At 44.7% G+C, this 72,089-nt stretch overlaps 1 protein-coding gene across 1 annotated transcript; it reads right to left on the bottom strand.

The window, feature by feature from the left end:
* Positions 1–30,444: 30,444 nt before the first annotated feature.
* Positions 30,445–57,500, bottom strand: LOC137609423 (sodium- and chloride-dependent GABA transporter 3-like). The gene is made up of 12 exons (XM_068336435.1): positions 57,418–57,500; positions 56,434–56,566; positions 46,333–46,467; positions 44,070–44,173; positions 43,599–43,723; positions 43,365–43,477; positions 40,404–40,541; positions 40,224–40,326; positions 40,030–40,130; positions 33,481–33,651; positions 33,242–33,371; positions 30,445–30,572 (listed from the first exon to the last, which is right to left on the bottom strand). Exons 1-11 carry the CDS (start codon positions 57,498–57,500, stop codon positions 33,261–33,263), a joined length of 1,317 nt encoding a protein of 438 aa, XP_068192536.1. The 3' UTR covers positions 30,445–30,572; positions 33,242–33,260.
* Positions 57,501–72,089: the final 14,589 nt, after the last annotated feature.

Genomic DNA, 72,089 nt, shown 5'->3' with positions numbered 1-72,089 from the left:
GACTAAGAAACACAACAGTATTGAGCCTACCATTCCTTTAAATCTGGAATGTGATGACTTCCTTAGGTTTTTTCAAAGCAAAATTACAAATCTTAGAGATGAGATCCATTATGTACTGCCAAACACTAACAAGATAGCAGAGGAATTGACTATTTCTAGCAATATCCTGGAGTGTTTTCAGCAAATGGAATTCTCCTATTTAAATTCCCTAACTTACTCTGCTAAACCCACCACCTATCTACTAGACAAAATTCCAAGTACGTTCCTCAAAGAGGTTTCACCATTAATAAATAAACCCATACTACCCATAATTAATCAGTCCTTAAAAATAGGTTATGTACCGCAATTTTTCAAAGTGGCTGTGATCAAGCCCCTCCTTAACAAACCAAACCTTGACGCCGGCCTCCTCTCAAATTACAGGCCAATCTCTAACCTGCCATTCCTATCTAAGATCCTAGAGAACGTAGTGGCCAAACAGCTAAATGACTGGGCTTGCACTAGGAGCTAGTATGACTAAGCCACTGTGGCTCAGTGTAAAATAATCGAGCAAGCCACAAAAAGCCACATTCTGTGTCCAAGACAGTGGCGCAGTGCGGGGATGACCGATGCTCGTTGCAGGGGGCATGGAGGGGCCCCCAGCCTCCCCCGGGAAATGTTTTAGAAAATGGGGTTGTTTTCCTGCATTCTGGTGCATTCTGAGGACAAAATCTTCTGTTCAGTTTACCTACAAAAATACACTAAAGTCAACAGTTCAAGCTTAGCTATCTTTATTTCTGTCCTACTTTATGCAGGTATGAATGCGAGATTCAACAATTGAAAACTTGCATTCATTATGTGAAGATACAGTCATACAAAATATTACTCAATGTTTACTTGTAAGTTTTACTTAGACTAGAAGACATTTAAACTTTGACCACCAACACCACCATTGGTATGCCATTGTTTATTTTATTTTATTTTTTTTAATTCAACAACATAATTTTTCATTTCAATTTAAAAAGGCATGAAAAATAGCAAGCGAGGTGAATACATATTTGCATGCATTGCTGGTTTTTTCTGCCGGTCATAGGTATCAAAAGTCTAAGACTACAAACAAGTATTGATAATATCTTTCATTTACCTTCTGATCGGTCTGTCACCACTCCTACCCCCTCTCAGCATTCCCCATTTGTTTATTAATGAGGACTTTAACACAAACTCTACTATAAAATACTGGATTTTTTGATCGATCGTCCTCGCCTTGTTGTACACAAATTCGCGGGTTCAGCTTGTAAAAAAACAATATTTTGTTTTTCATTGGACGAGAGGAGGTCAAGACCCGACTGCATATTTAATGATCGGGAGCGTTCAGGTCAGTTCGGCTATTTCAGTCAGCATGCGGAAATAGCGGCGCTAGCGCCCCTCGCTAGCGGAAATAGCAGCGATAGCGCTGCTCGCTAGCGGAAATAGTGAGCGCCGCTAGCGAACAACAAAGTTTTAAGTTTTAGCCTTTTTTCCGTGAAAATAAGAATGCCACTGTGGCTACACAGTCTAAAAACCTTGTAGCCAATCTGGAATTTACTTTGCCTATGGCGAAGTGGTAAATGGCTAGCGCAAGCCCAGAATGACTACCTGTCAGAGAACAATCTGTTGGAGGATTTTCAGTTAGGTTTTAGAACAAACTACAGTACGGAGACTGCACTGCTAAAGGTCACAAATGACCTTGTAATAGCGTCACATAAACCTGGGACTGTGATTAAAGAGCAATACTGACTGGAGCATCCCTTGGCTCCACCTTCTGGCATTCCACCAGTAAAAAAATCAAAACTGACATTTTTTGGATACGGCTATGCTGTCGTCTTTGCACGGATTCTCGGCCGTGCTCAGATCATCGAGCCGACACGCACACCTACAACCAGAAGAATGAGCAGAAGCCAGCACACAGCCAAAATGTTTGTCCTACTGCTACTATTAGCAGGGGACGTTCACCTAAACCCTGGGCCCTCCTCGCAACAGGGCGGCTATGCAATAAACATCATCCTGCCAGCGCAATTAACAACATATCCAGCGACCGAAACCCTCCACCAGACTGCAACACCATCATCAACAACCCCCCACCTCACCGGAGAGACTGTTGCCCCCTTGGCGTTGGATGGCGTCTGTCCATCCACAGCCGTGATAGACGGGGGTCGACTGGCCACAGAGAATGGCTGTTTGGCAGGAGCATGGACGGGTGATCAAGCCATCGTCGAGCCAGCGGAGTTTGATTGGCCGCAGTCCGCTGACATTGCCACTCAGGTGAGTCCTGGGGCTGCACGCGCCTCATCACCGAACAGTGTGCAACACGACTCGTCTGGGACAATGGTACAGGGTAGAGGTAAGATCTTACGCCCGAACCCGAGTTCGGGCCCGACCCGACACGAACTTCGGGTCAGGTCTGGCTCAAAACGTCAACAATTACTTTTGGGTTGGGTCGGGCTTCAATACCATCGGGTCAGGTCGGGCTGGATTTTTTTTGGAGTCGGCTCGGGCTTAAGATCTTAACATCCAAGCCTGACCCGGCCCGAACTTTTTAAATAAATGTATATTTATATATTATGTATCTCAAACGATCTGGTATTAAACTAAGGAATACCCTTACAAAATAAATAATTAAGGTAAAACATAGAAGGCGCTGTATGACAAACATCCATCTACAGTACATGCTCAGATCCCTCCATGCGTCAGCTGTTTTTTATCCTGTCACTTTACCTTTATGATCGTATACGCACTGAAAGTAGAGGTAAGCCCAAATCCAAGCCCGAAATTCGGGCCAGGTCTGGCTCAAAACGTCAACAATTACTTTTGGGTTGGGTCGGGCTTCAATACCATCGGGTCAGGTCGGGCTGGATTTTTTTTGGAGTCGGCTCGGGCTTAAGATCTTAACATCCAAGCCTGACCCGGCCCGAACTTTTTAAATAAATGTATATTTATATATTATGTATCTCAAACGATCTGGTATTAAACTAAGGAATACCCTTACAAAATAAATAATTAAGGTAAAACATAGAAGGCGCTGTATGACAAACATCCATCTACAGTACATGCTCAGTTCCCTCCATGCGTCAGCTGTTTTTTATCCTGTCACTTTACCTTTATGATCGTATACGCACTGAAAGTAGAGGTAAGCCCAAATCCAAGCCCGAAATTCGGGCCAGGTCGGGCTCAAAATGTCAATAATTACATTTGGGTCGGGTCGGGCTTTAATACCGTCGGGCTCGGTTCGGGTAGGGCTTCAATACCGTCAGGCTCAGTTCGGGTCGGGCTGGATTTTTTCAGGCCCGATCTTACCTCTAGATAGATAGATAGATAGATACTTTATTAATCCCAGAGGAAATTGCATATATCCACTGCTCAGGCATTACATAACAAATAATACTGGATAAACACCAGGAGAAAAGGAAACATTGACATCACAGGACATACCACAAGACATACATTACACTAACAGACAGGCACATGCAGCACTAACAGGACTTATATACTAAACTATAACTAAAATATAAACAGTATAAAATTTAAAAATATTACAGTATTAAAATATAAACAGTATAAAATAAAATCTAAACAGTATAAAATTCAATTAAAATATAAAACAGTATAAAAAATAAATGAATTATATATATATATATATATACACACAACAGTATAAAATTAAATTTAAATTAAATTAAATTAAATCCATATTCAACCCCGTGCTGACCTCGCCACCTCCCCCCTGCTCCTCCTGAGAGAGTCATTGTACCCCCTGATGGCACGGGGCACGAAGGAGGACCTCAGCCTCTCTGTGGAGGCGCTGTGTGACAGCAGTCGCCGCTGAAGGTGCTTCTCTGCTGGGAGAAGGTGGTTTGTAGGGGGTGCCTGGTGTTGTTCATGATGGCCTTAATTTTAGACATGGTCCTGCTCTCCAGAAGCATATCCACAGAGTCCAGGCTCAGCCCGACCACTGAGCCCGCTCTGCGGATGAGTCTGTTCAGACGGTCCATATCTCTTTTCCTGGCCCCCCCACCCCAACACACAATGGCGTATGACAGCACACTGGAGACTACGGACTGATAGAACATGAAAAGGAGCTTAGGACAGATCTTGAAGGAGGCCAGCCTCCTTAGGAAGTACATCCTGCTCTGCCCCTTCTTGTACACACAGTTGGAGTTGAGTGACCAGTCCAGTCTGCTGTCTAGCTGCAGTCCCAGGTACTTATAGTTTTCTACCACCTCCACCTCACTGCCTTTGATGATCACCGGCTGTGGAGAGGGAGGTGCCCGCCGGAAATCCAGAACCATCTCCTTTGTCTTGGAGACGTTGAGCTGGAGCTGGTTCTGTTGGCACCACTCCACGAAGTCAGCCACCAATGCCCTGTACCCCCCCTCATCACCCTCCCGGATACATGCCACTATCGCGGTGTCATCGGAGTACTTCTGTATGTGGCATGTATCCGAGTTGTGCTTGAAGTCTGATGTGTAGAGGGTGAAGAGAATGGGGGATAGAATGGTCCCCTGTGGCGCCCCCGTGCTGCTGGTCACCATAGAAGACAAACAGTCCCCCATACGGACGTACTGGGGTCTGTCCGTTAGGTAGTCCGTAATCCAGCTCACGAGGTAGGGGTCCACAGCCATGGAGGTCAGTTTATCCTGCAGGAGCTGGGGCTGGATGGTGTTGAAGGCACTCGAAAAGTCGAAGAAGAGCACTCTGACGGCACAGCCCCCGGCGTCCAGGTAGGAGAGTGTGCGGTGGAGGAGGTACATGACAGCATCGTCAACCCCAACCTTGGCCTGATAGGCAAACTGGAGAGGGTCCATAGCACCCTGCACCTGTGGACGCATGAGCTCCAGGACCAGTCGCTCTAGGGTCTTCATTATGTGGGAGGTAAGAGCGACCGGTCGTTGGTCGTTGAGCTCAGTAGGGCGTCCTTTCTTGGGTACAGGGACAATGCAGGAGGTCTTCCACAGTGACAGGACCCTCCCCAGCCGCAGACTGAGGTTGAACAATTGTTGCAGGGGGTCCCCTAGTTCCGAAGCACAGGCTCGGAGGAGTCTTGGGGAGACCTTATCTGGTCCAGCCGCCTTGTAGGGACAGAGCCTCCTCAGCGTTGTCGTCACCAGGTCTGCAGTGATGATGGTCTCGGTCGTGGTGGGAGCAGGAGGCTGTGGCGAGGTTGGAAGTCCAGTGGTTGAGGTGGGGCCGTTGAGCTTCGCAGTTCTTGGAGTGGGCTCGGGAGAAGTGACAGTGGTGGAAGGAGAGGAAGCACAGGAGGAGGGAGCATCAGTGGAGCGGTCTGTAGGGCCAGGAGAGGCCTGTAGGCCAGGAGAGGCCTGGGACGAGGAGCCGGGAGTGGTGGGGGAGCTGAACCGATTGAAAAAGCTGTTAAGTTCATTCGCTCGTTCAATATTCCCCTCCACAGTGCTGCGCCCTTTCCCATGTCCGGTGATGGTTCTCATCCCATTCCAGACCTCCCGCACTTGGTTGCGCCCCAGCTGCTTCTCCAGCTTCCTCCTGTACGCCTCCTTGGCCTCCCTCAGGCAGAGTCTCACTTCCTTCTGGGCCTTCCTCATCTCCTCCTCGTTCTTGCTCCTGAACGCCCGCTTCTTCCTGTTCAGGACAGCCTTGACTTCCTTGGTTACCCATGGTTTGTTGTTGGGGTAACACCTGATTGTCCTGACAGGGGCCACGGTGTCCACACAGAAGTTCATGTAGTCTGTAAAACACTGAGCTGCCCCCTCAATGTCTTCCCCATGTGAGCCCACCTCACCTTTACCTAGTGGAGGGAGGGGGGTGGTGGTGTATGCCTCCTTAGCATTAGTGTAGAACAGATCGATGGTTCTGTTCTTCCGTGTGGGGCAGTCTACACACTGGACCATAGTGGGGAGAGATGAGTCCAGGGTGACGTGGTTAAAGTCACCGGTGATAATGACGAGCGCCTCCGGCAGCCGGGTCCGAAGAGCAGAGGTGGTCCCACAGATGGTCTCTCGTGCCGTCTCAGGGTCCGCCCGTGGAGGGATGTAGACGGCGAGGACAATGACGTGTGAGAATTCACGCGCCAGGTAGTAGGGTCTGATGCTAACAGTTGTTAGCTCCAGATCGCGGTTACACAGTGTTAACAAGGACGGCACCTCGCGAGGGTCACCAAACAACAGTCACTTGAATCATGTCATCGCGCGGCATTAAAGCAGAGACAATTCAAGTTTTTTCAAATGACCTCATGCACAGGTCATTTGGAACCCACAATCAAAACCCAAAGGACTATTGGGAGGTCAGTTAAACATCAGAAGCCTGTTACCAAAAACAGATCAGATAAGGAAAGTGCTAATTGATTCTAACTTGGATTTTTTGTGTATAACTGAAACTTGGCTGAATAGCAATGTCTCCACCGACAGAATTAATATATCTGGATAAACATGTTTTAGGACAGATAGGACCACAGGGAAAGCAGAAGGGGGGGTACTAATCTATATTAGAGATATTATTAAATGTGCAGAGTTCGAACTTGTTGTAAACATGGCGTGTGTGGGACTCAATGTACAGTAACACTTTCTCCAAATATGAATTTCCATATAGTTGTGCTGTATAATCCTCTGTCTCATGACGCTGATTTTTATACCGAACTGAAAAACCTTCTCTCTGCTAGATAAAGGTAATGAGACTATATTTTTCGGGGACTACAATGTTAACTGGGTTGATAAAAAGGTCAAATCCAAACTGAAATCCATAATGGAGAAGTATAAATATAAACAGTTGATAGATAAACCCACCCGTTCACTAGGACGAGTGAAACTCTTATAGACCTGATTTTCACAAACAGGCCAGAGAGAATAATAAAAACTTATAACCTTATCACTGGGCTTTCAGATCACATGACTTTGATAGTAAGAAAACTAACAGGAAAACGTCTGATCCACCACTGTAAAATGGAAAGTCGAACCTTAACATCAGGAATCCCTAGGGCAAACTTAGCTAACTTTGAACAGGATTTAATGGAAATAAACTGGGATGGGGTGACTAGAAAGCAGGATCTAAATAACAGTGTGAATAATTTCACCTCAATCCTGGGCAACTTAACAAAGAAATATACCAAGACGTGGAAAAGCAGGGCAAAGAAACATTCTCTCCCCTGGTTTAATCATGATATCCTCCAGCTCGCAAAAAAGCTAGATCTTGCCCTTAAAAAGTCCCTAAAAACAAAAAACAGCAATGATCACCTTCTCTTCACAGGCTTGAGGAACAAAGTGCTGTCTGAGCTACGGAAGGCCAGGAGTAACTACTTCCACAAGCTTATTGAAGAGGCTAATGGCAACAGCTTGAAGCTCTGGCAGCATATCAACCGTGTAGCTGACTCAAATAAGAATAAACATGTTAAAATAAAAGGTCTGAAAGTACACAATAGCCTTGTTGATAATAATGTGGCTATGGCTGATGCTTTCAACAATTTCTTTATTAATTCAGTAGAGGAACTGTCCACTAACTTTAGAACCACTGAGTCACCATGTGAGGAGAATAACATTGCCCATCCAGATGATTTTCAAATCAAAGTGGTATCCGGTGATGCAGTAAAAAAAAAGCATCATAAATATGAGTAGCTCAATGTCAAAGGACATCCATAGTTTATATGCTGAACTAATAAAAAAAAATCAGACCTGCTTACTAGAGCACTTACTTAGTTAATTTATAAATAAAAACAAATAGATTCCCAGAGAGCTGGAAAACGGCAATAATTGCCCCGATCCACAAATCAGGTGACAAGGACTTAGCTAGTAATTACAGACCTGTTGCCATTCTTCCTGTTGTTTCTAAAATATTAGAAAACATTGTTTCTACACAACTCACTGAACATGTCGAGTCTAGACAACTACTGCACCCACAGCTGTTTGGATTCAGACCCAAGCACTCTACAAAAACAGCTAACTGCTACTTGACAGGTTCAAAGGACTACTGGTGAGGGGACATGTTGTGGGGACGGTGTTCTTGGACCTCAATTAGGCCTTTGACACTGTCCATCATGGAGTCTTATTGTCTAAGTTAAAACACTTTAAAATGTCAGCAGAAGCTCTACAGTGGTTTAAGTTATATCTGGGAGGGAGACAGCAGTGTGTCAGGGTCAACGGGGAGAAATCAACGCTGCTCCCTAACAACATGGGAGTGCCCCAAGGGTCGGTACTTGGACCGCTGCTGTTTACTATGTACATAAATGATCTTCCGAATACCTGTCCAGGCGTTAGCTCCCAGATGTATGCTGATGACACTCATCTATGTATCTGCTAAAACAGCCAGCATGGCAGCTGTGCAGCTGACACAGGAATTAAAGAACATCTCAAACTGGCTAGAGTCGTCACAACTAACTTTAAATGTACAAAAAACAGTTTCAATATGCATCTCCATCCGCAGCAGGCCTGCTGCTGATACCTTCGAGGTTCGTATCAAAAATGACACTTGCTGAAATGAGTGAAATAAAATATTTAGGTATAATCTTGGATAAAAACCTAAAATTTGAAAAACGGGTAAAGCAAATATGCAAGAGGGTTAAACCAAATCTAAATTGTTTCCGTCATATTAGAAGGGACCTATCAGCCAAAACTGCACTACTGTACATGCATGCCATGATTTTCTCATACCTATCATACAGTATTACCACATGGTCACAATCCTCTCAAACTGTCTTAAAACCAATAACGTCATTATAAAAACAGGCTATAAAAATCATGGATCAAAAACCGATGAGATGGCACCTTTGTGGTATCCTAAAAAAGCACAACCTTCTTATATTTGAAAATTATGTATTCTTCTCTACTATCAAACTGGTTTTTAAGTGTTTGCACGGTCATGTTTCACCTCTGTTCTCTGGACTGATTAATAGACTCCCGAGCTCTGGTAGAGCAACCACACGAGCCTCAGCAAATGGCAACTGTATTGTTCCCAGATGTAACAACTCTTTCGGACAGTCTGCCTTCTCAATAAAGGTAGCAAACCTGTGGAACTCTTTGCCCACCGTTCTAAAACTAGAGACAGGTGGTAATGTGTCCTACAGACGGCTCAAACTATGGTCAAAATCAAATCAACTGTGCTCACATATATAGCCTCTGACTGGTTATTAAATTATGTTTACTTTTGTACTGAAGGTTTTGTAATGTACTGAAACACTGTTCTAAATATTAACAGAATGTATTTTATCTTTTGTACTTGATTGGGTTTATTTTTAACTACAGTGGTACTGTTTTGCTATTTGCTCTTTTTTTAGAAAAGTCTCCCGTGGAAAAGTGGTGAAAATTAGCACTCGTGCTAACACACTAAACTGACGCATCTACAAGTTGTGCAACTGTGCAATGAGCAATGTGTTTGATATGTCCATGTCAAATAAATAAACATAAACATAAGGGTCTTCTATCTGTTCTAGTCTTATGAGTTCCTCATTCGATACTGTACTGTTGACCATAATATTCTTTTAAGGAGATTGGAAGAGGAAGTTGGGATTAAAATCTTGGCACTAAACTGGTTTAGTGCCCAGAGAGGAACTGTGGTATTGTATGAGGAAGTCTGGAATGGCAGAGCAGTATGTTAGAGCAGTGGTGCAGGACATGTATGAGGACTGTAAGACAGTGGTGAGGAGTGCTTTTAAGTACGCTCCTCCTGTCCATCACCATAGCAAACAAGAAGGAGCTCAGAGCTGATCCCTGATGCTGTCCCACCCCCACCTTGAACTCCTCTGTCACACCTACAGCAATCCTCACCACTGTCTTACAGTCCTCATACATGTCCTGCACCGCTGCTCTAACATACTCATCAGGGGGTGGGACAGCATCAGGGATCAGCTCTGAGCTCCTTCTTGTTTGCTATGGTGATGGACAGGCTGACAGATGAGGTTATACAGGAATATCCATGGACTATGATGTTTGCAGATGACATTTTGATCTTTAATGAGAGCAGGGAACAGGTGGAGAATATATATATAATTAGGGCTGCCACGATTATGTCGACTATTAAAATTGTCGACAACTAATTTAATAGTCGACGTGTCGGTTTTTAAAAAATTTTTTTTTAATCTTTGTCTTTCTCTCATAACTGCTGCGGCACCTCCACGGCCGCGCCTGCCTTTCTTTCCTTGACACACATGCGCAGTAGAGGTAATCGGGGCCAGCCGTGATGTCACCGGAAGTTATACCAGAAGGGCTCTGGTGTCATGGCTACCCGGCGGCACTGGAGCTCAAAAGTGTGGGAGCATCTTACGAAAACAAAAGAAAAAAGTGTGCAATGCAATATCTGTAAGACAGAAGTTGCCTTCCACGGCAGCACAACTGCGGTGCACGAGCACCTGAAAAGGAAGCAGGTTGTGGCAACGATGAAGAGGGACTGTCGTCTCCGTAAGCTAACTGGGTAGTAGCTTAAACAGAGAGCTGACTTACTACTACTACAGTGATACCTCTGTACTCGACCATAATCCGTTCTGAGGTGGTGGTTGAGCACCGATTTGTTCGACCACCGAAACCAATTTTCCCATAAGAAATAATGGAAAGTATTTTAATCCGTTCTTACCATTTAGAAAAATACCTAAAATATTATAAGAACGTGTCTCTAAACAACAATGAATACGTAAATGTGCACAAGCAGTACATGATAAAGGGAAAGCATTATAAAGCATTTTGTATAATTTACTTTACGTTTTAGAGAGTGGTTGATGGCACTAGCGTCATCATGGAAGGGGAATCCCTTCCATGATGACGCTAGGTAACGCGCCTCCAGGGGTTTTCTCCCTTCTCTCTCTCTTCCGTGGAGGTGAATCTGGCTGGGCAGTAGCCTTCCTCTACTCTTTAAGAAGGAACCTGTCCATTGTCAGTTGCTTCTGCTTCAAGATAGTGGAAATGGTTGACTTTCATTTCGTACTGCGACGCGAGGTCGGACACTCGTACACCACTTTCATATTTTGCTATAATTTCCGTACGTCTTTGCATACGTAATTTGCGTACGTGTTACTCTGCTGGCGGTCTGAGTCGAACTGACGCTTACCCGCTGGCCGAGGAGCGCGGCCGAGGAGCGCGTTCGGGTCGACTCAGCTCGTCGAGTACCGAAAATCGGTTCGGGGTCCGATACATTTTCTACTCGAATTTTTTGGTGGAGCACCGATTTGGTCGAGTATAGAGGCGGTCGAGTACAGAGGTATCACTGTACCACTCATATAGCTGTGAACGTTAACATTAGCGATGACGATTTGATCCATTAGCCGCCCTTAGCACACATATTTAATGTGTTTTCTGTAACACTACAACAGTGATGTGTTTGAACAGCAAATGTGGTAACGCTAATGTTTTCTAACGTTATGTTTCAGTGCTAAAAAAGTAGGTTCTACTTGAATAGACAGCTTTGTTACAAAGCCAGCTACATGCACACCTCAGCAAGCAAACGTCCTGACTGAGTCCATACTGAACATGCTGGTGACCGACAGCATCGGAGCGGATTTTCTCTGCAGCAGGGAACATCTGCTCTCCAAAGAGAGCAAGCCTTTCTCCAAGACATGTAGAAATGCTAACTTTCCTGGCTATGAACAAGACCCTTGTGCAGTTTGGGATTGCATAGAGTCAGAGCTTAGTAAAGTTGAATACAGGTGTGAGCACTGAGCACAAAATGCACTTTTGTTATATTTGAGTCAGTGAGACCAAAACTAATAATTCCTTAGTTACAGTGCCTACCTCATTGTTGCTATGTTCGATGCCAAAGACAAATTAAGGAAAGAAAAAAACTAAAAAATAAACCTGAAGTATTTATTTTTGTGTTGTTTAGGCAAGTGCGTTTTCCTTATTTTACTCAGCTGTTTGCACTTTATGCTACGCAGTTAAACAATTGTTTGTTGCTACAAGCATATTTCATTAAAGGTTTAATGAACTATCATCTTAATTGTCTTTATTTTTAGTTAGCATATGCCTTAAACACTTAACGCTGAAAAGTATTGATGGTTATATGAGAGCAGCTTCATGCTGGTGCGATAAGCTGTATGTTTTACATTCAATATGATCTGATTAGTCGACTAATCGAAAAAATAATCTATCAAAATAATCGTTTGTGGCAGCCCTATATATATATATATATATATATATATATATATATATATATATATAAGGTGTTCTGTGGGGTTCACAAGACTTTGGGAGGGGGGCGTGTGAATGTAAAAGGGGAGTTTTGAGCTGGAGTTTGCCAGTTTGTGAGTTATGGCTGAATGCATATAATAAAGCTCGCCAAAGAAGTCCAAAGTTGTCATCCTTGTCTGCACACACGTCACTGAAGGGTTGTTACACTGGTGTCAGAAGCTCGAAATTTCAACCCTGCTCCGGAACGACCATCTCGGAGCCATTAGGAGTTAATTATGGATGCCCAGGGTGTCAGACGGGCGAAGGTGAAGACGGAGACGGACGACTGCACGGTGTGTATGCCTGACTGCCACTGCCAGCTGCCCCTTCTTCCTTTTTGGGGTATAAACCCAAACCAAGTCCCCAGCCCTGGTCCTTGCCCCTACTCCTCAGGTCATGGTTTCTTTTCTGCCTCATGCCAGCCTTCTCCAGCTGGTCTCTGGCAAAAGCATGAGCCTTCTCTAGCCTGTCCTGCAGCTTCCCTAGCATACACCGGCCCCGGCGGGGCGTCTGCAGACTCTGGTGGCCTCCCAAAGGCCATCTCCACAGGCGTTCTGATCTCCCTGCCTAGCATTAGCAAAGCAGGGGTGCAGCTCGTCGAGCTCTGGACAGCAGACCGATAAGCCATCAGCGCAAAGGGAATGTGTCTGTCCCAGTCACGCTGATGGTCTGTGGTGAGGATAGCTAGCTGTTGCTGTATGGTCAGGTCAAAACGTTCCACCAGACCATCGCTCTGCGATGTAATGGCGTGCGTGTTTTCTGAACACCTAACCGCTCACATAGGGCTGAGAACACCTTGGATTCAAAGTTTCTGCCCTGATCGCTGTGAATGGGCTCAGGTGCGCCGAACCGGCTGAACATGCCCTCCATCAGTGCATCCACCACAGTGTCTGCGTCTTGTTTAGGCAACGCATAGGCTTCAGGCCACTTTGTGAAATAATCCATTGCACAGAGCACATACTTGTTCCCACTGTCTGTCATGGGGAATGGACCCATAATGTCCACCCCAACTCTTTCCATCAGCACCCCCGATGCCTGCTGCTGTAAAGGGGCGTGGGACTGATCAAGAGGCCCCTAGTGCACTGCACACCGCCGGCAGAAGTCTTTGATGTTCCGGCGGTGCTGGCCCCAATAAAAACCCTGTCGCAACGTCTTTGAGCTGCCGAAGTGACCCGAGCCAGCGCTCCCATGACAGGCCCCCAGCACCACTTCTCTCAGGGCCTTGGAAACCACAACCTGCCACCTCTCTTCCCCTGTGGCTGGATCTTTCCACGCTCACTGCAATACTCCCTCAGAGAGATGCAGCACACCAAATTTACTCCACAGGCCTTTTGTGGCTACTGACAGACCTGACACACCCTCCCACGGCGGCCTCTAGCCACTGAGGACCCACCGTCTCTTTGGCCTAAGGTCTTTGTCATTCTCCTGACTAGCCACCCAGTCTCCATTGTCTACCAACTGCAGCGAACAGCATTTCACTTCTCCAGCAGCCCACCCGCCTTGCAGCTGGCCATCCCTAGCATCTCTTTTGTCGCAGTAACTACAACCACTCAGAGCACATGGCCGCCTGGACAGGGCGTCAGTGTTGGAGTGCTGATCCCTAGGCCTGCGCTCCACAGTAAAGCTGAATGACTGCAGCTCCTCCAGCCACAGTGCGACCTGGTCCTCGGGTTCTTGGAACAACATGAGCCATTTTAGGGCTGTATGATCAGTCCTGACGGTAAAAGCACTTCACACAGATAGTATTTGAAGTGCTGGGCCCCCGTCACGCTCTTATTAAAGATGCGACTGAAGTAGGCTACCACACATTCCCCCTCAGGGCCACGTTGAGACAGCACCGTACCCATGCCAACAATGCAAGTATCTGTATCCAACAGAAACGGCGGGGTCGGGTCCGGGGGTTTGAGGACTGGGGCCTGCAGAATGGCCTGCTTGAGGGTGGTGAAAGCCCTCTCGCAGTCCACCGACCATGAAAAGGTCTGGCCCTTCTGTAGCAATCGGAAAAGAGGTGCACCAATTCACGAAAACCCTTGCACAAACCTCCTATACTAGGACGCCCTCACTGCTCAATTTATGCCCCAAAAATTCCACCTCTCGCAGCAAAAAATGGCATTTGTCCAGGTGCAATTTAAGGCCAAGCCCTTGCGATCCTGCCCAGAACCACCCGCAAAGAGTCCAGTGCAGCCTGAAAACTCTTCCCATTGACCAAAACATTATCCAAATACACCACGCACTCCTGGCTTGGAACACCCTCTAGCACCCTGTCCATGAGCCTCTCAAATGTCCCGGGGGCATTGCACAACCCGAAACTCAGGACCTTAAACTGCCAGTGCCCCCTGCCTGTGCTGAACACGGTTTTTGGTGGTGACTCAGACGTTAAGGGGACCTGCCAGTACCCACTACGCAGGTCGAGTGATGAGAACCAGGCGGACCCAGACACCATGTCTAGTGTCTCATCCACCCGCCACCCATCCACCTCCTGATCTGCAGTATCCTGCTTTACCAGGGGCAGATGGCGGGGGTGCACTCTGATGGGCCGTGCCTCCCTAGTGTCAATATCGTGCTGCACTAGGTGTGTCAGGCCCACCTCATTGTCATTAAGGGCAAAGATGCAATTGAATTCCACAGCAGTTGCGACAGACTAATTTGTTGCTGGTCGTCCAGCCCAACACAGTTCTTTGCCAAATGTCTCTCATAGCTGTCATTCGATCAACCGAGACCTGCAGATGCTCACCTGAAGGCGATGTTCCGGGGTCTGCTGTTGGCGCTAGTGGAATGGCAGCCCCTGAGCTGAACTTTACAGGGCGTGCTGACGCACTGTAAGTAAGCATTACCTCTCGCACTTGTTGTGGGGGGGCTTTAGCTGAACACCATGTCCCCTAGGCCAAACCATAACTCCCGACCTCGGATCTAGCATACACCCCGTGAAACACAGAAAATCTAGCCCCAAGATACATGGATCACGCACCTCTGCCACCCACATCTGAAAAGCCACAGCTAGATTTCCCAGTGTGAAAACAAAAGTCCCCCTGCCTCTCATAGAGGCTGTCTCCCCAGTCACTGTCTGCAATTTCACCGAGGTCTGTTCTAGAACAGTCCCTACCGGAGCGACGTCAGGCCTCATGAAAGTGGCGGTGGACCCCGTGTCCACCAGGGCTGAGCATGACACATTACCCACTAACAAGGGTAAATGGCACAAGTTATCCACCCCCTTCCAGCCTACAGTCACTACAGGGTCAGTTTGAACAGGTAAGTCCATGCTCCCCCCACCCACTGATGAAACTAGCTGCTCCTGGTGTGCAGGTACACGGATTCATGGTGACCGGGCTGCACGGATCCCCCGTTGTTTCCCTGCCGACCGCCTGCCGCATTGCAGTCACGGAACTGATGGTCAGGATGCCTGCACCTCCAGCAGATCAGGGGACAGCGTCCAACGTCGTTCTGCAGGGCCTGTGTCATCACCGTGCACACGAGTTCCTCTGCCCACACAGGTCTCTGGTCCGATACCTCAGTCACCGCGGCAGCTGATGGTCTCGTGGCGCAGACTGCAGTCTCTCTCTCAATGGCACAGTCCAGTGCTGCACTCAGGGACACTGGGTGGCTAAAGTGCACATGGAGGCGCAGCTTGTCAGGTGTAAGTGCCTGCACGATTAGTTCACTCTGAATAGCAGGGGGCATGTTGGCGTATGCGTGCCTGCCCAGGCTCTCGATCTCATAGGCCAGCACATGAAGGGATTCACCAGGCAGCCTGACACGGTGCTTAAACGCACAGCGCACAGAGTCCCTCAAGTTGGGCTCTCCAAACCGTCTCTGTAGCGCCCCTACCAGTGTCGTGTAGTCACGCCTCTCCTCCGGCTCAGCCAGCAGCAGGCAGGCCACAGCATCCTCCGTCAGTGCCATCACTAGCTTGAGGGCTTTCGTCATATCAGTCCAGCCAGCCGCGTTAGCTTAAAGTTCAAACTGTGCTCGGTACACCTCCCAGCTGCCTTTGCCCATAAATATCGGAGTCGAAACCAGTCGAAAAACAGCACAGCTCACTGCTATCTTCACAGACACCCACCTCGTGCCGTGAAGGTGCACGCGTGTCGCGCTGGGCGCATCCATCTTTGTCGCTCCTGCCACTGCACTCTCTCCGCCGACAAACCGCACCTGGTGCTGCCACCCTCGTCCACCCGACAGCCGGCACGAGGGTCCCTCTCCAACTCCCAACGTCCCTAAGGTGCATGCGCCCCGGGTTGGACAGCTGCCGTGGAGCCCCAGTGCAGCTGGCAGTGGCAGTCAGGCATACACACCGTGCAGTCGTCCGTCTCCGTCTTCACCTTCGCCCGTCCGACACCCTGGGCATCCATAATTAACTCCTAATGGCTCCGGGATGGTCGTTCCGGAGCAGGGTTGAAATCTCGAGCTTCTGACACCAGTGTAACAACCCTTCAGTGACGTGTGTGCAGACAAGGATGACAACTTTGGACTTCTTTGGCGAGCTTTATTAAATGCAATCAGCCATAACCATAAACACTCACAAACTGGCAAACTCCGGCTCAAAACCCCCCTTTTACATTCACATGCCCCACTTTTTTTTTTTAATATAGGCAGTATGGGAAAATTAGATTTTGGAAATGATCATGCTTTTGGTAAAGTTGAAGTATAGCCAGTGATTATGGTATCCGGGACACATCATTCATTTTTATTTAAAAACAACTTCTCTCCAAACTATCACTAACTCTAACCAAACTGTCTCCATACCGTCTCCAAACTCTCACTGACCACAAATCTCCATCAAACAGCCATATTTGATCTTTATTAGATTTCGATGTCCAGTGGCTTTTCTCTGGACTTGAAATTAATTAACTTTAAACAGTCGGGGGACAGACACAGTCTCTATAGTGTGTACAGTGTGCACAGTAGGTGACAGAAGCGTAGTACGATTACGACTCTGCATCCCAATCTCAACTCTAGGTCAGGGTTTCGGGTTAGATTTTTGAATATGAGAGCAGCGCCACTCCAAGTGGGACGTATGCTGTCTCTCCTAATAAGACCGAGTTTTCCCCAAAAAGTCCATCAATTGTCTGCAAACTGTATGTCATTAGCAGGACACCACTGAGACAGCCAGCGGTTGAGTGAAGACATGCGGCTGAACATGTCATCACTGGTCAGATTAGGAAGGGGACCAGAGAACACTATAGAGTCCAACATTGTTTTAGCGTAGCTACACTGAATCAATGTTGATTTTGGTGACCGACTGGCGTAACCGGGTGTCATTACCACCAACATGCATTACAATCTTACGGTATTTACGCTTATTTCTAGCCAGCAGCTGTAAGTATGATTCAATGTTGCCTGCTCTGGCTTCCAATTCACTATGGTCACTGGTGTCTCAAACTTGACATTCCCCACCACAGAGCTGTCAATGACCAGAGTGTCTCTCTCAGCGGGTGTGTCGCAGAGCGGGGAAAAACTGTTAGAAATATGGAGTGGTTGCCGCGGTTGGTGGGGAACCTGAGGCTTTCACGTCCCATTATGTTCCTTCCACTATGCTCCCCCCGAGCAGTCACCCACTACTCCTGGTTTCCTGACTGCCCGGAAGCTGCTGGAGGATGGCTAACCTGAGTTGGTGGGTTCGCACCGGGTAAAGCTACCTGGCTGGATGGAACAGCTATATATTTATGTTAATATGTATGTAGCCAATTACATTGGGAAATCCTTAAAGAAATTAAAGATATTAATCGAAGTCTGAGGTTGCAAAGTCATTAAGAAAATATCATCTTAAAATTATTTCATCAGATTTCTACATTATTCACCTGCAATCCTGTGGAACTCCTCCTCGATGTTCCTGACGGGTTTGTTTCCAGGCAAATTGACAAACTTTGGTAAAAGCCATTTCAAGGCGATGCAAACTGAGCATCTCCCACATTCTATAGAGAACTACGTTTGTAAATAAAAGAAAACTAAACACAGTGCTACTGCTAGGATATGAGAGCATGACTGTGATTTATTATGCTGCAGATGTGAGGATGAATTAGGATGTGGATGTGTGTGCTGGTTTGGAATGTGAAATAGTACAGATCATAAAGATAAACGTTGTACAATAATATCTAAGTCTCTGTGAATTAATGCTACACCCTTATCAACGCAATCCTCATCAAAAGGATGTGCCGTGTTTGCCTCCAAAATATATCTAAAATATTTTGGAGGCACTCATTGAGTGCCAAGGACGAAATATCTCGTCTTATAGAATACACACGTTGAGTGCCAAAGACGAGATATCTCGTCTTAGGCTTTTTTTATAGGGAACGTTAGATCAAAGCTTTTCGCACATTCTGTGTGATTTTCAGCCTTGTATTCTATTCATTCTGGTCAGGGGGCAGTGTTTCACACCTTAGATCACCAGATAAAGCGAAGAAGAAGCGTAGGTGTTGGGGCAGTAGTGGAGAGCAAAATGGCGAAGCGCAAGGCGAAAGCATGTGGAGGAGGCAAATTCAAGCAGCTAACACTGGCACAGAGCTTGTCTGGCAGTGTAGCTGCTATGAAAACGAGAGTGAGCAGTAAGGAGCGGGTGGGTGCAGGAGATGCACCCAAAGAGGTCAAAAACTGGAGCGGAGGTGAGGAAAACGTCCCGGGTTGTAGCGGGGCCCCCCGCACTTTGGTGGCGTCCCACATGGGAGCGCCGGTGCGGAAACTTACCCGCCGTGTCTTTCCGGCGTCAGGTCTGACTCTGAACCGGACCCGGATTCTTCATCTGACTGGTTACCGTCAGAAAGCAGCAGGGAGTCCTCCCCAGATCCGGGGGAGCCCACTGAGGATCTGAGGAGCTAAGGTAACTATTTTGCTACATTGTTGCATGATGTAAAAAACACGTGTCGGCCCTCCATCTCGCATAACTTGTTCGCCATCTATGAATGTATTACTCTTTTTGTACAATGGTACATATTTCAGGCGTGTGTGTGTGTGTGTGTGTGTGTGTGTGTGTGTGTGTGTGTATATATATATATATCCTCCTTTGTACTGTACAGTACAGTACAGTGGTTAAGTCAACTGACTTCAATGCAGGAGGTTGTGGGCACTATCCAGTCAACATACACAAATGCAGAAAGATGCAAATGCAGAAAGGGGCGTGGTCTGGAATGCAGGAGGGCGTGGTCTGGAATGCAGGAGGGCGTGGGCGTGGTTTCGAACCCCAGACATGGCGGGCACTATCCAGTCACATCCAGTCCTTAGGCAAGACCCTTAATGCTATACGAGCCTAACTCAAAAATATGAGTGAACACAATATGACAGAGTCATACTGGCTCGGACGTCGCCCGGGTTAACAAGGTCCGCGTCAGATGCTAGGGAACCAGGGCAATCTGATGACAAATGGGCTACTGGAACAAGACACACATGGACAAGGGCGGAGAATACGGAGTTGTTGGAATGCTACTACACAAGTAATCCCAGAGAGAGGGGATATATGGGGCGGATGTGGGACCAATGGATGCTTCGAAACCCACAATCAAGGCTAACAAAGAAACAGCTGTTAGCCCAGTGTTTCAACATTCGTAACTATCACAACTAGAGATCGATGAAATACTACAACAATGCTACGGCAAGGGGGAGCCAGGACGCCAGGTCAGCGGGGGGATATCACCCCCCCCACAATCCGTGATTGGGTACCAAGCCCCAAGAGACATACACAGCCTCAATACAAGAGCTGCTGACCTGCGAAGGAAGATCGTGACCCAAATGGAAACCTGGAGCCTCTGACAAATACCAAAGCTAAGTTGTCAAGTACCTTCAGAAGATCTGCTAGAAGATGTGAATGCTGCATTAAGAACCATCCCCACAGGGAACGTAACTGAGACCAACAAGCTGATCCACAGTACAGTAACAGTAATCCTCGAGATGCTGGGATATAAGATCAACACAGGGCATAACAAACAATACCCTCCATGGAAGAGACGGTTAGAGGCCAAGATAAAGGCGACACGGAGAGAAGTCAGCCAGCTAGCCGAGCTACAGAAGGGGAACATGGTGAATAAAGGGGCACCCAGGAAATACAGCAAGCTCTCCATACCTGAAGCACTCGAAACTGCCAAACAGAGACTAACGGCTCTGGCTACCCGACTGAAGCGATACACCAAGGAGATTGAGGCCAGGAGAATAAACAGAATAAACAAGACCTTCTCCACTCAACCAGCAAAGGTGTACTCTCAGTGGCAGGGAAATAGCATCCGGCCAGACCCACCAAGAGCTTAGGTGGAGAAATACTGGAAGGGCATATGGGAAAGAAAAGCATCACACAACACCGATGCCCAGTGGCTAGTGGACCTGAGGACTGACCACAGCTGCCTCCCAGAACAAGAACCAGTAACCATCTCAATGGCAGACATCCAAGAAAGAGTGTCAAAGATGAAGAGTTGGTCAGCACCGGGCCCGGATATGATCCATACATACTGGCTAAAGAAGCTGACAGCACTCCACGAGCGTCTAGCAGCACAGATGAACCAGCTGCTAAGGGATGGGACGCACCCAGAATGGTTGACTGAAGGCAGGACAGTCCTGATCATGAAAGACCCACAGAAGGAATAAAGCCCATCAAACTACCGGCCAATAAGCTGTCTCAGTACAACATGGAAGCTCCTGTCAGGCATCCTGGCAGCTAAGATGAGTAGGCACATGGATCAATATATGAGCGGGACACAGAAAGGAGTTGGTAGTAACACCAGGGGAGCCAAGCACCAGCTACTGGTGGACAGAGCAGTACACAAAGACTGTAAGAATAGGCAGACCAACTTGTGCAATGCCTGGATTGACTACCAGAAAGCCTATGACTCAATGCCACACACGTGGATACTGGAATGTCTGGAACTGTACGAGATCAACAGGACACTAGGAGCCTTCATCAAGAACTCAATGGGGAAGTGGAAGACATCCCTGGAGACTAACTCCAAGCCAATTTTGCCCAAGTTAATATCAAGTGTGGCATATACCAAGGGGATGCACTATCACCACTGCTGTTCTGCATAGGCCTGAACCCCCTCAGTCACATCATCCCAAAGAGTGGCTACGGATACCAATTCCGAAGCGGGACAACAATCAGCCATCTCCTCTACATGGATGACATCAAGCTGTATGCCAGGAATGAGCAAGAAATTGACTCACTGATCCACAACACCAAGATCTACAGCGACAACATAGGGATGTTATTCGGATTAGACAAATGTGGCCGGATGGTATCAAGAAGAGGCAAGATGATCAGAACTGAAGGGGTCAACCTACCAGGGGGCAGGATAGAAGACATCAAGGACAGCTACAAATACCTTGGAATCCCACAGGCTAATGGCAACCACGAGGAGGCCGCAAGGAAGTCATCCACAGCCAAATACCTCCAGAGAGTAAGGCAACTCCTGAGAAGTCAGCTGAATGGCAAGAACAAGATCCGAGCCATCAACATGTATGCACTGCCTGTCATCAGATACCCCGCTGGGATCATAAGCTGGCCAAAGGAGGAGATAGAAGCCACAGACATCAAGACGAGAAAGCTCCTCACCATGCATGGAGGGTTTCACCCCAAGTCCAGCATCCTGAGGCTGTACACTAAGCGGAAAGAGGGAGGCCGAGAATTAGTGAGCATCAGGGCCACTGTCCAGGATGAGACATCAAAAATCCAAGAGTACATCAGGAAGATGGCCCCAACAGATGAACTGCTCAGTGAATGCCTAAGACAGCAGAAGCCTGAGGAGGAGGAGGAGGAGTAGGAGACGACACGGAGGGACAAGCCCCTACACGGCATGTACCACCGTCAGATAGAGGAAGTGGCTCATATCAAGAAGACCTACCAATGGCTGAATAAAGCTGGACTGACAGACAGCACAGAGGCACTGATCATGGCAGCACAAGAACAGGCCCTAAGTACAAGGGCAATAGAGGCCAATATCTACCACAGTAGATCTGACCCAAGGTGCAGGGTATGTAAAGAAGCCCCAGAGTCAGTCCAGCATGTGGTAGCAGGGTGTAAGATGCTCGCCAGCTCAGCATACATGGAAAGGCACAACCAAGTAGCTGTGATAGTGTACAGGAGCATCTGTACCCAGTATGGACTAGAAGTACCCAAATCCCAATGGGACATACCACCGAAGATGGTTGAGAACGGCAAGGCTAAGATCCTGTGGGATTTCAGCTTCCAGACCGACAAACAGCTGCTGGCTAACAAACCGGACATAGTGGTGATGGACAAAGAGCAGAAGAGAGCAGTGGTGATAGATGTGGCGATTCCAGCTGATGCCAACATCAGGAAGAAGGAACACAAAAAGATTGACAAATATCAAGGGTTGAAAGAACAGCTGGAACAGATGTGGAAGGTTAAGGTTAATGTGGTCCCCGTGGTAGTAGGAGCACTTGGGGCAGTGACCCCCAAACTGGAAGAGTGGCTCCAGCAGATTCCTGGAACAACATCTGAAGCCTCAGTCCAAAAGAGCGCAGTCCTAGGAACAGCTAAGATACTGCGCAGAACCCTCAGACTCCCAGGCCTCTGATAGAGGACCCGAGCTTGAGGATGACACACAGATACCACCCTGAAAGGGTGAGAGGGACATTATATATATATATATATATATATATATATATATATATATATATATATATATATATATATATATATATATATATATATAATGTATGTGTGTGTGTGTGTGTGTGTGTGTGTGTGTGTGTTGTGTAAAATGATATCCTACATATTTCAGGAATGCATATACTGTATATATATATGTTGTGTAAAATTGTATATTTATTTCTATATTTTACAGTCCCTGAAATGAGTAGAGGACGTGCACCTGCAAGAGGGAGAGGTGCTATGAGACGTCAATCACTGGAGGTGGATGCTGGTGTTTGGGGTCATGGTGGCTGAGAACCCACTAAGTTCCCATTCGTGGCAACCCCTGGTCCCCAGAATGCAGCTGCAGACCTGGATTCAGACCAGCTGGTTGATTTCATGGAGCTGTTTCTGACTGACGAACTGCTGGGTCACATTGCCTCTCAGACCAACCTGTATGCACGGCAGTTTATACAGGCACATCCTGAAGCTCTGCCACACTCCAGAGAGAGGGTGTGGAAACCGGTGACAGTTCCAGAGCTCAAAAAATACTTTGGTCTTACGTTCCTCACCAGCTACATAAAGAAGCCCAGCCTCAGTATGTACTGGAGTGAGGATCCACTGGAAGCCACTCTGTACTTCAACAGCACCATGTCACGCAACTGGTTCCAGCTGATTAGGAAGTTTCTCCACTTCAATGACAATGCCTCACAGGATGCTGGAGATAAACTTTATAAAGTGCGTCCTGTTCTTGATTCCATTATTTGTAAATTCAAAGAGCTGTATCAGCCCCATGAAAACATTTGCATAGATGAGGGGATGTTGCAGTGGCGTGGCCGCCTGAACTTCAGGGTTTACAACCCTCAAAAGCCAGTCAAATATGGCATCAAATCTTATATTTTGTGTCACTTGCGGACTGGCTATTGTTATATGTTGCCTTATGTTGGCCAGTCGAGCACACTCCCGGACATTCTGTTCTCCCTCCTTGACCGCCTGACCGAGCAGGGATACACAATATTCACGGACAATTTTTATAACTCTGTCAAACTGTGTGAGCAACTATGTAAAAAAAAACCCTAATGTCTATGGAACTCTGGGGAAAAACCGTGGGGAACCAAAGATTATCAGAGAGCCGTCAAAGACAGACTTGGGTGAGGAGGGGAAGGTGGTGCAGCACAACGGCCGGGTATTGGTCTTGGCCTGGCAGGACAAGCGCTTGGTGAGGATGATAACAACCTGCCACAACGACAGGATGCAGAGGGTGGAGGTGTGGCAGAAGGGTCAGCGGGACAAAGTGGCACAGCTCAACCAGAGTGTGTGGTGGAGTACAATTCCTGCATGAATGGGGTGGACAAACTTGACCAGAAATTGCGTACTACCCCTTCATCAGGAAAACTGTCACCTATTTGTTCCAGATGTGTGTGTACAATGCTTATGTGTTGTTCAGGTCCAGGAACCCAAGGATCAACAAAACGCACCTGGAGTTCATGAAAGGTGTTGTAAGGTCCTGGACTGAAAAGGGGCACGTGTCACATGAGGAGGGTGAGGAGATGGAGGTCGAGGACGTGCTGCAAACTAGATCACGCAGAAACAGAGACCCAGAAGACAGACTCGATGGCCTGATGTCCAGGCATACGCTGGAACATTTCAGGGCCACCACAAAAAAAGCACATCCCTCAAGAAAATGTCGGGTGTGTGTTAGAAGGGGTGGGAGGAGTGAGACCAGGATGTGGTGCAAGGCATGTCGTATTCCTCTGCATGCAGGAGAATGCTTCACTGCATATCACACTCGAAAAAAATATTATTGATTACACTCACACACCCACACATACACTCACCTGTGAATAGTTCTGAAAGTTGAGAGTGAAATGAATGTACTCTTTGTTATGTTTTGTCTAATTTTCAAAATTGTTATAAAATCACTTGTTCATCAAAAAAAAATTTTCTAATGTTGTTTCCATTGCTTCAATAAGTAAAAGTATTTTCAGAAGTTTGACGTTGGAGTTTTGCTTGAATTTGCTTCTCTGCAGTAAAACGTCATTATCTCCGTTTTCTGGTCAAAATCAGCCGTTTTTGCTGAAACCACCCTGTGTTCTACGGGCAATAACTAAACACACAAAGATGCTAGAAACAAACTTTTTTTCTGATGAAAGAAAACAGTCCTAAGTTTCGGGTGATATGTGGAATGTTTATGTAGCCTAAAAAATGAATATTTGGTGGGCCTTCAAAATTCAGTGAAAATGCTCAAAATCTCTGGCACTGGGGAGCTGTCCGCTCTGAAAGTGTCTGGCAGTCAATGAGTTAAAATACTTCTAAAATACAGTTTTTTTTAACCAAACTGTGGTGAATCTTGCCAACCAACAGAATGAGGAAATCAAATGATGCGAGCAGCTTTGAAAGAAGTCAGAGGAAATCCTGGGCTAATGGAGTAAAACCTCCTCTAGATCAGGTTAGTTCTAGACTCTGTTACTGCGGTAACAAAACACAGAAGTTCAGTTACCTCACTTCTTGAAACAGGCTATGGTTACTCATCTGACTCTGGATTAAGCTACCTCCCTCTGTGAAACCATAAAACCCGAGCTTCCCTAATTTCAGGGTTAACTTACCCAGGTTTCTAAACTAAACCTGCTTTGTGAAACGGATCTCCGGGTTTTCACTCCTGTCCTCGATATTCTGACTTAATTTCCACTCAATTCACTCATTCCTGTCACTGTGTTGCTGCAGCCATCTGCAACCTACCTCCAATCAGGCTGCACCCTGTTTCAGCTGTGCTCAGCACTCAGTTTGCTGCCAGATTGCCATTCACACATGAGTTTTCTTGGACTTCAGTGTTGTCGTTTGCGTGCGTCCTTGAGTTTTTGACACATTTTTTTGACAGGGATGCACGATCTTCAGACAGCGTGCAAGCTTTAAATACACTTCCATTCACAATTCATATTTACCGTTTTTGCATTTCTCCACTTAAAATTTGAAACCTGCAAATCGCCATTATGTTGTTATTTCGTGACGAGAAACTCGCACGAGTTTCTCATCATGAGACTCACCTGCGTTATTCTGCCTAATTATAACTGCAACATGGGCGGCACTGTGGTGCAGTGGGTGAAAAGCAAAACTGAAAAAAACTCTTTTTATTTCTAAAACTGTTTTTAGTAAACAGCACCAATGCCGGTTGTTGTTAACCTGGGCCTCGACTGATCTGGTGTGCAAGTCATATATTCGGTTTGCATATTGATTTGGCAAAAGTTTTATGTCGGATCTTTTTCCTGACACAACCCTCTGTATTTATCCGGGCTTAGGACCAGTACAATAAGACATTGGCTTGTGCCCTCTTGCAGCTACATTAGGCTCTAATATTTTAATAAAAGTAATATGTAACTTTTTTTTTCCTTTTTACTTAAAGTTGTTATAATGTTGTTATAAGTAAAAACATCAAAATTAACAGTTTGTTTAGTTTTTATATTGTACTATTAGCAAAACTCAATCCTTGCTTACGCTTCTACCGAATTTGATCATTTTTTGTGTTTGTCATTTAATCATGGATGGAAGATTCCCTTTTGGTGTCCTGGATTTGGGTCCATATTCCGCCAGCTGTGACAGAACGAACCAGCCTGAACTGGACCCAGCGGACACTAACTATTTTGCTGCCCTGACCAGCCGCATGTCCTGGAATTCAGAACAGGCTGCCGAGTGGAGACAGCAGGGGAGAGACACCTGGGCATGGCTGGCAGCATATGCTGGAATTCCAGCTCCACCTTCTCTTCCAGACCTCGAGCCTGCTCCAGTGCCTGTTCCGGTCCCCACGCCAGCTTGCTACCATCCCTGTGCCAGACTTTGTTACTGCACCCCATCCCGAGTCTGATCCTGTTCCTGCGCCCCAGTCCGAGTCTGCTCCTGTTCCTGCACCCCAGTCCGAGTGTGCTCCTGTTCCTGCGCCCCAGTCCGAGTCTGCTCCTGTTCCTGCGCCCCACCTCGAGTCTGCTCCTGTTCCTGCGCCCCACCTCGAGTCTGCTCCTGCACTTGGATTCCACCAAATTCCAGAACCTGTTCCTGACCCTGGGCCTGGACTCCATTTGGTTCGGGGGCACAACCCTGACCCTCCTTGGGACTGTTTTTGGGATGTCGGGGGCCATCCCTTGAGGGAGGGGGGGGGTACTTTCACGGTTTGGCGTGGCAGTTCTGGTGTGTGGCAGGGAGAGGCCAGGCTGGTGGGTGGAGCCACAGCTCCACACCTGGGACTCATCCACACCGTTCTGATCGTTCACACCTGAACATCGTTGGTGTTATTGTCATGAGGCTTTTTAAGCCAGGTTTTTGTCACAGCCTGTTGCTGGTTTGTTTTCTCAAGTTTGATTCATGTTAAGTCTGTCCTAATTTTGTGATTTGTTCTGTCTGGAGAATTTTTTGTGCTTGTCATTAAATCATGGATGGAAGATTCACTTTTGGTGTCCTGCATTTGGGTCCATATTCCGCCAGCCGTGACACATATTCTATTACTTTTGGGGTGCGCGCACCACACTTTGGGAATCCCTGATCTAGAGCATTACGGTCTCAACATACTGGCCTACTGGTGGTTCCTAGAATTTACAAAAGTAGGATGGGGGATAGAGCCTTTTGCTATCAAGCCCCTCTATTGTGGAACCACCTCCCTACCTCAGTTCGGGAAGAAGACACCCTCTCACTATTTAAGACTAGACTTAAAACTTTTCTTTCTGACAAATTTTACAATTAAGGCAAATTAGGCTATTACGTGTTTTTCTTATAGACCTACACTGCTGGAGACTCAACATCCAGACTCACTGAGTTCCTCTCTCCTCCTCCTCTCTCCAACCATCTCTTACTCCTCCTCCTCTCTGATTTCACTCTCCAAGTCTCCAATCACACCCTACTAACTCAACTTCTTCCCTGGAGTCTCTGTGCTCTATGTCCTCACAGGTTTTTCTCAGGTTCACCCCTCATCCACCCATCCGCTATGGACCTGCTCTTCTCATCCCACCAGTATCACCCCTAACTTAATCATCGGCTGGGGTCCGGCTTCCTTTTTTTCCCTCCGCGCCACCATGCTGATCCACCCCTCATCCATCCATCCGCTGTGGACCATCTGCTGTGGACCTGCACCCCCCATCCACCAGTATCACCCCTCACCTAACCATCGGCTGGGGTCCTGCTGCCTCTCTTCCTTTGTGTCATCACACTGTTCCACCCCTCATCTGCCCATTCGCTGTGGACTTTCCTCTTTGGACCTGCACCTCCAAGCCCACCAGTATCACCCCCATCTATCCATATGCTGTGGACCTTCTCCTCCAAGCCCACCAATAACACCCCTCGTCTATCCATCAGCTGGGGTCCTGCTTCCTTTCTTACTCCGTGCCGCCATACAGTCATCCACACAGCTGTAATTGTGCCTTGACTTTAGCAATGGGAAACATAAACTTAACCACATTGACACTGACTATCTGGTCTATCTGCCACTGAATTTTGATTATTGAAGTACACTATGAACGTCTTACCTTGGTGTATTGTATTTTAGTCCTAACCACCGTGTGACACTTCAACAACTAATTCATTTTCACTATTCAGTTGCTTTAATGTCACACATTAAATATTCAACATGAAAACTAAATTTCCTGTCTGCTACCAGTATTTTTGAAGATACCATGCATACCTTAAAATTTGCATACACCTTTCCTTGTGTACACAAATGGTCTGTTTCATAAAAGTGCAATAAAATGTTATACATAAAAATGCTTTAGGCCTATCTATGGATATAAAGTGTATTGTAATTTTTTTTATGTTTATATGGACTTTAGCAGCACGGGGGCACCACAGGGGACCTTTCTCTCCCTCGTTCTCTTCACCCTCTACACATCGGACTTCAAGCACAACTCAGATACATGCCACATACAGAACTACTCTGATGACATTGCAATTGTGGCATGTATCCGGGAGGGTGATGGGGGGGGGGGGTACAGGGCTTTGGTGGCTGACTTCGTGGAGTAGTGCCAACAGAACCAGCTCCAGCTCAACGTCTCCAAGATGAAGGAGATGGAGCTGGATTTCTGACAGGCACCTCCCTCTCTCCCTCCCTCTCATCGAGGGCAGTGAGGTGGAGGTGGTAGGAAACTATAAGTTCCTGGGACTGCAGCTAGACAGCAGACTGGACTGGTCACTCAAATCGGACTGTGTGTACAAGAAGGGGCAGAACAGGATGTACTTCCTGAGGAGGCTGGCCTCCTTCAACATCTGTCCTAAGCTCCTTCTCATGTTCTTTCAGTCCGTAGTCTCCAGTGTGCTGTTATACGCCAATGTGTGTTGGGGTGGGGGGGCCAGGAAAAGAGATATGGATCGTATTAACAGACTCATCCGCAGAGCGGGCTCAGTGGTTTGTCTGAGCCTGGACTCTGTGTATACGCTTCTGGAGAACAGGACCATGTCTAAAGTTAAGGCTATCATGAACAACACCAGGCACCCCCTGCACACCACCTTCTCCCAGCAGAGAAGCACCTTCAGCGGCAGACTGCTGTCACACAGCGCCTCCACAGAGAGGCTGAGATCCTCCTTCGTGCCCCGTGCCATCAGGGGGTACAATGACTCTGTCAGCACGTGGTTGAACACATATAATTTAATTTTATACTGTTTATATTTTAGTTAAATTTTATACTGTTTATATTTTAATTTAATGTATACTGTTTATATTTTAATTTAATTTTATACTGTTTATATTTTAGTAATAGTTTAGTATATAAGTCCTGTTAATGCTGCATGTGTCTGTTAATATAGTGTATGTCTTGTGATGTCAGTGTTTCCTTTTCTCCCGGTGTTTTTCCAGTTTTTCCAGGATTAATTCGTTAATTCGTTAATTCGTTACACTGACTTTTCGCGATGAGAACGCTTGATTCTTCAAAGGGAAAAACACAAACTATACAATATTTCCAAAAATGAGATGCAAAGTGAAACATTTCTGATGAGTCTTTACAGCCTTTACCACGCCAATAATTGATAACAATATAATTTAATGCATTATTATTTTGGCAAGAGTGTTTTTAAAATTGCAGTTTGAACCTTGTGTACACAAAACAGTCTTTCTTATAATGGTGTTATAAAATCTAATGCAAATTTTTTTTAGTTTCAACGCAACAGATCTTACCAACAATTTCAGAACTTTATAAAGCTATAAATTTTATTATCCAAAACATAACATACATTCGTTACATTCATAACCTTTATAACATAACAAAACATCAGTGCCTTTTTGTCCACAGTTTACTGACAGGCTTTTGAAAAAGTAAAAGGAAAAAAATTGTGGCAAAATTTCATACATTTAGCCTTTTAACCTACTAGTATATACTGTATAAGCTGAACAAACAAACACAAAAAAAAATTAGCACTTTGGTCACCAAAGTACTTTGATCTTGGTGATCTTGGTGACATCAGCATGAATTTGAAGCAATAAAAAGTATGAGTTTAAAACAATGCATTTTGATATTAGTATTTATTCAGTTAACATTAGCTGTAGCAACGTCAGTGTGTATTTATGTGTTACACAAGGTCAGAAGCCTCAATTATGAATCAGTTTTAGTCATGCCTATTTAAGAGAGAAAATTATTTCAATTATCCCACTAGTGCTATCTCTGCACCTATAAGTAGTTATAATAATTAGTCTTGTGTGGTGCATGAATAATAATAGTCTATAATAATTTCACTGATGTCATCAAAAAAATTATGCCAACAACACAATGGTCAAAAGTTATCTAACCTTTAGTTCCAGGATTTTGGAAAATTGTCTCTGCTTTAGATGCCACCAAGTGTAACGTCTTATCATTGGCCCCTTGCAGTTTTACTCTTCCCAGGTGGAGTAGAGAGTCTTGGTGGTGATGCAGGACCTGGTTGGAAGGAAGAAGCTTTAATATCACAGAAAATATGACAAAATAAAATTGGTCTCTCCATATGACCTACCTCTGAGGAGCAGTGGGGAGAATTTATATCCATCCATCCATACATACAGTACATACATACATACATACATACATACACACATACATACATACAGTACATACATATATACATCCATAAGCTCTACACAATAGAAGTAGAGCTTATGCCAGCTTGTGACAGGTAAGAGGTGGGGTACACCCTGGACACCTTGCCAGCTCTTTATAGGCCACTTGAAAGACAAATACATACACACATCTATGGACAATTTGATGTGATCAGTTCACCCAAGCTGCATGTTTTTGGAGGTGGGAAGAAGCCAAAGATCTCGGAGAGAACACACACGATGGGGAAAGGGGGCACAAACAAACTCCACACCAAAAGGAATTGAATACAAGCCTACACGTTACTAATGTGAAATTTCATCACAGGATAATGCAATACTACTTACTCAATATTCAGTGTGTTGCTTTAATTTTGTTGTTTTATCTATGTACATGTTCGAACCGTTTTATGAAATATTGTAATAAGATGTGTGTGCCATTTCTCTGGGACATTGATTGGTAGTTGTAATGCTCCAAATGAAGCATTTTCAGACTCCAAACACAGTAATGGAAAAAGTTTCCAGAAAGCATTGCAAACAGAAGTAGGATATAATCTTACAAAAATTGTAAATATTCATAGAAATTAATATTTGTGCAAATGAGTGTGTAACTGGATCCTTGTAAAATACTTTAGAATAATCACTACTGGTACTAGCGTAATTATTCATTCATTTTCTGCCGCTGAATCTGCTGTAGCGGGTCACAGGGAGCTGGAGCCTATCTCAGCTGGCATAGGGTGTGAGGCGGAGGACACTCCAGGCACGACGCCAGTGCACCGCGGAGCCACACACAAAGACATACAACTATGTACACGCACACTCACTCCTGGGCAATTTGGGACTGGCCAATTAACTTGAAATGCACGCTTTTGGAGGTGAGAGGAAGCCGGAGAACCTGCCGTGGTACTAATTACTCATCTGTAATTGTCTGTGATAATTATCTTAACAATAGTGTAACTTATCTACTAATACCTTGAAGAGTGATGTCCAGTTTCCTGGGTAAAGATTTCAATCACTAACCCCTTAGAACTCTGCTGTGAGGAGCAGGGATTTTTGACAAGGAACATAGTGGTGCCTCACATAAACATGTCTGCATGTGTTTCCTCCAGGTTTCCTCCCACAATCAGAAAAAGATCAAGGTAAGGTTGGCCCACTGTGACTGCAGGCTGAAGTTCCTGAGGCTCAGGAGTAAGCCTCCTAATTTTTTGATGACAATACAACACTGTTAAAAAGAGGATGGAATGATTAAGAAAAAAGGATGTCAGTTACCCATTGGTTAACCATGGATATTGGTGTGGATTTGGTTTATTGCCAAACACTTTTAAGGGGAATTGATACGGACAGGAGTAGCCAGGACAATTTCTGTATTTGAGACATACTTAAATCTTGCAGGAAAGTCTGGATTTATACTTAGATTTTGATTGCCTGGATTTCCAAAAAAGGCAGTCTAACCCTATAAAGAGAACAACAACGAGCCTGTTGGCTTGTTATTGTTGGTAAACTGAAGCTACTCATCCTGGTTCCACCTGTTTCCCCGTAAGGAGATTCATTGTATTCCTTAGAGTTCTTCAAAAAATAAGTTTATTATAGGATAGCAATGGTTATAGAATTCTGATTAATGATTAACAAAAAACTCCACGACTAATTCATTTAAAAGTATTTTTCAAATTAGCAACACTACAGAGATAACCATCCATCTCCTGAAATGCTTTTTCTGTTGTCGCGGGGAGCTGGAGCCTATCCCAGCCGGCTAAGTATGTGAAGCGGGGGAAACTCCAGGTGCGACGCCAGTGCACCGAGGCACTACAGAGATAATGTTGGGTAAATTTGGTTGGAAAAGAAAGGCTACCTCAGATCTTGTCCTTTCTTGAGAACTGTACAGACTCCTGCATGGCAGCAGAGGGAAGCAGCAGCTTGATGTGACTGAAGAATACACAATTAGGTTGGTTCTGTGTGAACAGCACTGGAGCACTCTATGTGTTTATGTGCTGTGTTATAAAAACTCCATGTTTATAACTGCTGGGACGAGAAAGGACTGCTCCGGGTGCAGCTGAGTGTGAGGAAGACAGGTGCATTAAAAAATTCATGGACATGTGTGAATTCCTTCAACTTGCAAAAAGCAACAGGAAGTAAAGAGACGGAGGTTTTTTATAACTCTCTGGTCAGAAACAAGACCCCTGGAGTTTATGGTGATTCTTCGACAGTCAGAGAATGTTTGGGTAGAAGAACATATGACCCATTTGTGACTGCAAAATACATGCAGCATGCATCACTAAGGCTGTGTGAAGCAGTTGTAGCCTGATTTTTGTTTCAGGGCATTGGTCATGCTGCAAAACATTCTTCCCATTGATGGGACGGTTGGGATTTTGGTGTTCAAAGCAACTCTATTTTTATTTCAGGGACACCCCCCCCTCCCAAAAAACCCCCAAAAAATAAAACAACAACAACATGTAAATAAGAAACACACGTAAAGAAACACTGAATATCAATCCAAAGGGGAAAAAAACCATAGATTACCTGAAGTAATATACTCATGTTAAGGTTCTTTTTCAGACATCTTTTTATCCTCTGTGTCATTCATAGGAATGTCTTCTTTTGACTTGTATTTGACAAGATCACAAGCAGGATACCATAGGATCAGGAGACGCTGTATGACAAAGAGGGAAAGAAGTAAATGTTGCATGTAAATCGTATGCACTGCAGCCGAGATATAAAAAATAAAGAAGAAAAGAAGCAATATCTGTTGGTGCTTTTACCTCTTTGATGGTGCCCTTTGTGAACCAGATCTTGCTGGCAGCCCAGATGGGTACAGGGACAACCATGAACAAGGACATGGCCGAGCCCAGACCATAGGCCCAGTCTGGGTACACATAACCCCCACTGACTGTCAGGGGCTTGTGATCCAGAAATGTGCAGATGAAGCAAACCTTGAAGAAAAATTGAAAGAACAAACTAATTCTTGTGTGTACAAGGAGGAAGCACTAACACTGTGATGTCTGCAGTCTTTTTGGAAGCAGACCTTTGCATTTTATCCTCATAAAATTCATCCAGTTAGTACTGCCAACCTCAGTATGTTTACACACCCCAACATCTATTTGAACATGATGGGGTGTCGGTTCCACCTCTGTGATGTCAAAGAGATTGGTTTTGAGACCGCTGCATAATTTAGTAAAAACCAAAACATGGATGGTTTAAAAATGTCTTGATTAAGCGCTTCAGAATGTCTATTGATGTGATTAAGTGCTTTATCATTAAACGTTGATCAATAGGGTTGCGCGGTTGCGCAGTGAGAAGTGGTGTTCTGGGGTCAAGTCCTTTCTGTGTGGAGTTTGTATGTTCTCTCCATGTCTGCGTGGGTTCTTTCCGAGTTCTCCAAAAACATGTAGCTTAGGTGAACTGGTCACTCTAAATTATCCGTAGGTGTGAGCGTGTGTGTGAGTGGTTGTCTGTCTATGTGTGGCCTCGTGATGTTAATGAATGAGTGAATAAATACTTAAATAATCCCAAAGGGAAATTATTCAGTGTGCTGGCGACTCGTCCAGGGTGTACTCCATCTTTTGCCCATAGCCAGCTGGGTTAGGCTCTAGCAACATTCTTGACCAGCAAGGAGGATAATTGGCTGAAGACGAGACAATTACAATTGTCTGATTTTCAAAAAGACGAACGAACGAACGAACGAACGAACGAACGAACAAACGGAGACGTATTTTGGGTGAGGGTCTTCTACTACAATGATCCAATCTGTCATGATCACTCCGTTCCTGTAGTCTGCTCCACAGTTTCCACTGTCCCACCTCCCAGCCTGACCACACCTCCCGCTGATCACCCACACCTACAGCCCATCAGCAATCAGTCAGGTATTCAGATTTTCTTGGTGGGATTAGGTGGAGAGCGGATGCGGGAAGTTGTGTTTGATGCTAGTTGTTGGTCATTGGTGGTTTCTCACTGTTCTGTTGGCCCTTCTTTCTTTTCATTTTGTTTGTTTGATCACAACTGTAAAACTCCTTTCTCTTTTTTTTGACAGAGTAGGATTAGAACTAGGAGAATAGCGTAGGGGGAAGGGAATTGAGGCCGTATGGCTTCTGAAGGGAGAGGGGGGTCTGAGGGAGGGGGGTGGCAGCAGGTGCTCAGGAAGAGAGGGGCTCTGGGGGAGGAAGGTGAAATACCAGAGAAGCAGAGGAGATGTGATCAGATCAGATAGATCAGATGTGCCTAAATGCTCTAACTGTGGGGGGGACCATGTGGCAGCATATCATGGATGTGAATATACTATCAAGGCCAGGCAGGTGCAGGTTGTGAGGGAGCGAGACAAGGTGTCATATGCTGAGGCAGTGAAGACAGTGGCAAGAGGGTACAGAGTAGAGAGTGGGGTTAATGTAAAACTGGGGAACAAAAGCGCTGCACCAATCATGCCTCCTCCGGACATGTTGGTTATGAGTAAGGAGTCATTTTTGTCATTTGTGGTTGATGTATTGGTTGGAGCTAAGCGCATCTTTCTGTCAAAGACCACAAATAGATCAGACATTATCAGGGAAGTGGTGGGGGCAGCTGAAAGGTTCCTTGGGGCAAAGCAGGTTCCAGAAAAGTTACATCAGCACATGTCGGAGGTACAGAATACAGCAAAGAGGATGAGGGAAAACAGTGAGGATGAGGATTCAAACATAGCAGATGATGTGGAGGATTGTTAGCATCATAATGTTTTGTATCCTCCAATGGAATGCCCGGAGTCTAATTAAAAATGGTCAGGAGTTGAAAAAATTTGTTGACAAGCTTGAGAATGAGCCCAAGCTGATTTGTATTCAGGAGACATGGTTAAAGCCCAGCTTGGATTTTGTAATCCCAGGATATGAGTGCCTGAGGTTGGATCGGGCAGAAGTGGTAGGTAGGGAGATAGGGAGGATTGATAAATCTCATGGGGGTTGTGCAACCTTTGTTAAAAATGAGCTGCAGTACAGGAGAGTGAATTTAAGTGGTAGTCTTGAGTGTATAGCTGTGGAGGTGTGGGGCAGCAACAGGTACAGTAATAATAGTTGTAAAAATAAAGATAGTGTTACTGTGATTAACTTCTATAATCCCTGTAATTGTTTGTTATTGTCAGATTTTGATGAGATAACGGAGAAAGTACAGTGCCCTGTTGTATGGACAGGAGATTTTAATGCACACAATCCTTTATGGGGTAGTAAGAAAAGGGACAGCAATGGGATAGTAGTTGAACACTTTCTGGATAAGCATGGATTGGTAGTGATAAATGATGGTAGTCCAACAAGATATGATATTGCTAGAAACACCTCTAGTAACATAGATTTAGCAATAGTGTCCCCCAATTTAGCTAGAATAGGGGAGTGGGAGGTAATGGATAGTTGTACGTTGGGTAGTGATCATTTCCCAATTTTGTGTAGGTTTGGGAGAGAGTTGAGGAAGGAAGAAGGAGAGAGGGTACCCAGATATAATTTTTCTTAGGCCGAGTGGGATGAATTTCGGGAAAGAGCAAATAGCTTAGTAGGAGAGGTTGGCAGTGAGGGCTCTGTGGACAGGTGGAATAGCTCTATTAGTTTCATGATTCATGTAGCAGCTTGTGGCACCATTCCTGAGAAGCGAGAGCTTAAGAACCAGAAGCGTGTACCATGGTGGAACAAAAAGTGTGATGAAGCTGTAAGGAACAGGAATAGAGCGTATAGAATATTAAGGAAATATCCAATGTTGGTTAATGTTATTGAATTTAAGCGATTGAGGGCTTTGGCAAGGAAAGTCATAAAAGAGGAAAAGAGGAATAGCTGGAGGAAATTTTGTGACACAATAAGTCCAGAGATGTCAGAAGGCCAGTTATGGTCAGCTGTACACAAAATGTCAGGGGCTTATAGGAGAAGATCTATCCGAGTACTGCAGAAAGGTGAGGTTGAGGCAGTGTCAAATAAAGAAAAGGCAGACATGTTTGTAGATACTTTTCAGGAGGTGCATAAATCAGAGAGTTTTGGGGTTGAGGGATCTAGGAGGAGAGCAGAGGTGATGTCAGCTAACCAGTGGAAACTGGAGAGGCGCATGGAAAATGAGAATCCAATTAACCTATTTTTCTCCATCAAGGAACTGAAGGATGCCATTATGGCTGGGGCAAATACCACTCTAGGGCGAGACAGACTGTCATACGAGCTCTTTAAACATCTAGACAACTTTGTGTTGGATGAGATCCACAGTATGGGCAGAGGGATGTCTACCGAAGGAATGGAAGCATGCAGTGGTGGTCCTGATTTTAAAGCCAGGCAAAGAGGTGACAGATCCATGTTCTTACCGGCCCATAGCGCTTACATCAGTCCTCTGCAAAATAATGGAGAGGATGGTTACAAATAGGTTAGAGTATTTCTTGGAATCAAGAGGGCTTTTTGTTAATTTCCAGAATGGTTTTAGGAGGGGTCGCTCCACAATGGAGTCAGTCGCTTTGTTAGATCAAGATATTAAAAGGGCGTTTAATAATAAAGAAGTGGTAATGGGTGTATTTTTAGATATTGAGAAAGCGTATGATTCTCTATGGAAGGATGGATTATTGATAAAAATTTATGATCTGGAAATTAGAGGACGAATGTTTAATTGGATCAAATATTTTTTTAAAGGAAAGAACTATTCAGGTTCGTGTGGGTGGTGTCAGTTCTAAGACAGTATTAATAGAGAATGGTACTCCTCAGGGAAGTGTTATTTCTCCAGTGTTGTTTAATGTAATGATAAATGACATCTTTGATAATATAAGTGAAGGATTTGGGCTGTCCTTGTTTGCAGACGACGGGGCCATCTTGAAAAGAGGACGAAATGTGAAGTTTATTGTAAAACAGATCCAAAAGGCATTACAGAGTGTAGAGGAGTGGGGAATGACATGGGGTTTCAAGATTTCAACATCAAAATCAAAATATATGATCTTTGGATTTAAGAGAAAATTACCTATGACTGAGTTGAAAATATATGGTTTTCCATTAGAAAAAGTGAAGGTTTTTAAGTTTTTGGGCATCTGGTTTGAGGAGCGTATGACTTGGGCTGTACACATTAGTAAAATAGTGGAAAAGTGTGAAAAGATCATCAACATCTTAAGAAGCCTGGCTGGGTGTGAGTGGGGAGCTGACAGGGAGACGATGCAGCTTACATACCAGGCCATGATTAGATCAGTTTTTGATTATGGGTGTTTTATTTATGGTGCAGCCTCGAAAACAGTATTAGCCAGGCTGGACGTAAATCAGGCAAAGGCCTTGAGGCTCTGCTGTGGAGCTTTTAGAACCTCCTCAATCCCTGCTTTGCTTGTTGAAATGGGAGAAATGCCCTTATGGCTAAGGCGCATTAAGTTAGGATTACAGTACTGGGTAAAAATTAATGGGAGTTCTCAAACTTTCCCAGCTAGACGTCTTTTACAAGAGGTGGAAGGAAGTGGGAAATTTAAATCATTTATTGTTGATATGAATCAGTGGGCTACAAAAATGAACATGGTTCAGAGGGGCATAGTGGAACATGCGAGCTGGTCACCCATTCCCCCATGGGTAATGAATGAGCTAGACATCGAGATGAGTTTTCTTCACAAGAAAGATAAGAGAGAGATGATAACTAGTGTTCAAATGTATCTTAATTCAATTAGGGAGAGTAAGTTGCTAATATATACAGATGGTTCTAGGGATCCAGATAGTAGGAGAGCTGGGTTTGGGGTCTATGTAGAGCAACTTAATTTAAAATGAAGTATTAGAATCTCTGATGAAAGCTCTGTGTTCACATCTGAGTTAATGGCAATTCTTTGGGCTTTACGGTGGGTAAAGGAGACAAATGCCAGGGTAGTTGTTATCTGTTCCGATTCTGCTGCTGCTCTAGAGGCGTTAAAGGGGGAAAAAATCTCAAGCTCGGTCTGACATTGTACATGAAATCCTGAGAGTAATAAATAGAGTAAGGGTAGACAGTGACATCTCATTTTGCTGGGTTTCTGGGCACAATGGGATACAGGGTAATGACCAAGTAGACAGCTTAGCCAAAGAAAGTTTAAATAAGCAATTTGTAGAACACCTCCCTTTAGGAAGAGTGGAACTGAGAGGAATAATTAAAGAGGGCCTAATTAAGGAGTGGCAAGTGGATTGGGAGAAAGAAAGTAAGGAGAGGCACTACTTTTCTATTCAATCTCAAGTCAATAGGAAATGTCATCATAGCTCACTATCCCGAAGGGACTCTGTTAAATTATGTAGATTGAGGATGGGTCACTGTGCTTTAAATCAGTCTCTATTCATTATAGGAAAGCATGACACAGGTTTATGTCACTGTGGGAGGCCTGAAACAGTTAAGCATGTGTTCTTAGAATGCCGTCAATACAGCACTGAAAGGCTGAGATTATTTATCCAGATGGCAGAACTAGAAGTTCAAGTCTTTTCTTTTTCTTCTTTGTTTGGCCACTTTGAGAACCATCAATTGATTTCCAGAGTAGTCTTGAAGTTTTTGCATGAAACTGGACTATATGGAAGAATCTGAAGTAGATTAAAATAACTACCAGTGGAGGACAGTAATACGCAGTACAGCGTCTACACTGCCGGAAATCAAGAAGAAGAAGAAGAAGTCCGGTATTCAAACCCACGTCTCACACTCAGTCTCTGCCAGATTGTAATTGACCCATGTCCTACTCTCCAGCGTTCTACTCCGGATTACCTGTCCGATCACAACCTGTTTCGTCCCTGGACTCGGCCTCTCTTCTGCCTCCCAGCCAACCTACCCGCCCTTCGTCCACGGATCCTGCCTCATCTCTCTGTGCAACATAGTTAAAACCTGACCCTCGCCTGTCCAACGACTCTGCCTCCTGTTCCAGCCCCGGTAAATTGACTAGCCTTCTGTCCCTTGACCTCGTCTCCTGCCTGCTCCCTTTCGTTGGAGGGATCCATTGTGTCTCCAGCGTGCTCCGCTGGACTAGCGGTTACCTGCCTGCCTGCCGCCTGGGTCTCCCAGGCGGCAGGCGTTCGATTCCCACTCCGCGTTCGATTCCCACTCCGCCCGGCCTGAAAATAAACACTGTTGAACTTAACTCCTGTCTTGCCTCTTTGTGCTGCACTTGGGTCCTGTTCGCACCCAGTGACACAATCATAATTGAATGGAAGTTCATATGTTCTTAACTTTTATGTTTAGTCCTTGCATTTAGTTTGGTGATTAAGTACAGTTAACTGGAACAATAATACAGACAAACATACAGATAAATAAGTCCTTGTGGGCCATATTTATGAAAATGGAACTGAAGCAATCCAGAGCAGGTCATGTACACTTTATTTTGTATTATTTGGCAAGTTGTTCTGCAGTGTATAACTCACCGTGCAGATCAGGGGGGTGATGTAACGCCAACACAGTTTGAAAAAAACACATGGTTTCTGGCCTGTCATGTCTTCAATCACATCACACATCCGTTCAGCCCCTGCATGATAAATATACTTTCTTAAAGGACTAGACCATTCTGTCTTTTGTCTAGTGACAGAATTATATGAGAAAGACATGCGATGGTGCTTACCAAAAGCCCAGCCAACAGCCACACAGTGAACCAGGCACAAAAACAATAAACCCGCTCCAGTAATACCATAGTGGTCAACCAGCTGGACCAGGTACACTCCCCCCTAGTCAACACAGTACATTAAATACTACTCAAGTCTGGGAATATTTTCAGTGCTGACTTTGATAAGTTTACACTTACCTGAGTGGTAAGAATGATCTGTATTAGGAAGATGACTGAGCAGAAGAGGAGGAGAAATATTTCTCTACGCCAGGGTCTGCGCATCTGCATTGGGTACATGTCAATCACCGTTGATGTTAAAGTTTCCAAACCTGCAAACTGACACAGACAAGCAGACAGGGAAAATATGAACTTCAAGTCTATTAATAATAATCTATACTTTAATCATCCCTCTTTAAATTCTTTTTACACTCACACTTCACACATATATGTGTTAATTACACACAGGGGTTACAGGTTACAGGCCCCTGAACACAGCACACACTAGGGGCCTGTAGGCATGCAATTAGTCAAGAGAGGACATATAGAGTACAAGCGAGGGGGAGTGATGGGTCGCACACGAGGGTCGCGCCTCAATGAGCATCTTGTAGGTGGGACGGCGCCTTGCTCAAGGGCTCCTTGGCAGTGTCTAGGAGGTGAGCCCACACCTCCCACCATCGACTCACACTCGGTTGGATGTTCTGGCGGGAGCAGGATTCAAATCCCCGATGGCTGGGCGATCCTGTCTTCAAGATGATTACTCTACTGCTGAGCCACTGCCGCCCCAAACATGCAGAAATTTTGTTATTCCCTTGGTTACTTTATTTTTAAAAAAAATCAAAATGTAAAATATTCACTTGTCTATTCTGCACATGTACTAATATACTGTATATCTGTTAATTAGAGATGATTACCACATAGATATTTAAAAGGCCAAACCTATGAATAATCATAACAGAATGGTCTTAATGATTTCTACTGCAGTTGTGATCGTGGTGTTCGGCACAGGAGAGACAGTATTGGGTGATACAAGGACTCTGACTGGACAATGGACCAACTGCTGCCTCTCTCTTATGTGCAGTAGTTGGACTTGAGAGGGTTGAGCTACTTAAGATTGCTGTTGCAAAAACACATAAACTGAGAAGACTTGGTGGTGGAATGAGGAGGTACAACAGTGTATACAGAGAAAGAGGTTAGCTGAGAAGAAGTGGGACAGTGAGAGGACTGAGGAGAGTACACAGGAGTACAGGCAGTTGCAGCGTAATGTGTGTAAGGTTAGCCGCAGTAAGACAGAGTACATGTGTGTGAATGAGAGGGATCCAAGTGGAAGAGTGAGGTTAGAGGGAGAAGAGATTAAGAAGGTGGAGGATTTGAAGTACGTAGGGTCAACAATCCAGAGCAATGGAGAGTGTGAAAAGAGGTGAAGAAGCCTGTAGAGGATGGAATGGGTGGAAAAAAGTGTCAGGTGTGATGTGTGATAGAAGAGTTTCAGCTAGAATGAAAGGAAATGTGTACAAAACTGTGGTGAGACCAGCAATGTTGTTTGGTCCTAGAGACAGTGTCACCGAGGAAAAGACAGGAGACAGAGCTGGTGGTAGCATACATGACGATGCCGAGGTTCTCTTTGGGAGTGACCGGGATGGATAGGATCAGGAATGAGTAGATCAGAGGGACAGCACATGTAAGAGGTTTTGGAGATAAAGTCAGAGAGGCCAGACTAAGATGGTTTGGACATGTTCAGAGGAAAGATAGTGAATATATTGGTAGAAGATATGCTGAGTTTTGAACTGCCAGGCAGGAGGCCTAGAGGAAGACCAAAGAGGAGGTTTATGGATGTAGTGAAAGAGGACATGTTACCACAGAGTCCACTCCCAACATCAAGAGCATAATGAAGAAGCAAGCCCGACCCGAAATTCGGCCGGGTCAGGCTCAAAAAGTCAGTAATTACGTTCGGGTCGGGTCGGGCTGGATTTTTTAGGCCCAATCTTACCTCTAATGCATCTTGCTATTGATGTTGCCTTATTTGGAGGCATGTTGTACTATTCATTTTATATATATATATATATATATATATACACACACACACACACACACACACACACACACACACACACACACACACACACGGATAACTCTGATAAGACACTTGAGTTGCTGAGTTGTTATATAGTGTGTATGTATATATATATATATATATATATATATATATATATATATATATATATACTATAAGTAAAACTAAGGTAATTATTATGATGAAATAATACTTGCAGTATAAAACAGTGGTTCTTAATATGGGTTTGATTGAACCCTAGGGGTTCGGTGAGTCAGTCTCAGGGGTTCGGCGAAGACGGAGGTCAAGACAAAACACCCAAAACAATGTGTCGGGTGTTTTTGCCGAGCATACGCAAATCACTGTGTACGTTTGACACATTGTGTCAATTCGTGACGACATGCCCCCCTTAGCCATCACTGGCTGCAGGTGATCACGGTACATCGATTAGCCTACCTGAGCTACATGGGATTTTGCGCACTCAGTAGTCGATTTTTGCCTGTCATAATGGTACGTCATCTGATTGCTTTCTTAATATTTTAATTCATAGTAACTATGTTGAGCAAAAAAAAGTGGTCGGACGAATATGTGCAACGTGAATTTACATCTACTGTATGACGGAACATGATGGGAGTCAGCGTTCTGCATGATTTGCAGTGTCAAGTTGAGCAACTCTAGTCTCACACTGGCAAAAATAAAGAAACACTTCCTTAAGCTGCATGGAAAGCAAAAGAAACAGATTTTGCTGTGAAAATGACATAACAGCAGCACTTGCTAAGGTGAAGCCACGCATATCTGAACTGGTCTCCCAATAACAACAGCAGAAGTCACTGATTTGCAGGTAGATAATTTCATGTGAGTTCATGCACTGTCTTGGGTTTGTTCCTTTGAAAAAGGTGACATTTGACATTAATCTACAATTCATTGAATACCTCAGTAAAACATATACTTATGTCTTAAATTTGAATTTATTTATTTATTTTTGCTAAAGAAAGGTTCGGTGAGTGAGCATATGAAACCGGCAGGGGTTCGGTACCTCCAACAAGGTTAAGAACCACTGTTATAAAACAAAACATCCATAGATGTGAACCCAGCTCCCAGCCTGTTACCACAGAGTCCACTCCCAACATCAAGAGCATAATGAAGAAGCAGACAGCCCATAGCTGAGGCACTGGCATCATGGCGACAGCCTGAGGAAAAGCAATGAATGCAAGTCCAGCACCTGGAGGACAAGAGCAAGAGTTGTTTTCATTTATCGGATTTTTTTGTCCATTTCTACATAAAAATTAAAAGTAGGTTTGATTCTCATTTCTAACACATCAGTCTTGAGTTTTGAAACATACCTGATTTGACAACCTTGTCAACAGGAAGTCCCTGTTTCTCTGCCATAAAACCCAGAGCTGAGAAGACTGCAAACCCAGCAACAAAGCTGGTGCAACTGTTGAGCACACACAACCACAGACTGTCCCTACACACAAACACACACGCACGCACGCACACACACACACACACACACACACACACACACACACACACACACACACACACACACACACACACACACACACACACACACACACACACACACACGGATAACTCTGATAAGACACTTGAGTTGCTGAGTTGTTAATAAGTTAATAAACTGTTGTTATATCTGCCAGATTTTTAATTTGATTCACAATTGATTGATTCCCAAGTCACACAAAAGGTACCCAAATCATTCCTATTCACACACTGGAATCAATTAAAAAATAAAACAGATGTGGAGCAAAACATTCACAATGTCCTTTGGAGTTACTGATCTTCTAGCTTACTTGTAACAGTTGTTCTTGACTTTGTTGTAGCTGCCCAATGTGATTAATGTTCCTGATGCAACACCATAGGAGAGCAGAACCTGCGCGCAAGCCTCCATCCACACCTGGTTCACAAAGATAAGACATCACATGTTATCAGGTCACTAGCACTGCATTTAGTGTTATACCTTCAAATTTTACACAGGCATTTTTTTGTCTTCAGCTCCAATTAGACATAGAGCTACATAAATGAAAAAACAAAAGCAATTTAATACTGGGGAAGTTTGATCTCATTTAGACAATATTACTGGTATCAAGCTGGTGAGTCTTTGTGCTGAAAAAATATTACTGTTTTACAAAACATCATCTCTGTCATTCCGCACAGACGTCACTTTTCAAAATAAAACATTGTTCTGACTCCAAAATAAATAAAACGAAAGTAATCTAAATTATTTTTTCTTTCTGTGTGGCCAGACACCAAATGACCCATTGATCGGTACCGGTCCGCAGCCCGGGTTTTGTACAAGCAGATCTTCTGAAGGTATTTGACAACTCAGGTTCGGTATTTGTCAGATGTTCTACGTTTCCAGTTGGGGCATGATCTTGCTTCTCAGGTCAGCAACTCCTGTATTAAGGCTGTCTATATTTCTTGGGACTTGGTACCCAATCTCAGATTGTGGAGGTGATGGTGAATTCCCCCCGGTGACCTGGCATCCTGGCTCCCCCTTGCTACAACCATGCTATGGCATGGTTGTAGTATTTCATCGATCTTTAGTTGTGATAGCAGTTTTGGGTTACAGGTGTTGGAACACCAGGCTAACAGCTGTTTCTTTGTTAGCCTTGATAGTGGGTTTTGAAGAATCAATTGGTCCCACAACCTCCCAAATATACTCTCTCTCTCTCTCTCTCTCTCTCTCTGTCTCTCTACACACACACACACACACACACACACACACACACACACACACACACACACACACACACACACACACACATATATATAATACATACATACATACATACATACATACATACATACATACATACATACATACATACATACATACATACAATTTCCTCCGGGATTAATAAAGTATCTATCTATATAGATAGATAGATAGATAGATAGATAGATAGATAGATAGATAGATAGATAGATAGATAGATAGATAGATAGATAGATAGATAGATAGATAGATGTCTTCTATCCTACCAGGGGGCTGGATAGGAGACATCAAGGACAGCTACAAATACCTTGGAATCCCACAGGCTAATGGCAATCATGAGGAGGCCATTATGAGACATCAAACCAGGATGAGACATCAAAAATCCAAGAGTAAATCAGGAAGTTGGCCCCAACAGATGAACTGCTCAGTTAATTCCTTAAAAAGGCAGAAACCTGAGGAGGAAGAGGAGGAGGAGGAGGCGGAGGAGACAACATGAAGGGACAAGCCCCTACACGGCATGTACCACCGTCAGACAGAGGAAGTGGCTGATATCAAGAAGACCTACAAATTGGCTGAATAAAGCTGGACTGACAGCGCAGAGGCACTGATCATGGCAGCACAAGAACAGGCCTTAAGTACAGTATTGTTTAAATATATGAACAGACAGAAACAGGGAAAACATATACATTGAAGAAAAATTTAGATAGCCAGGCCAAAAGCCACAGATATCAAAACTAAAAAGCTCTGCACCATGCATGGAGTTTTTCACCCCAAGTCCAGCACCCTGAAGCTTTACACTGAGCGGAAAGAGGGCAGCCAAGGACCAGTGAGCAACAGGAGCACTGTCCAGGATGAAACATTGAAAATCCAAGAGTACATTAAAAAGATGGCCCCCAAAAATGAGCTGCTCAGTGAACGCCTTAGACAGCAGAAACCTGACAAGAGAGGGGAGGAGTACGAGGAGACAACATGGAGGGACGAGCACCTACACGGCATGTACCACCATCAGATAGAGGAAGTGGCTGATATCAAGAAGACCGACCAATGGCTGGACTGACAGACAGCAGCTTACTTCTCAGGACTTGCCTTACTCACTTGAGTTATTTGGCTGTAGTTGACGTCCTTGCGGCCTCCTCATGGGTCTATCTCAGTAACGTCTGGCAAGTTTTTCCCCAAGCAAAACCTTGCCAGAGGTTAATTGATCTACTTAAGTTTCATTTGAAGTGTCTTAACAGAGATCAGAACATAATTTCCAATTGTGTATTGGACCACAGGTTTTCTTGAGCCTTACAGAATTTACAAATTAGACAGCAGCAAATTTGTCCTGTGGTTCTCACCTGAAGGTCAGCCAGGCGAGAGAGATCTGGATACAGGTAATAGACCACACCATTCCAAGCTCCTGGCAGGGTCAACCCCCTGATCAGCAGGATGACCAGCATCACATAAGGGAACAGAGCCGTGAAATACACCACCTGGAATTTCAGTGGCTGTTTAGCAAATTGAGCATGATATCCAATCATTACATTAGGTTCTTAAAACGCTGTTCATACAGTCCTTTTAGTGTTGTTACTTCATATAGTATGGACTTAAAATGAAATAAAGCATGCAGTTCCTTGGTACTGTCAGTAACAACAGCAATCAACACATAAAGCTACTTTCGTGTTCTGTTCAGATAATGATTTTACATAAATCCTGCATTTTCTTACAAGGTTTCTTCTGTAGTAGAGAGTTGGAAAAAGAGCCACATATTTTTGACCTTGTCAGGCAATTGCATTTTACAGAAAAGATTTTCAGACCCAATGACCATAAATATATGTTAAAATTGTCAACTGGTAACACTTTATAGTGAGTAAACATTATCTTGCATGTAAATATGTGAAGCATGAATTAATCTTTTATTACTTCATGAATGACAAGTAATGTACATGTATAAAACATGTTTTGTAAATGCATTACCAGTACCAAAGAGAATACCTTCACAGAATGCATACATCTCCAAACACCATTATCACTAATGCTTGAACCACAAAATTACACATGCTGTGTAAAAAATTACACATGCTGTGTAAAAACAAGAACACCAATTCACGCATGATAACATCAGCTGTTTGAAATAAAAGTGGGTTTTTTTCCCTTTGAATTGGAGTCTGACCAGACCACCATGATCATTGATGTATACTGTAGTTTGGCATATCGATAAATGGATACTTCAATTCCAGTAGAGACCCTCTGATTCCTTGACCGTGTGCGCCTAAGGAATTCTGTTTGCCAAATATTGTGTTTTTATGTACAGCAGTAGGAAATAGTGTATGATGATGCAGTAGATACAAATACAGATACAAATTTTACAAAACTATTTTGTTTTTAAAAAGTCCATTGCAGTGTCATCATTTTATTATGAGGTATCACAATGATGTCACATTAAATTATGTTACATTACGCTTGGTTGATTGTTTGGTTGGTTGGTTGTTTCTGCAATCATGCTTAGGAACAATCTGACACACTTCAGTCTCTTCCTATGGGCGTGTCCTGTGAGGGGTCTACACAATGGGTCATCCTTCTCCATGTCAGCCTATCTTCTGCATCCTCTTCTCTAACACCAACTGCCCCCATAATAATAATAATAATAATAATAATAATAATAATAATAATAATATCAAGTCCTTTATTTGTCGCCCGTAGGGGACATTAGTTTTCCATTCTAGTTAATACATCACACACATACATACTGTATGTAGTGCAGGCCTGAAACACACTCAGACATACACAAACAAGGAGGCTGTAGGCATGCAGACAGGTAGAGCGTTGGGTGCCCAATGAGCAACTTGTAGGGGTGTGGTGTTTTGCTCAAGGACACTTTAACAGTACTCAGGAGGTGAACTGGTACCGCACACTGCCAGTTCACACTCAAAGCGTTTTTGGTCCATGTGGGTCTTGAAACGGCTACCATCCGGTCCCCAAAACCTAGTGGACTAAGCTACTGCCAACCATCTCTCCTCTGGGCGTGTCCACACTATCCAAGTCTGCTCTCTCTAACTTTGCCTCCGGAACATCTCACCTTGACTGTTCCTCTGATGAGCTCATTTCTAATCCGATCCAACCTGGTCACTTCTATAGACCCTCAACATCTTAATTTCCTCTACCTCCATCCTGTTTTTTTGTCAGCACATCTGTCTCTAATCCGTCCATCATGGCTGTCCTCACCACTATCTCTAATTCATCCATCATGACTGTCCTCACCACTGTCTTCCAAACATTGCCCTTCTTTCTAGCAGAGACTCTTCTCTCACATTCTGACACTTTTCTTTATCCTTTTCAATATGCTTGAATCAATTTCTTCACAACCTTACCACACTCACCATTGCTCTGGACTGTTGGCTCCAAGTATTTAAAGTCCTCTACCTTCACTATCTCTTCTCATTGTAGACTCATTCTTTCTTTGACCTCTTCTCATTTATGCGCTAATATTTTCTGTTTCACTTTGAATGTAACCACAAGAGGGCACAAGCCAGTGTCTTATTGTGCCAGTCCCAAGCCTGGATAAATACAGAGGGTTGCATCAGGAAGGGCATCCGGCGTAAAACTTTTGCCAAATCAAAGATGCGAATCAAACCTATGACTTCCATACCGGATCGGTCGAGGCTCGGGTTAACAACGACCACCATCGGCGCTGTTGACCTACAGGGCACCGGTGGAAATTGGATTACTGGAGAAGGAGAGGAGTAGAGTGCGTTCGCACAAAGAAAGAGAAGAGGAGGAGCGCCAAGAGTATAGGACGAAAAGTAGGGATGTTGAATCTTGGAACTATGACAGGAAAAGGTAGAGAGTTGGTTGACATGATGTAGAGGAGGAAGGTAGACATACTGTGTGTCCAGGAGACCAGGTGGAAAGGTAGAAAGGCTACAAGTTTAGGAGCAGGGTTCAAGTTGTTCTATCATGGTGTAGATGGGAAGAGAAATTGAGTAGGAGTTATCTTGAAGGAGGAGTTTGTTAGGAATGTCCTGGAGGTAAAAAGAGTGTCGGAGAGAGTGATGAGTCTGAAGATAGAAATAGAAGGTGTGATGTTCAATGTTGTTAGTGGGTATGCTCCACAGGTAGGATGTGAGCTGGAGGAGAAGGAGAAATTCTGGTTGGACTTTGATGAAGTGATGCAGAGCATGCCTAGAAGTGAGTGAGTTGTCATTGGTGCAGACTTCAATGGACATGTTGGTGCAGGTAACAGAGGTGATGAGGAAGTGATGAGCAGGTTTGGTATCCAGGAGAGGAATGCGGAAGGACATATGGTAGTTGACTTTGCAAAAGGGATGGAAATGGCTGTAGTGAATACTTCCAAAAGAGGCAGGAACATAGGGTGACCTATAAGAGTGGTGGTAGGAGCACACAAGTAGACTACATCTTTTGTAGACGGTGTAACCTGAAGGAGATCAGTGACTGCAAAGTAGTTGTACATGAGAGTATAGCCAAACAGCATAGGATGGTGGTGTGTAGGATGACTCTGGTGGTGAGGAATATGAATAATAATAATAATAATAATAATGATAATAAACCTTTATTGTCCCACAGTGGGGAAATTTGTCTGATCGTGGCAGCGGGGGGGGGGGTCAAACATAAATACTTAAATAATATACATACATATTAACATTTGCAACATATGAAATTTACATATTCACATATTGTAAACATATTAACATATATCATATTATCAGAATGTACAGTTATATTTACACATCAAAAATATACACTACAACCTGAAGGTTACATTGTTCATCCAGAATTACAATGTTTTGTTCTTTGAGTTCTGTGAGTTCTTTGAGTTCTCTGAGTTCTTTGAGTGGTCTGCTGGGAGGACTGCTGGTTATACAGTCTGACAGCCGTGGGCAGGAAGGACCTGCGGTAACATTCCTTCACGCATCTTGGGTGAAGCAACCTATCGCTGAAGGAGCTCTCCAGTGATCTCAGTGTGCCCTGTAGAGGGTGGGAGTGGTTCTTCATCATCGATGACAGCTTGGTTGTCATCCTCCTCTCCACCACCACCCCACTGAGTCCAGGGAGCATCCTAGGACAGAACCTGCCCTCCTAATCAGCCTGTCCAGTCTCTTCCTGTCGGCCGCAGTGATGCTGCTGCCCCAGAAGACCACCCCATGAAAAATAGCTGAGACTACAACTGTGTCATAAAAAGTCTTTAGGAGTGGCCCCCGCACTTCACAAGACCTCAGCCTCCTGAGCAGATAGAGTCTGCTCTGACCCTTTTTGTAGAGGGAGTGAGTGTTTGTACTCCAGTCCAGTTTAGTGTTCAGGTGAACACCCAGGTACTTGTACGAGGACACCACCTCGATGTCCGTACCCTGGATATTCACCGGTGTAACTGGGCAGAGTGATCGCCTACAGAAATCCACCACCAGCTCCTTGGTTTTACCCGCATTGATCTGGAGGCGGTTCCGCTGGCACCAGTCCACAAAGTCCTGGGTCAGTTCTCTGTACTCCCTGTCGTCCCCATGAGGCTGACGATTGCAGAGTCATGTGACATGTGGGGGAGTTGTAGGAGAAGTCTGCAGTATAGAGGCTGAACAGGAACAGAGCCAGAACCGTTCCCTGTGGTTCCCCTGTGCTGCAGACAACTGTGTTCGACACACAGTCCCAGGTCCTCACGAACTGCAGGCGATTGGTCAAATAGTCCACCCCCTCCCCCAGCCCAGCGTGGAGGGCTGGGCTGGGGGACCTGTCAGGACCTGACCTGGAGGTCAGGTCCTTTATGGCCTGAGATGGTCTTCAGGCCCCTCCACACCTCACTGACATTGTTCTGCTGCAGCTGGTCCTCCATCTTCCTCCTGTACATGTTCTTCCCCTCTCTGATTTTCCTCCTCAGCTCCATCTGGACAGCCTTCAGCTCGTCCTTGTTTCCAGACTTAAAGGCCCTTTTCTTCTCCTTAAGAAGGGCCTTAATGTCCAGGGTGATCCAGGGTTTGTTATTGGGATAACACCGTACAGTCCTGGTCGGTACGGTGTTATCCACACAGAAGTTAATGTAGTCAGTGACGGTGTTTGTGAGACCGTCAATGTCCTCCCCGTGAGAATCACAGAATAAATCCCACTCTGTTCTGTGGAAGCAGTCCTTCAAAGTGTCTTCAGCCTTGTCGGACCATCTCCTCACAGTGCGGGACACAGCTGGTTGCCTTTCCACAAGAGGCTTGTAAGACAGCCAGGAGATGAACCAGGTTGTGGTCTTGGGGGGCGGGGGTGATGATATGTATGCCTCCTTGGTGTTGGCATAGCACAGGTCCAGTATTTTACTGTCTCTGGTGAAACAAGTAACATACTGGGTGACGGTGGGCAGAGTGGAGGACGGGGGGGCGGGGCGTGATTTAAGTCTCCAGAGATGAGGATGAGGGCCTGTGGGTGCTGTGTCTGCAGCCTGCTCATTAGAGAGTGGAGGACGTCGCAGGCTGCATCCGCGTCGGCAGAGGGGGGGACATACGCAGCTACCACAATGGCGTGTAAGAATTCCCGCGGCAGATAATACGGCCGCACGCCGACCACCAACAGTTCAATGTCCCGGCAGCAGTGCCGCTCCTTAACAGTGACGTGTCCAGGGTTACACCACTGATCATTCATGAACACTGCCAGCCCTCCTCTTTCCTCTTTCCGCTCTCCCTTGTCCTGTCCTCCCGCACCAGATTGAACCCGTCCAGATGAACGGCCATGTCTGGAATCGCCACGCTCATTAATGTCTCCGTGAACACCATGACGCTGCACTGCTGGGTCACTGCTGCCAGCTCATCCATCTTGTTGGGGAGAGATCGTACGTTCCCCATGATGATGGACGGGAGGACGGGTCTGATTTTCCTCCTCCTGGCCCGGTGCGCAACTCCGGCACGTTTCCCCCGCTTCCTCCTCCTCAGCTCCCGGGGGATGTCGGGTTTCTCCTGGGGAAGCACCGCGTTGCTACGGAGCGCCAACAGCTGATCCCTACTGTAAACAATAGGGCTGCGTACAGGGTCCACAGACATGGTCGTGACCAATGTAAAAAACAGCATGAAGACCAGCGTGAGTACAACAAACTTGGTCTCCATGGCACGCTACTTAGTTACTTAAAAATAAATGAAAAAAAAGAAGTAAGAAAAACAGTTAAAAAGAAAGGAAACAAAGACCGGTGTGGGAGAGCTGCCGTAATCAGTCGCCACTAGTGCAGCGCCATCTTGGAGAGACGAGGGCAAAAGCAGAGCAGAAGACAAAATGGTGGAAGCTAAAAAAGGAAGAGTGTTGAATGACTTTGAATGGTGTAGATGGTGTAACCTGAAGGAGATCAGTGACTGCAAAGTAGTGGTAGGCGAGAGTGTAGCCAAACAGCATAAGATGGTGGTGTGTAGGATGACTCTGGTGGTGAGGAAGATGAAGAGGGCAAAGGCAGAGCAGAAGACAAAATGGTGGAAGCTAAAAAAGGAAGAGTGTTGCATGACTTTTAGGAAGGGGTTAAGACAGGCTCTGGGTGGCAAGGAGGTGCTTCCAGATGACTGGACAACTACAGCTAATGTGATCAGGGAGACAGGTAGGTGAGTACTTGGTGTGTCATCTGGAAGGAAAGTAGATAAGGAGACTTGGTGGTGGAATGAGGAGGTACAGGAGTGCATACAGAGAAAGAGGTTAGCTAAGAGGAAGTGGGACACTGAGAGGGCTGAGGAGAGTAGACAGGAGTACAGGGAGATGCAGCGTAAGGTGAAGGTAGAGGTAGCATAGGCCAAACAATGGGGTTATGATGACTTGTACGCTAGGTTGGACAGTAAGGAGGGAGAGACTGATCTATACTGGTTGGCAAGACAGAGAGATAGAGATGGGAAGGACGTGCAGCAGGTTAGGGTGATTAAGGATAGTCTATTGATAGGTGCCAGTAATGTGATGGGAAGATGGAAAGAGTACTTTGAAGAGTTTATGAACGTGGAAAATGAGAGAGAACAAAGACTAGAAGAGGTGACTGTTGTGGACCAGGATGTAGAAAAGATTAGTCAGGATGAAGTGAGGAGGGCACTGAAGAGGATGAAGAGTGGAAAGGCAGGCGGTCCTGATGATTTCTGGAGATATTTTCCCTTCTTCCAGCGCTCTGTCTTTATGCTGTATGGATGAGATGTACAGTTATAAATCTAATTTCTTTTATAAAGAAGCATTTTATGGAGCTAATTTATCCCCTCATTCTGGGGGAAGATGAACTGTGTGGACGTGTCGTTTTAGTTGTTAAATTTAGTTTTGTAGAGGTTTGGAAGTGTCTAGGAGAGGTGGCAGTAGAGTTTCTGACTGGGTTGTTCAACAGGATCTTAGACAGTGAGAAGATGCCTGAGGAATGGAGGAGAAGTGTGCTGGTGCCCATTTTTAAGAACAAGGGAGATGCGCAGAGTTGTGGCAACTACAGAGGAATAATGAAGTTATGGGAAAGAGTAGTGGAAGCTAGACTAAGGGCAGAAGTGAACATTTGTGAGCACCAGTATGGTTTCATGCCCAAAAAAGTACTACAGATGAAGTATTTGCTTTAAGGATGTTGATAGAGAAGTACAGAGAAGGCCAAATGGAGCTGCATTGTGTTTTTGTAGATCTGGAGATAGCTTATGACAGGGTGCCCAGAGAGTAACTGTGGTATTGTATGAAGAAGTCTGGAGTGGCAGAGAAGTATGTTAGAGCGGTGCCGGATATGTATGAGGACTGTAAGACAGTGGTGAGGTGTGCTGTAGGTGTGACAGAGGAGTTCAAGGTGGAGGTGGGACTGCATCAGTGATCAGCCATGAGCCCCTTCTTGTTCGCTATGGTGATGGACAGGCTGACAGATGAGGTTAGACAGTAATCTCCATGGACTATGATGTTTGCAGATGACATTGTGATCTGCAGTGAGAGCAGGGAACAGGTGGAGGAGAAGCTAGAGAGGTGGAGGTTTGTCCTGGAAAGGAGAGGAATGAAGGTTAGCCGCAGTAAGACAGAGTACATGTGTGTGAATGAGAGGGACCCAAGTGGAAGAGTGAGGTTACAGGGAGAAGAGATCAAGAAGGTTGAGGATTTTAAGTACTTAGGGTCAACAGTCCAGAGCAATGGAGAGTCTGGAAAAGAGGTGAAGAAGTGTGTACAAGCAGGATGGAACGGTTGGAGAAAAGTGTCAGGTGTGATGTGTGATAGAAGAGTTTCAGCTAAAATGAAAGGAAACGTGTACAAAACTGTGGTGAGACCAGCGATGCTGTTTGGTCTAGAGACAGTGTCACTGAGGAAAAGACAGGAGACAGCTGGAGGTAGCAGAGATGAAGATGCTGAGGTTCTCTTTGGGAGTGACCAGGAAGGATAGGATCAGGAATGAGTACATCAGAGGGACAGCACATGTTAGAGGTTCTGGAGATAAAGTCAGAGAGGTCAGACTGAGATGGTTTGGACATGTCCAGAGGAGAGATAGTGAATATATTGGTAGAAGGATGCTGGGTTTTGAACTGCCAGGCAGGAGGCCTAGAGGAAGACCAAAGAGGAGGTTTATGGCTGTAATGAGGGAGGACATGAAGGTAGTTGGTGTGAGAGAAGAGGATGCAAAGGACAGGGCTAGATGGAGGCAATTGATCTGCTATGGCGACCCCTGAAGGGAAAAGCCGAAAGGAAAAGAAGAGATTCTGTTTCACTTTGGCTAATCTTCATTCCTCTCCCCTCAAACGCATGCTGCCATCTGTCTAAATGTTCCTCCACTTACTCTTTGCTTTCACTGCAGATCACAATGTCGTCTGCAAACATCATGGTACATGGGGATTCCATTCTAACTTATGTCCTGAGTCCAGCCTCTAAACTCATCTCCACAACTACATTGTGTGACTCATCAACCCTATCCCTCTATAGTCCCCGCAAAGCTGCACATCACCTTTGTTCTAAAAATGGGCACCAGCAAACTCTTCCTCCATTGGACATCATCTCACCTTCTAGAATTCTGTTGAAAACCTGGCCAAAACCTTCAAAGTCACCTCTCCTAGATGCTTCCATACCTCAACAAGAATGTTATTTGGACCAACTGCCTTCCCATTGTTCATCCTCTTTAGTGCTGTTCTAACTTTATCCTTGCCAATGACTCGCTGCTCCCTGGTCCCCCACACTTGTATTTTCAACTTTACCTTCTCTCTCACCTTCCCCTTCCTCAAAGTACTCCTTCCATCTACCCAGTACACTATTGGCACCAGTTAAAACATTTCCATCTCTATCCTTAATCACCCTAACCTGCTGCATGTTCTTCCCATCTCGATCCCTCTGTCTGGGGACCTGTAGAGATCTTTATCTCCTTCCGAAGAGTCCAACCTGGCATAAGTGTTATCAAATGTCTCTTGTTTGGCCTTTGCCACCTCCATTTTGACTCTCTTCTTTGCTAGCCTCTTTCCTTCTATGGTTTACTGTACTTTAGGGTACCAAGTTTCCTTCCTACTTTCCTACCTGAAGAGACCCTGAATACTCTCCTGCCTGTTTCTTTGATCACCTTGGCTGTAATGGTCCAACCTTCTGGGAGCCTTTTCTGTCCACCAATAACCTGGCTCACCTCTGCTCTAAAAGTCTTTCTCAACTTCCAACACATGGTTCTATTTTCTACCTTTGTCTTCTTAATCTTCTTCCCCACCACCAGTTCATCACCACCATCTTAGTCTGTCTATCTAAAATCTCCCTTACCACTACACCTTGATGATGCCATCTGCACAAAATGCACCTGTGTGTTTCTACCTCCACTCTTATAGGTTACCAAATATTCCTGCCTATTCTGGGAGAAGGTTTTCACTATAGCCATGTCCATCCTTTTAACAAAGTCTACCAACATCTGACCCTCCAAGTTCCTTTCCCTGATGCCAAACTTACCCATCATTTCTTCATCACCTCTATTTCCTTCCCCAACATTAAAATCGGCACCAACCACAAGTCCATCTGTATCTAGAATGCTCTGACTAACTTCTTCTACCTCCATCCAGAATTGCTCGTTCTCCTCCAGTTCACATCCTACCTGTGGTACACAGCCACTAATATGCTAATCATATTATCATATTAAAAAATCATATTAATGATCTGGCCCATTCAACTCCTGCAAATAAGGCAAACAGACAAAAATGGTTGAGGCCAAATGGGTCCTGTATTTTCCAATGAAATTTTATACCCTGCACATGTGTACTGGACTCCAAACCATACTCAATTGTCTAACATCAGAATTTTTACATGTCACTCCAAAAGCAATCATCAAGGATAATGAGCAGCATACTGACTTCATGCAAGCATGTGAAAATTAGTGTTGTTCCTGGTTTTGCATTTAGGGAAGGAGCAAACCTCCAACTGCTTTGAAAGTTAACTATGTAGCAGCCTTGTCATTGTGACATCTAATCCATGTATTTATGTACATGTGCTTATATTCTATTCGTATGAATAGAATGTAAAATGAAAAAAAAAAATTTTCTCCTGACCTTTCCTGTAGAGCGGACCCCTTTCCAGATGCAGAAGTAGCATATCACCCAGCTAGCCAGGAGACATAAGAGCAGCCTCCACTGTACCGTACCGAATACTTCAATTCCTTCAGACATCGATAGCACTCCTCTCCTGCATGGGAATGCCAGATTCAAAGTGATCATTACATGCAATATCCATCAAATATTTACTTGTGTGTCGCAATATACTGTAACATCCATCCATCCATTTTCTGTCACCGCTTTGTCTGCGGCCACGGGTCACTGAGAGCTGGAGCCTAAAGTATTTAAGGTAAATGTGTCCCCGTGGTAGTGGGAGCATTTGGGGCGCTAACCCACAAACTCACAAACTGGGAGAGTGGCTTCAACAGATTCCTGGAACAACATCTGAAGTCTCAGTCCAGAAGAGAGTTCTAGGAACAGCTAAGACACTGCGCAGAACCCTCAGACTCCCAGGCCTCTGGCAGAGGACCCAAGCTTGAGGATGACACAGATACTAACCTACCCGAGTGAGAGGGACATTATATATATATATATATATATACAGTATATATATATACAGTATATATATATAGTATATATATACAGTATATATAGTATATATATATATATATATATATATATATATATATATATATATATATATATATATATATATATGAGACACAGACAACCACATGCGCACACACTCACAGCTACAATCAATTTGGGACTGGCCAATTAATCTGAAGTGCATATTTTTGGAGGTGGGAGGAAGTCGGAGAACCTGGACAGAACCCACGCAGACACGAGGAGAACATGCAAACTCCGTACAAAGCGGGACACCAACCCGGAGCCACCTTGCTGTGTGGCGACAGTGCCAACCACTGCGCCACCATGCCGCTCGACATTGTAACAGTTGAAGGAATTTTAAAATGGTTCAATTTTTTTGTTTTTGCATTGCTGTTATGTTATTATGAGTTTGATGTGGTAACACTGACTCACTCCCAGAACTCAGACACCGAAGACATGGTGAGGTTTCCAGATGTCCAATTTACTGTCAGGTTGCCATTTTGTATTCCAGTCATGTTTGCAGAGGTGAGGTCAACACATGTCTCTGTTGAATTAAAAGAACATAATTTGAGTGGTGCTCATTTTTTAGTTGTAGCAGCTCAAAATAACAACTGCCTTTCTTTATTCATTAAACTATTAACACCAATTAATTTCTCACATTGAATCGTATTCCATTTCACGGTCCAGGCTAGTACCCATCTTCCCTCGTCTGCTGACAAGGCTTGTTTAACATCTGTCCTATCGCCTGGTTGATTGACAAGTGAGGTGGCCAATCAATAATGCCCAATGCTCCCCACTCTGTCTCCAATTTCCTAATCAGCTCTGGCTTTAAAATTTGTGTCTCAACTGCTAGTCTTTATGAATTATCATTTCAGGGAGTCTTGTTCATGAATTGCTCTTTCTTGGATTTTGCTGCCATCTGACCAAACCCCTTCCTTTGACTTTTGATTTCTAACTTGGCCCTGCGTTTACCTTTGTCAAAACTTTCCCATTCGAGTTTTTTCCTCTGTGGCATGTAGCTGTAGCACATGTACATAGCTTGACATACCTTTTTTTTTGGTTTTGAACAGCAATTAAACATCCTAAGTATCATTCTGCTCCTGAGTCTTTTCTGGCCTCACTAGCCTTGACACTCAAAGAAATTTACATTTTCAATCACCATACATTTACCTACCCTTATCACATACTGACCTGTGTTCCAGGAATTGTCGCAGGTAGCCCAGGGCAGTGGATCTCTGAAAGAGTATAGAAAGTAGAAAAGGGCCCAGGCCAGGATGATGGCATACGTTCTGGAATACAGCTGCATAATTAGGATAGAATAGCCAGTTCCTGGGTGGAGAGAACATACAGAATGCTTTAAATTCTTTTAAGAACCACTTAAAATTATAGTAGCTGCATGAAGAAAGTAGCCTCTCTGGGTTTGATAACTACAATTGTAACTCTTGCCTGAGTTTGAAAAAAAACAAAGAAAGCATCAATATCCTCTAAAATGTCCTCAAGAAGGGTAAAATCATTGACTCTATGAAAAATAGCTATTAGGAGATGACATAGTCCCACATCTTCCACAAAGTCTTTTTTAAAAACGTTATGTTAGCTGTCAGGTAGAATAAATAAATCAATAGTGATTGTTTCAACCAATGTTTCAATTAAATAAACTATCATATATAGTTTCTATGAAATGTTCTGTTATGCTTGTGTCCAAAAATTAACAAATTGGAACAGAAAATAAGTCTTCTTCATACCAGAAGTTGTGTATGACTTGCTGACACAGTATCACATTTATGCGGTGATGACAAATGAAGGGGTGGTGTGTACTGATACACAGGGTCACATTTTCAGTTTCAGTGTATTTTGAATCAAATATTTTCAGTCTAAATGCTAATTGTATGAAAAAGCACAAAATACATACAGTACCATATCTAAATTTCACAAATTTACCTAGTTTGTGAAATGTTTTGTTAACAGTGGCCTAAAGAAAATAGCTTGATTACCTTCTGCTAGTGGGCAAATCTTGACCCAGCAGGTCATGGAGCTTTCCTGCGCATACTGACCAATCACAGCCTCCAGCAGGAACAGTGGCAGACCACACAGTACAGCAAAGAAGCAGTAAGGTAACAGGAAGACACCTGCATACAGAAATAAAAATCTGAATGTTCAGCAGCCCTCTTTGTAGATGTGGATCAACAATAATAGCTAAGTTGCACAGAATGAGGGTGGAATGAGTGGAACCCTCAATAAATATGTTTACCTCAGTAATGTACAGCACCATGCAATACCCTCTGATATATGTGTAGTTGGACAGGGTTTAATCCTACAAGACATTGACTAAAAAATCCCAGGCCATGTCAGATAATCATAGTAAGCTTCAAATCATTGGATGGCTTAAACTCCACTGAGCTGGTTTGAACGGGACAGTCAATGAAAGTAAAGCAACCAGCAACTGCACATGATTCGTGGGAACATCAGCAATGGTTTGGTAAAGAACCTTAAAGCTCTTGTGAGTCTTTATACAGTATATTGAACACTTATTTGAAAAATCTTTCTGATAATGTGAACTGCATTATAATGAAACGTTACAAAATCACATTCTTTATCAATAGCTTAAAAAGTGTTGTCAAAATCATGACATAGTAGCATGGTCTACCTCATCACCATTGCAAATTTTATGCATACGATGAGCTGTCAGCTGTGACACTTGCATTCCATAGTTGTTCTTTATTTTATTTAATCAACACATTGTTTTTTGTTTTTTCTTTTTTTTTAGTTGATGTTGAATTTGCAAATATTTGGTCGCTTTAGTCTTTAAGAGGATGAATGATACAGCAACTTTGCAGAGGGTGAGTTATGACTTAGACATTCAGTTTGTGTCATCTCATTTCTTCACGGAAAATTTAAATTCGGTAGATATTTGTTAATTTCTTATTTGTTTCAACTTATTTTACACAAACAATAGTTGAATTTTAATGCTATCCAACTATTTGGCTTATCACAAAAAAAATACAGATTGTCACCTTCACATTCAAAGACTTCATTGCAGTTTGAGATACTATAAGATACCAAATATCTCAAAGTCACCAAATAATGACTTTGTGTTGTCCAGCTCACCTCCTCCATTCTTAAAGCACAAATAAGGGAATCTCCACATGTTGCCAAGACCCACAACATTGCCTGCAGATGCTAGGATATATTCTCTTTTCCTCGTCCACTGCTCCCTTTTCTCAACACTGGTCTCCATTTCTGTCTTCGGTTCACCGACTCTGAGCTGAACTAACAGATGACACACCTGTGAGAGAAACCTATTGAAAGAAGAGTAAGAAATGTCCCAGGGCAAGAAGATGTAACTGCAAGGTGGGATAAAATATGTGGTCCACCCTGGAGGTAAGACGTGCACATGGTGTTGTGTAATGTAGTCTAAAAACTTCAGAGAAAGGAGTCCAGTGAGGTGCAGTTTGTGACTTGGTTGTGAAGTCTTGCCCAGTGTCCCACTCTGCCAGACAGAGGTGAGAGGAGAATGACAAATGAGGTCATATACAAATTGAAACAATGTGTGCCCAATGACATCAAGCTCTGTAAATTAGTGGTAACTGCTGCTTAATGGAGACTTGCTCGGGCAAGTTTAGATCTGTTGGTTGAGTTGGAAGAAAATATTTGAAAGATTTATTGCTCAACCGCCAGAGAAATGATCTTTTGAAGAATTTTTTTCTTCTTCTATGAATATAACAAATTCCAACATTTGCAGTTGATAAACATTTCTGTCCTTTTTCTGTCTTTATGCCACACACACACACACACACACACACACACACACGCACACACACACAAACACATACATTCTAAGGACATGTTCTAGAGTACATTGTAAATTAGGCTCCATTGGCGATTGGATTGTTTCTTTTTCTTTTTATCCTCAGGCATTGATCTTTCAATACGCAGGTAATATTTCATCAAGGCCTTCCAATTCTGTGTTGAAGGTGCATTCTTATTCTTCGAGTTTTGCAGTATCAATTTTTCTTAAGCATAACACAATCAGAAGTGTCTGCCAACTAGTCGGACATCTCATTCCCTCTATATCTTGAAAAATACCCCTCAGTATTTCTATAAATACTTTGGCAGTACCAGAAGGCATGCTTAAGGGAGTCACTCTCTAAGTTGCACTATAAACTTTTATCTAAAGTTATTAAACTTGTTTATTTTATCTCTAGTATAGTGTACGCTTGTCATTACTGTATTACGATTGCAGATGCAGATTTTAAATAGAGGGTAATTTATCCTGTATGTTAGTGACAAGCATGTTTCCCAATTCTCTTTAACATTTCTCCACATTTTCAAACAATCTATACTCGTGAAAATGTTATTTATAAAAAAGTTCAAGCAGTTTCATGCATCTCTTTAAGACTGCAAAGGGTGCTGAACTTCCCCTTAAATGTCAAAAAATGCATTTAATTATTCACGTATTTGAAGCTAAGACACCCATAACGACTTCAGTCATTTGTCCGAATCTGAGAAACAGTTACGCTGAAGACTATTCCACTGGGGCACACTCCAGTTCATTGCAGGACCACACCACCAGACAGCCAACCAGTTGCACTCACACTCACACTTACGGATTTGGAGTGGCCAGTTCACTTAACGTGTATGTACTGTACTGAGTGATGGGAGTAACACAGAAAATGCAGACACTGGGAGAATAAACAAATTCAACACAGAAAGGCTCTGGATGGAATTAAACAGAGAATCTTCTTGCTGTAAGGCAACAGGGCTATTCACTGTGCCACAATGAGATAGCCCAGGATTTCACCTGAACCACACACACCACAGCTCGGGTAAAGAAAGCAAGACAGCGACTATATCACCTGAAGTGGTTAGGCAAACACAAAGTCTCCATGTCACTGCTGAAAGCCTTTTACAATTCCACAGTAGAGTCAGTGCATTTATGGAACATTGCCGCCTGGTACAGCAGTTTTAGGTCCCAGGACAGGAGGGCCCTCTACAAAATCTTTTATTGTGCTGAGCGCATCACCCCACAACACTGGCCTGTCTCCAGGATGTCTACACCAGACATTGTTGGACCAGAGCAAACTGTATCCTAAGGGACACAACCCAGCCCAACCAATTTTCAAGTGGCTGCCTTCAGGCAACTGCCTTCGGACCATCAAGGCATTTGCCTGATCCTTAACCCTTACAGCCCTACGATCACGCCCCTGTGATCAGATCACATGACATTTTTAAGCCATTCTTAACAAATAAAGTCTGTCACATGGATTGCTATGCACATGTTCACATGAGAGTATAGATGTGAAAATGTCTTTTGGGTTTTATTTGGAGTCGATTGACTGCAGAAAACTGAAGACATGATTATTTACATTTGATCTAAGACAAGCAGTTCAAATGTCTTCTTATAATGCTGCTGCTCACTTACTGACTCGAACTGGGAGGAGAGAGCACATCTCTCCTGTCCTAGTGTCACTTCATTGGCTCCTGATTGATTATAGAATACAATTCAAAGTCCTCATGATCACATATAAAGCTCTCCACTGTAAGGCTCCGGCTTACATTGAAGATCTTATTGAAGTGTATCACCCCCCCAGGGCCCTTCGATCCAAGGTTGCAGGATTTCTGGTGACCCGTCGGGTTTTTAAGAGTAGAACAGGGGGCAGAAGCTTCAGCTATCTGGCCCCTCTACTCTGGAACGATCTCCCAGCTTCGGTCCGGGGGGCAGACCCCCTTAGCTTATTTAAGAGTAGACTAAAAACCATCCTCTTTGATAGAGCCTACGATTAGAAATAACACACATCCCACTAGATATGCTGCTATAGGCCTAGGCTGCTGAGGGTATTTTTTTCCGTCTCTCCCATTAAAGGGAGATACTCTGGAACTTCTGTCAGTTCTTTCTTTATCTTTCTATGCTCTTAGAATTTATTATTATTGTCAAATTACACTCTTTGTCCGCACAATACTGCCGCTGTCTTTGTGCCTCTGGTCCACAGGGGGAGAACGCGGGTGGAAGACAGGATATCGAAAGGCCTGGAAAACCCGCCCCCAATTCAGCGACAGTGCACTATGGACATTGAACTCAAACTGGCCAATCTGCAACTCTCTCACTCTCTGTCTCTCCCTCTGTCTCTTTTACTTGACCTATCTCTTTCCCCAATATATTTCTCTTTCCCAACCAACAGGTCAAGGCGGATGACCGCCCTCTAGAGCCTGGGTCCTGCCCGGAGTTTCTTCCTCATTGAGGGAGTTTTTCCCCGCCACCGTCGCTTATGCTTGCCCTCGAGGGCATTGTTGACTTTCTATCTGTAAAGCGCTTTGAAATGTCTTCAGATGTGATTAAGCGCTATATAAATAAAAGTTGATTGATTGATAATCAGATGGCAGGCGCCTTATTTCTATCCATGTAGTCGCCATCGTACAAGCAGGGATGCATGTATTCATGTAATTCGAACATGTCTCGCGATTCGTGCATTTTGACATGTAATGCAAAGATGTACCGTGATTGGTGCATTTCAAGTTGACCTGTCTTATTTTGAAAAACTCCTTTGAAGAGTGGCACAAGTGACACAAACTGTATATCGTTATGTTAGGAGCCTACTTTTTTTATTTTGATATGATATTTTGATAATTTGTTCCATTTTCTAATTTGATTGTGTTTCTATTTCGGCCCCCTCTCTTGGGTCTGGCCTTGGCGTGGCGAGGGGGTTTGTGCGTTCCAGTGACCCTTGAGAGCGATACCGTTGGGAGCTTGCCCCTGGTAGGGTCACCCATGGCGGGCCGGTCTCCAGGGTAGGTTCCAGACAAACAAAGACCCCAGCGTGTTGGCACGCCATGAGGTGGCAGCCCCACCTGCAGACTATCCTGCGGAGTGCTAACAACCCACCCAGGACAAACCCTTTGTTACAAAACTGACCAGAAAAAGAAGCTGGACTGACCAACACGATAACGGACCCCTGCCTGCCCCCGACCAACGAATACGGATCAACCTTCGTCGTGGGACCAGTGTCACCACATGGAACGTCCGGACACTCCTTCGCCCCGGAGCTGCCACTCTGCTGTCCCGAGAGCTCAGCCGCTATAACATCACCCTGGCAGGGCTCTGTGAAGTACGATGGCAAGGCAATGGCGAAACACAGCAGGCGACTACTGCTACATCTGGAGCAGCCCCGAGAGATGGACAGTCCTCTATGGCGTGGCCCTTGCCTTCCCAAAGGCCCTCCTCATCAGCTGAACTTGTCTGAGCGACAGACTGTTGTCGGCCTGCTTTCTCCACCAACACAGAAAGATGACAGTCATTGTTGCCTATGCTCCTACTGATGTCGCTGATGAGGACGCGAAGGATGCCTTCTTTGACCAACTCCATCAGGCTGTTGGCCAAGCCCACCACACGACATCACCATTATTCTCATTGATGCCAATGCCACTCTTTCCAGCAGTGATCAGTGCACAGGCTCACCTGTCGGCACAACTTTTGCTGACAGGCTTACAAATGACAACGGTCACCGCCTTCTTCTCTGCCACCACAACAACCTCTGCGTTGTCGCTGACACCTGGTTTCCCCGGAAACTAATCCATCACTGGACATGGTAAAGCCCAGATGGCAGAACCAGGAAAGCGTTGGACCACATCCTCATCTCCCGATGCTGGAAGTTGTTTGCCACCAGCTGCCATATGTACAGAGGAGCAGAGCTTGGCAACACTGACCACTACCTGCTGGTGGCCCAGCTTAAGTTAAAGCTAGGAGCCTGGCAGACCCTCAAGGATAATGTCACCCAGTCAGCTCATAATATCCTTGGATGCTCTCGATCCTCACCCAAAAAGCCTTGGACATCGGAGAAGACACTCCACATCATCGATTGGCGGCACCAGGCCAGGCTCCAAGGCGACTTGACTGAATACTGGCCACTGAACCACCAGCGCAACGTGGCCATAGCTGAGGACAGAGAGAAGTTCTGGCAAGCACAAGCTGAACACCTTGAGTCCATGGCCAATACCAACAACATGAGCCGTGTCTTCACTCTGCTGCGCCAAGCTCGCAATGGCCCACGCATCAAGAAAGCCCTGGTTAAAGACTCTGATGTAACATCATAACAACAGAAGGAGACTGTCTCGCACGCTGGAAAAAGCACTTCAGCCTCCTTTTGCAGCACAGCTCCACCCTGACTGATTCCACCATCCTTGCGGCTGCAAACACCACAGTCCATAGTGACGCCTGCAGTACAGATCCCATCACACCCGAGGAAGTCAGAACCGCTCTCAAAAACTTAACAACAGGAAAGCCCCTGGCAACTGTGCAGTAACGGCTGAGATGCTAAAATCTGGTGGTGACAGTCTTGTTGAGTGGCTCACCCACACCTTCAACCATGTGTGGGAGACTGAGAGACTTTCCAGTAACTGAACCAGGCGAGTAATCCTACCCTTCTGGAAACACAAGGGTGACAGGCTAGTCTGCAGCAACCACAGAGGCATCACACTTCTCTCCAACCCCGGCAAGCTCTTCACCAGGATCTTGCTCACCCGTGCTCTCCCAGCCATCAGAAGTTGCCACCATCTCTAGCAGGAGACGGTGACAACCACCTGACTGACCTGGAGTATGCCAACGACACCATCCTACTCAGCGCATCCTACAGTCAGCTGAGAGACGCCCTGAACATATACAGAGGAGAGGCAGAGAAGCTTGGTCTTCGAGTGAGCTAGACCAAAACCAAATTCATGCAGGATCCAACTCCCCTGCAGCTGGGTGATGATACTGTGGAGCCTGTCAAGAGCTTTATGTATCTGGGGTCCATAGTATTGGACAATGGGGACCTTAAATCAGAGATATTCTGCAGAAGAGCTCTGGCAGCATTAGCTCTGCAGTCTCTTTGGAAGCCACTCTGGCGGCACCAGACCATCTCACACAAGACGAAGCTCAGAATTTACAACTCTGCCGTCCTCTCCATCCTACTCAATGGCTCGGAAACCTGGCCCTTAAATAAGACTCTGGCCGCCATTATAGATGGTTTTGATAGCAGGGACCATCGAAAACATCAGGTGGCCCCAGTGGGTTTCCAACAAAGTACTTAGAGCCCACATGTGCCAGCCCAGAGCTTCTTGCCAGGTGGTGCAACTTCGTACCCACTGGTTTGGTCATGTCCTCCGCCTTCCCCCTAATCACCCAACAAGAGCCATTCTCCTGTTTGACCCTAAGGCCACAGGCTGGAAACGACCTCGAGGCAAGCCCTGCACCCAATGGTTTGACATCATTGTGGGTGACCTCTGACAACAGGGAGTCGCTGTGGAGGATGCAGAGCAGCTGGCACAAGAGTAGAGTGATAACAGGGAGTAGGCAAGAGTAGAGAGACAACACGAAGTAGAGAGACAACAGGGACAAGAGTACAAGAGTAGAGAAACAAGGGGACAAGAGTAGAGGCAGTAGTAGTAGTACAGTAGTAAGAGTAGTAGAGGGACAAGAGTAGAGAGACAACAGGGAGTCGCTGTGGAGGATGCAGAGCAGCTGGCACAAGAGTAGAGAGAGTAGAGTATAACTTTATTTATCCTTTAAGGAGGTTGCATCAAGGAAATTAATTTCTCCGTCGCACACAGCACAGTGAGTACACAAAACACAGAAAAAGCACACAGAAAGCACCAGCACATAGAAAGTAGTACAAAACCAAATAGAAAGATTAATTTACACCCCATCAAGAATATACAAATAGTCTATACAAATAGAAAATAATAAATAGGCGTAGAAATAAAAAAATAAACAGGTCTAGTTAAGTACAGGTATAGTGAAAAATCTACAGTGTTTGCATTGTTTTTTCAAGACCGCCAGTGTTGGAAAAAACTGACTCATCTGGTTGGCTCAACGCACAGGGATGGGACCCCCCCCCATTGCAAGAGCCCTACTGACTGACTGACTGTCTATTTTAGCCCAAAAAACTCCTTTTAAGAATGGCATAAGTGACACAAACTGTATATAATTACAGTATTTTCCGCACCTAAAAGCCTATAATTTTCCCATAAACCCACAGTGCGCCTTATAATCAGATGCGCCTTATATGGATTAATATTCATGGTAATATTGGTGAAAAACAAGATATCTGAAAAAAAGTTGGTTTTCGACCAGAAAATCCAAGAATTTTACGTCTCTGAACTCGACCAAAATTCAGCTCTCGACCAAACCGAAAGAAGCCGAGCGTACCTGACTCACTTGGGTGCCGAGCGAACTCGAATGCCCAGGATGCTTCCTCCGTAGCGCATTTGTGTTCAAAGTTCGATAGGATATCTTTTATTAAAATAAAACACAGTGTCTATTTCTACCCTTTTTTATTTATGGTAACCAGTATACAGTTCAGTTTATGGTGTAAACCGAAAGAAGCCGGGCGTACCTGAACGTGACTCACTCGGGAGACGAGCGAACTGCCCAGGATGCTTCCTCCATAGCGCATTCGTGTTCAAAGTTCGATAGGATATCTTTTATTAAAATAAAACACAGTGTCTATTTCTACCCCTTTTTATTTATGGTAGACAGTATACAGTGTGATTTATGGTGTAAAATAGTTTAAAAAAAAACTTAGAAAAAGGTTTTTTTTAGACTTGGAACAGATTAAAATTATTTACATTAATTATAATGGGAAAAATAGATTCGGATTCGAACAACTTGCTTTTTGAACAGCCTTCTGGAACGGATTATGTTCGAAAACCGAGGGTTGACTGTAAAACCAAAGTACAAAGAGGATGGTTTACAGCCAAAATGGGAATTCTTTTATTGATTCTCAGATCATCAGTACAGATCAATCAGGAGGGGCGTTCCCGTGAAGCGCGTATCGAGGCTTGCTTCATCCAAGGGAGTAGCTGAAAAGGATGATGTCCGAAGCATCGCAGGGCAATGAGGCTTTGGGCGTGACTTCTGTATCGACGCTTTCATCACGGGAATGCCCCGCTACGCAGCTGATACCATGTGATTGATTCAGCTCTTGATACTTGCATTAACACCGATATAAAGCAATCACACTCCATTCAGAATGTGGTTGTTTGGTGGAGAGTTGTGGTTGGCTAATGTTGAGACAGTTTGGAATTTGGATACATTCAGACATATTTTAGAGGGAGGTATAGATAGTGTGGAGAAATTTGGTTGAGGAGAGAATCAGGAAATAGAACCTTTTTAATATAATTTTGTATATACATATATATACTATGAATATATACTGTATATATATATATATATATATATAGTGATTATTTGATCATGAGGAAATTGAAAATAAACTTGTACAGTGAGGGAGGGTTGTTGGTGATTGAGCTTCTGTAACATGGATGTATGGCTAAGGGACGGGACACACCCAGAATGGTTGACTGAAGGCAGGACAGTCCTGATCATGAAAGACCCACAGAAGGAATAAAGCCCATCAAACTACCGGCCAATAAGCTGTCTCAGTACAACGTGGAAGCTGCTGTCAGGCATCATGGCGGCTAAGATGAGTAGGCACATGGATCAATATGTGAGCGGGGTACAGAAAGGAGTTGGTAGTAACACCAGGGGAGCCAAGCACCAGCTACTGGTGGACAGAGCAGTACGCAGAGACTGTAAGAATAGGCAGACCAACTTGTGCACCTCCTGGATAGATTACCAGAAAGCCTACGATTCAATGCCACACACGTGGATAGTGGAATGTCTGGAACTGTATAAGATCAACAGGACACTAAGAGCCTTCATCAAGAACTCAATGGGAAAGTGGAAGACAACCCTGGAGACTAACTCCAAGCAAATTGCCCAAGTTAACATCAAGTGCAGCATATACCAAGGGGATGCACCACTGCTGTTCTGCATAGGCCTGAACCCCCTCAGTCACATCATCACAAAGAGTGGATACGGATACCGATTCCGAAGCGGGACAACAATCAGCCATCTCCTCTAAATGGATGACATCAAGCTGTATGCCAGGAATGAGCGAGAAATTGACTCACTGATCCACACCACCAGGATCTACAGCGACAACATAGGGATGTCATTCGGATTAGGCAAATGTGGATGGATGGTATCAAGAAGAGGCAAGATGATCAGAACTGAAGGGGTTGACCTACCAGGGGTCAGGATAGAAGACATCGAGGACAGCTACAAATACCTTGGAATCCCAAAGGCTAATGGCAATCATGAGGAGGCCGCAAGGAAGTCATCCACAGCCAAATACCTCCAGAGAGTAAGGCAAGTCCTGAGAAGTCAGCTGAATGGCAAGAACAAGGACCGAGCCATCAACATGTATGCACTGCCGGTCATCAGATACCCCACTGGGATCATAAGCTGGCCAAAGGAGGAGATAGAAGCCACATATTTCAAGACTAGAAAGCTCCTCACCATGCATGGAGGGTTTCACCCCAAGTCCAGCACCCTGAGGCTGTACACTAAGCTGAAAGAGAGAGGCCGAGGACTAGTGAGCATCAGGGCCACTGTCCAGGATGAGACATCAAAAATCCAAGAGTACATCAGGAAGATGGCCCCAACAGATGAACTGCTCAGTGAATGCCTAAGACAGCAGAAGCCTGAGGAGGAAGAGGAGGAGTAGGAGACAACATATATATATATATATATATATATATATATATATATATATATATATATATATATATATATATATATATTTATATATATATATTGTAACAACCCTTCAGTGTTGTGCATGAGGACAAGGATGACAACTTTGGACTTCTTTGACGAGCTTTATTAAACGCATCCAGCCATAACCATAAACACTCAAGAACTGGCAAACTCACGCTCAAATATCCCCTTTTACATTAACAAGCCACCTCCCAAAGTCTCGCGAACCCCACAGAACACCGGGGATATAACACTACCCCCCCCTTATGAAGCCCCTCGTCCCCGAGGGGTCATTAAAAAGTCATCAAACCGTGGAGGCCTCCGTCGTAGTCTCTGTGGCTGGCCTCTCCTTGACACAGGGGCTTGTGGCAGGGAAACAGACTCCCAGGCCTCTGGTAGAGGACCCGAGCTTGAGGATGACACACAGATACCACCCCACAAGGGTGAGAGGGACATTTATATATATGAGTTTGAAGTGTGTGGCATTTTGCAGAAAGCCTGTGAATAAAACTGTCAGCTAAATAAAGAAGTATGCAAAACGTGTGTGTGTGTGTGTGTGTGTGTGTGTATATATACACACAGTATATATACAGTATATATACAGTATATATACATTCACAAGCTTTCTGCAAAATGCCACACACTTCAAACTCATACAACCAGATATTTTACCATCCAGCAGATGTCATACTAGAGCAAATGAATCCTCATGAAGCTTTGGACCATCATGAACCGATTGGGATGAAAAGCTTCAATGCTTCATGGGGCTTCATCTGCCCATCACTATTGTTATGACATTCTTGAGGTTACAGCGCTAACAGTTCGCATTTGACATTAAAAATAGAAAAACAGCGGAGCAGCGCTCCCACACAACCTACCCCCAGCAATGCAGTGCATCATTCTGGGGGATAGACAGGGTTGACTACAGAAGCACAGGAGGTACAGAAGTAACGAAGTGCGCACAAGGCAAGCTTCAAGATAAAAACAAAAGAAAATGAGAACAACAATGTTTCAATAAAATTCACATAATCTATCACATAACATCAATTAATGAAAAACAAAATGCTCAAAAATAAACAACATTTTAACTATGTTACGCCCACCCCCACTGAATTTTAGTGAAATAAAGTATGGGCAGCACGATCACCAGAAAAAGACAGCGAAGTAAAAATCTACGGTCGGACACAGCATCAAGAAAACAAACATCAAATGTATCACATAAGGATGTATTGGTAAGAGACCAGCGCTAAACCCTCAATCCAACAACTTGCAAAAGTGTGCCATCTACACCCCACTAGAACTCAGATGCTGTAAAATAAGCTCACAGTGCCAAAAACAGAAAAACAAAACAAAAACAACAACAAAGAAAAACAAACGGGTAACATAACTACACCACGATGGCCATCAGGACATACTCGAGGCCCGGAAAACAAAATAAAATCCGATTTTAAAAGCCTCTAATATTGAGCCCATCCTAAACAACAGCTTGTGCGGACATGGTCTGAATGAGCCTGTTAACAGGCTTGACTACACGACTAAACCGCGACCTGACATGCGTTTGCGTAAGAGAGTGAGTGCAACACGTGGGAGAACCCAGAGCAACAGTGTGTAAGGTGTCAGTAACATCAGTCTGCGTTGAGACTTTGAAAGCAGAGTCAGACCATCCCACATCATCCTTCTCAGTAATACATCTAAAACCACAAGTGACAGGGTGACTTGTCATGCAATCCATCGACGCTGCTAAAGCATCAATGGAATCGGAGGATATGGGCCTCACCTCGGAAAGGTCAGCCGCCGACAGCCTCGTTTCAGAGAGCTGCGTAATCCATCCTATGGTTCTTCCTTCAGAAGCTACAGGTTCAGACAAGGGGCCCAGCCCATCTCCCACAGTCGCAGGGGAGTACTAGCCACTGTCAATATTTTCACTAATAGCACACGGAGAGTCACTCGCCACCTCAAACAGAGCGTCCGCTCCATCATCCATAACATCATCCCCAGGCATGGGGGATCCTATGATAAAGGCGTGGGGGATCCTGGATGAAGCCAAATCAGACATGTCATCCGTACCCTCAACAGGAAGGAAATTGACCAGCATCAAATAAGCTATCAGTTTGGGAGCTTGTGGTGTGACCCGTACGGCCTCCCACTGCATACAAGTCAGTTAGTTTCCCCCAGCCTGGGGCTGGGAGGAGTTATTACCAGGGCACCTGGCTCTGGTGTGGCCAGGGGCAAGGCAGGAAAAACAAAGTTTCTCAGACATGCAGTGTGAAATGGTCGTGTGGTTCTGGTCATTACAAACCTTACAAACTGTCTCCCTGGTGCACCTGTCACAAGGAACCCGCTGGAACCTACCACCCCGAACTGAATTCAAAGTATCGCATCGCTGCACTTTCTCCATCATCCCCTGAAAAATGTCAACTATACAAGAGAGAAGCTTCTCCTCAGACTGTTGGAGATTCTGCGCTACAACCGGCATGGAGTGTGCGTGATGTGAATCACCTCGAACTGGCACTATTACTGGAAGTGTACAATC

The sequence above is a fragment of the Antennarius striatus genome, chromosome 16, assembly GCF_040054535.1.
Source record: "Antennarius striatus isolate MH-2024 chromosome 16, ASM4005453v1, whole genome shotgun sequence".
Classification (NCBI taxonomy): domain Eukaryota; kingdom Metazoa; phylum Chordata; class Actinopteri; order Lophiiformes; family Antennariidae; genus Antennarius; species Antennarius striatus.
This window is presented reverse-complemented; position numbering and strand designations above follow the sequence as displayed.

Coding starts and splice junctions, on each gene's coding strand:
- LOC137609423 (XM_068336435.1), bottom strand. CDS start 57,500: ATGACTGGAATACAAAATGGCAACCTGACAGTAAATTGGACATCTGGA. Junction 40,542..43,364: donor TGTTGGGAGTGGACTCTGTG/GTAACAGGCTGG, acceptor TGTCTGTGTCAG/TTTGCAGGTTTGGAAACTTT. Junction 40,131..40,223: donor GGCTGTTGGCTGGGCTTTTG/GTAAGCACCATC, acceptor TTTATCATGCAG/GGGCTGAACGGATGTGTGAT.